Below are 69945 nucleotides of genomic sequence, written 5' to 3' on the forward strand. Positions count from 1 at the left end.
ACAAATTTTGAAAACTTCTAGTCAAACCAAAATTTTAAGGAAAGTTCAATGCTATCACATAACTTTAGGAATTTCTTTTAAAGTAGGAAACTATGTCCTATGAATTTCTTAAATTAAAATACTATCCTTAATTTTAGAGATTTCTTTTAAAGTAGGAAACAATTTCCTATGTTTTATGAATCACCTAAAATTAAAATTGTATCCTTAATTTTAGGAATTGCTTTTAAAGTAGGAAATAATTTTCTATTTTTTTATGTATTACCCAAAATTAAAATAGATGGTATTTAAGTGCTCTTAAAACTCTGTAAATCATGAGTCAAACTCATGAAAAAGCTGTTGGAAATTTCAAGCAAGTGTGTTTAACAATTAAACACAAAATTCATGAAGAATTAAGCCACCAAAATCGATCATAGCTGTCCAAAATTTTTTGCATTGAATCTTTGTTGTTTTGGGACTCGAAAACATGATTTTTATGAACCTTTTTCATACTAAATCAAGTCTAACTGAAACGTGCAGCAATTTAATTTGATAAAACTAATTTTTAACAATTAAAAACTGCTCAAAACACTTACACAATGTTAGTAAAAATAATTGGTACATTAGTTCCCAAAACACCTCAAAACTATTTAGTTTTAACTTGGCTTCGCAAGCTTTTTAATCCATTTATTAATTTTTCAACTAAACATGATCTTAAACCTTTTAATACATGTTTTAATGAATTAATTACATGCTGTCCATATTTGAATTAAAATAGCAAAACAAATTTTTAAGAAAGCCTTTAAAATTGTTATATACCAAATCAACACACAAATCAATCCTATTAATTATCACCAAGAATCAAGTATACTTATTACATGAAAAACATCAAACAAAGGCTCTGATACCACTGTTGGGATTCGACCTCATGCTTAAACATGAAAATAATCAATAATTAAAATAGTAACATAGCGAAAAAAATAAAATAATATTTAATCAGAGAAACAGTCGAATCCTGCAGGATCAACGTTTGTGTTTTTCATGTAACTTTTAAATTAATAATGAACACTCACAAGTTTAAGAGTTACATACCTTGCTCTGGATATCGTAATCAATAGCTAATTAAATCCAAATCTTTGCTTTTTCACCTTTAGGATTTGTCAAATCTTTAGTCACTCAAGTGTTTGACCTCTAACAGTAATCCACATAGTGACTAAATAAGACCTTCTCAAAGGTAAGATTTTTATTTGTGCTAGCATGTCATGACTCGGAACTCCCATCGAGCCCGTAACAACCGCCGTGACGTCTCGATTGACATTCATTACCCGAAATGTCAACCGGAACCCCGCAAGGCTTTAATATTAGCTTCTTATTTCCCCTATGGGTAACTGTTTCCAAATACCACATTCTAAAAGATTTTAAACTGTTTCCAACTTCAACAAATAAAATAATAATTTTCGTCTCACAGGGGTATTTTGGTCATTTATCTCAAAAATCTCAAAATCATCTAAAAATATAGTATGTAAGTGGAAAACACATATTTCATAATCAAAAATAATTTTGGATGTTTAAAACATTCGTTTAAAATGAAATTATAACTGTTATAATAAAATAAAAATATTAAATAAAATATTCAATTTTCACATAAAACGATATTTTGATAACACTGCATAAATAATTTTTTATAGCGTAAAAGCAAAATAAATTCTTACATACCGTAATACAGATAACCAAAGTATAGAATTTAATTTACAATGACACATGGGCCCACGAATGACCAAAAGTATCAAAAGATATGAACCTACAGTTTTTTTTGGATGTGGCAAGTTCAACTGTAATCCTCACCGATATCAGTTATCTACAATCTATTCTGAGCCTGAAATGGGTGAAAAGGAGGGTGGTGAGATTATAAAATCCCAGTAAGTAAACAAACATCACTCAAAATATCTAAAGTCGAGTAAAATGAGACTATTAAAACATTTCATCAAACTGTAATTTATCATCTTTCAACTTATTTCAACCAAATGAAATCAATTTATTTAAAGCAAGTAATCAATATGGCTTATGAATTTCTTAAAAAACTTGGCTCATGCCAAAAATTATTATCATACTCAGTTATCTAGGATACCTTGGCCGAGGGCTATCCCAACTGAGTCCGCCAAGGCTATTAGAAAGTTATGTTTTTATTTTGAAAACATAGCCGTTCCTTGGTATTGACCGAGTTCCCCTTCACGTGGTGGTTTGGCGTGAAGTGAACTTTAAAGTTATACCTCGGGAGTTACCCTACTCGCCTCTCCAACCGAGGTAAAAATATAACAGGATTTTGTGCCCCTCTAATAGGCTAGTCCACAGAACCCAACCCACTGCAGCAGGTCAAACCCACCATATAATAAAATTTTGACAGCATGACAGGGCTAATATATTACTACCCAGCCTACAAGGGTAAAATAAAGCAATTCATACAATTCATAAAAAAAATACAGCCCAGCCAGTCATGCCAATACAATAACATAAGCCATTAATTCAATTTTAAATTTACAACATATTAGTGGTCTCCAATTACTCTATTTTCAAAATCGTGATTTCGTTTTAAGACAATTTATAAAATATTTTCATTTAAACTCATTTTATTTACAAAACATAAAAATTTACCATTTGAACTCATTTTCATAAAATTCACCAAAACCGAATAAAAACATACTTTAGATAATTAAAATGATGGTAAGGTTACTCACCATGTCTAGAGTGGGGATTTTCGAAATACTCAGACTACTGGTCCTCGGGTGCAATTCCTTTGCCTTTATCGAAGGACTCACCACCTTGACACAATACAAAATCGAGAAATTCACCACATTGGTACTAAATTGAAATTAAACTAATTTAGACTACTAATGCTTGATATGGAATGCAAAAATGTATAAATTTTTGCCTAAATGTAGTGTTAGCCTATTTCGATCTTTTACCCAATAAATCGATATACGCGTCCGTTTAAACTCCAAATTAATTTTTTTCAATTTCTATACCTCAATTGCACCCAAATTGACTTAATGTCCCTCAGTGTGGTGCAAATTATCAGTCCCGATAGCAAATTACGAAAATACCCCTAATGGGTTAAAATTTATATTTTTGCTCCGAAAATTCCCATTATTTTTCTAGGCTCATAATTCATCATTATTCATCATAATTCCTCAAATAAACATCAAGATCAGCAGCCAATATTCCCCTAGAAAATTTGGCATAATGGGTTTCAATGGGAGAAAATTATATCTCTAGCTTATTTTTGCTATATTTCAATATAACTTAACTAAAATCACTTAATTCAATTAAAATCAACCAAAAATCAAGCTCAAAACTCATCCATGGAGGTTTGGCCAGCATGGGTGTCCATACCCACTTTCTAATTTTGCATGGCAATGAGAAAAAAATGCATGGGTAGTGAAAATCACAAGGAAAATCAATGAAATTTACCTTTTTAATGTTTGATTTCTGGATTTCTCTTGATTTTCCCCAAATTTTCAGGTAAGGTTCTTATTTGTTTTTTTCCCCCTTTTCTCCCCTGGTTTGGACGGCTGAAGAAGATGAGAATTCTGGAATTTTGACCTTTTTAATGGCTAAAATAATATAATATTATTTTATTTATTTTTTTAATGTTTTATTAATTCCTTAAATTCTAGCCATCCAATTGTTTCCAAATTTTTACCATACACTTGTCCCACATATCCATAGCTTAGATAAAATTCTCAGACTTATCCAAAATCTTGGTGGAGTAATTTTTGAAATTTACACTTTTGCCCCTGTAAAAGTCAAAAATTACATTTTTACCCCAAAAACTGAAAAATTGCCCATAGACATATTTTTCATCCCTTATACTCATACCATTCTCCAATTTGTCAAATTTGATCTAAATTCTCTCAAAATCTCAAATTTTGTCCGCGAGTGGTAAAATTACGATTTCGCCCCTACACTCTAAAAATCACCGAAATTAAACTTTTTCACTGCCAAACCCTCAAATTATACTCCAATACTCAAATCATACTCCAATAAGTCAAATGGGGCCAAAAAATTCTTTTCTAAAAATTCTCATTGTGTCCCTAGGTGGCAAATGACCATTTTACCCTTGGACAGTAAAAATTTCGGTTTGACTCCAAATTGATCCTCGAACTCCAAATCATCATATTAAACCATTCTGGGACTTTAATATTCTTAATTTCATTTTAAATTCTCTATTTGATCTAGTTCGAGGCTTAAATTAACTTAATTGTACTATTTGGTACATTATCGTCTTTTAATGATTTTTCTTTCGGGGCTTTCCAAGTATGCAAGCATATTGTCAATCATATGAATGACATGACAAGTATTTTATAAGGTCGGGCTTGACATGGCAAGTATTGTTTCTAAAACAAAAGGACCAAAAAATTCTTGTTGAATCTTATTTTTGTCAGACAAAGAAAACTATTTTCTTTTCTTATTTTATGAAACAGCTAAGAAGTGGCTTTGAGGCTACTAGATCTAGTTTGCTAATATAATATATTTATATAGCCAAACTAATTTGTAACCCTAAATACAACAATTGTATTTTAATTTAATTAATTCTCTAAGAACTCAATTAATTTTTCACTTTATTTTGGTCTCTTTTAATTAAGTCCAACTTAATTAATTGTCCTTATTTAATCCCAATCATGTCACTTAATGTGTGTGACCCATTAGGCTTCTAACATGTTGGCAATAAATATAAATCATAATTAAATATCAATTTGATAATTAATTTATATTTATAGATCATGAGCGACATCTAGCAATACATCATGACCACCCAAATGTTAGAGAGTTAATTAAAGAATTTGACAAAGCCTTTCAGTGATAAGCCTCTCAGTGCAATACAGTTCTTTCATCAAATATCCCGGATATGTCATTAAGTATGGCTCAGTGTCTACTTATGACATTCTATATTATTTCTTATTATTCATGACTAACCTTATGAATTTAGAAAACCAACTTTCCTCAAATTCATCATGCTTTGGCCAAAGACTTTATACAAGTTAATCAAAAATTGAGAATAAATGAGACACATCCCCTCATATCACTTGGGGTGATGAATCCTCTATTGACCACTCATTCACCTTCGCATGGTTCATGGCATATCCAAAAACACCCTATTTAGGCATTTGGTCACCTCCAAATCTGTAGGGGTGAAATCAAAATATATCATTCCCCATACAAGATGACCTGGTGTCTCAAATCTAAGGACTAGTTGCATGACTATCACATGAGAACATTTTTCATAGACACTTGAGTGAAATACAAAATGGAGTTCTCATAGCGGGTCATGTTCAGTGAACTTGTTCTTTAACAAGCACCTACACGTTATCCCCAAGTATCCCATATACTTCAATCTATGAGATCCATTGCTTACTTCTCAAGTAAGGAGGCTTAACATGTACCAATCTTTGAGCATTGTCAATGCCCTGTCTTGACAATACAATAATCAGGAACAATTTTAGGAATATAGCTTTGATGCATAGTGATCTCATAATTGTAACAATTTTACAATTCCCTTGCAAGGCCTTTATATTCCATGCGTTTCATCCAATTAGTACTTAATAACTCCTTATTATTGCACTAATATGAAGAAAAACCTCTATCACATATAATTATGCGATTAAATATGCATTAAATGACAATATATATATATATATATATATTTCTTGACCAATCCAATTGGCTCAAGGGCGTATACCAACATGTTTGACATTGGTTTCTTTACAGGAAGAATGATATTAGTGTTTCTATGGGGACTCTTCAATGATTAGAATATGAGACTTCAATTTATAGATTTTAACGTTGAATCTTTAAGTATTGAATATAGAAATTAATATGCTGAGAGCGGTATATCCTTTTCTGCATAGTTAATATTCCTTATCCATTATTAAGTGTATCAATTTAAATATTGATTGATATATCACTCAATATTTAATATTGTACAAATTCCATTCATTAGGAAGACACTCCTTTCATCTTCATCACCATTATTTTTTCATTTCATTTTGAGCATCATCATTGCATTTCCTCAAGAAAATGCTCAAAAATTACAACAACATAAATCATGGAGAATCAAAAGATTAGGGTGCTAGAAAGAAATTAAGGTGATGGCTGCTGTAGACACTGTTGAAGTATTCTTCATTGAGTAAAATTATCTGTTTAGATGGTTTATAGCTATTTCTCTATATAAGATAATAGATGTTTATTTTTGCAAAGTTGGCACGTATAGCTAAAAGACTGTTTGTTTCAATGAAAATAATTCAATGTTTGAGAAAAAAATGATGCGACTAATAGAAAAGACAAATCAAGCTTAGGTTAAAATGCCTTTGGTGGTTTTGAAATTTATCAAATTTCTCGTCAAAATTAATCAATTATATAAATAAGTATTAAAATAATTGTTTTACATACATACATACATATATATATATATATATATATATGTATATATTATTTATTTAATCAATGATGACATAACAAACAATCAATTATGGTATTTAGGTGCAAAATTTATCCAACAACTAATAAACAATGACCTAAAAAGTCATTATCGCAGAGGGAGCGGTGGCTAGTAGGAGTCGTCCCCCCCTCAAAAGTTTTAAAATTTTATAATTTTTTGTAATTTTTTAAAAAACTTTATATTTTGTTCCTATTTTTTAAAAAAAATTATAATTTTGTCTTTATAAATATTGAAGACATTGTTTTTGCCCCTCTAAATATGAAATCCTAACTTTACCACTGATCATTATTATAGATTGAAAAAACAATACGAATAAATTATGGTAAAACTACTTGTAGTTTTGTAGACAATTAGACATGATCAAATGAAAAGATCAAATTACAAATTTATTTTTTTATGTAATGGTTTTTTAAAGAGCTTTATAAACTTTACTTTAATGATAGAAAAAAAAACAAGGACAAAAAAAACGATTGGTGATTTTGCTAAGAGGAGGATTGATTTGTAAGAATATAACTTACATATTATAAGAATGATGCTAATTAAAAAGTACGTTTTAAAAAAATTACATTATTGTTCCCCTTTTTCCCATGGTATGATTTATAATTTTTAGATAATTAATAAAAATTAACAATCTAATTGTGTTGGTATAAATTAATTTGTTACGAGACTGACATTAGATAAACCTTAATTATTTACAGCCCTTTGGCCCCAACTGCCACTGTTGCTTTTAGGAGAGCAGGAACACGAATTTGGCTTGATAATGAGGAAAGCAACATGTCCCCCTTCAACATTTACCATAACTGATAATAAGTCCAATTACTAGGACTGTAAAAAATTAAACACAATATAATCAGTTGAAAGGTCACATAAATTTATTGTGATTAGAATTTACAGTACTTAGTTTTAAATCATATTTATAAAATAAAATTTGCTTAATAATTAATGAAAAATGATGAAATAATAATAAACGACAATAAAAAAACATATTTATTTAATTTCATTGAATTATTATTTTCTATAAGTTTAAATATAATGAAATGCACCTATGCATATGGTTTATTAATAAATTGATTTCAAATTTCAAATGTAATATTGCAATAGCTATGATTTATTAATAACTATATGAGGGGACTGAAATGCTTACAGGAGATTGAAGACGTGTTGGAAAATAAAGCCTGAAAAGAATAATCAAAGAAACTGTGGAAAGAGCTAGCGAGGAAAAGGACAACAACAACAACTTGTTACATTGTAGTAGGGTGGTGAATGTATCAATATTTGATTGTGACTTCATTAATAGAAATAGTGAGAAACCGAGTAGTAGGTAGATCAACTTTTATATTAAGAACATTTCTCCTAAGATCGACAAGACAATGAAGGGTGACCAGTGGTGGCTTGATAGTTTACATTCGGTAGTTGTCGATAACATCAATAAGAGGGTTAGTTGGGTTGCAACTAAGGGTGCGTGTGAAGAATACGGTGAGGTTGTGGATGTCTTCATCCCCAGGAAGATTGATTTGAACAAGGAGAGGGAAACAGATTTTGCGTTTATACGTTGTAGGGAGCATCATGAGATGGAGAAAGCAATGCTTTGGGGCAACCATTAGTGGATTGATGGCAGACGGCTTGTGGTCAAAAGGGCTGAACCGGTGCGAAAGGAGTTCACTAGAAGGAGCAATGCTAAGGACGATGCACTAAGAGTGGTTCCAAAAGTTGAGAATCGGAATATGGTTGGAAGATCATATAAAGAAGTTGTGGTTAGTAAGAATGGTGAAGTAGGAATTGGGGACAAGAGCATCAACATTCAGGCACATATGCAAAATCAGAAGGTGCTAAACAAAGAACCACAAACTGTAACGTTGGGTGAGAAGATAACAAAAAATTCAAAAACAATGCTAGACAAACTAGAAGTGGTGTCCATTAGCACCGGTACTCCGGATGACGAGATGTTGTGGGTCAAGTGTAGTGTTGTAGGTAGACTAAGGAAATGTATCTCTTGCGAAGCCATTCGAAGAGAATTAACATTAAAGGGAATCGAGGTTTAGGTGAGAACTCTTGGTGGATTTAATTTGCTCCTGGCATTTGACAAATAGGAATTCAGGAAAGCCATATTGAAGAATTATACAGAACTTTTGATGGCATGGTTTGAGAGTGTAGTTCCACTTGTTGAGGCTAGCTATAAGAAGGAAACAGGGATTTGGGTTATGCTACAAGAGTTTCCATTTTAAGCATGGCACATCAATGCTTTTAAGGCTCTAGCTGAATGTTGGGGTGTTTTTATTGGGGTATATAAGAGCACTTAAAATAGATAAAGGTTTGATAGGGCTTTATCTCTTGTAAAGGTTAAGAACAGAGCCCTGATTTCCATGTTTGGTTGGTTGGAAGTGAATGGAAAGAAGCATAGTGTAGAAGTTTGCATTGTCGATACAAAGGGAAGTGGTAAGATGGAATGGTATGATAAAGGCAAACAAATTGTCACTTACATGGTGGGTAACGACCAGCGACGATCATCTTGTGAAAGAGGTGACTTTGAGGAAATGGCTGGACAGGGAGGACCAGCGAGTAAAGAAGGGAATTGGTGGGTGAAGGAAGATAACAAAACCAAGGTGTGTTAGAGAAAATCAAATGAAAGTTGGAGGAAAAAGTGGATGTGTCTATAACACCCTCGATTTTTCTCGATATAACCTTGTGGATGAAGTAAGTAAATTATGGTGTATGAATTTGAATTTATAATATATTTGGGGACTTTTGATGATATGTTAAATATGTTGAGTATATGGAACTATGCCTATAAATACAATATGACTTGATGTTGAGGTCAGTGGCCGAGTGCACTAGACCATATGTACGTTTTGGATTAGTTACCCAATTATTGCCCATGATAGCGAGGGAAAACTATCACTATCTTGTGGACTGGTAGCCCATTGGTATGAATCATAGTGCTTCTGAAGTATGCTCCACTATGTGTGCAGTAATTCAAGTGTAAACTCGAGGAATTTTATGAGTTTTGGTATTGGCACAATGATTTGAGTTGTGGATTTGAACTTCTTAAGTTGGGTAAAGTCAAAATGAGTTTTAAGGATTGAAATGTGTCCATAGACTTTACTTTTCAAAGGAATGTTTTTGAATAGGTTTGAAGTTGAAAATTATTGCAAGAAAGCTGTAGATTTTAAATGAAGTATAGATACTTTTTAAATAAAATGGTGTTCCAAGGCATTCTATACCAAAAATATTTATACATATTCATAACGTATCGATATGTATGGTCTATTTACACCGTAAACACTTTATTTTAATTTGCTTTCAAACAGGAGTGCCTTAACCACTTGATTTGAACTAGTGAATGGTTCCAATACTTGATTTAACTCCAATATAACATGTGCTTAAGTGGATTCAACTTATATGCATCATCGTTTTGGTTTTTGAAGTAAAAATGCATGGTTTCAAAGGAAAACGACAGTTTATTAAATCCTCTACCATATATTGCTTGTTCCTTTTCTGATGTCCTTCATTGAGTTAATGCTCACCATCTTCAAATTGAATGCTTTGATTTTCAAATTAGAGGGTAGCTAGATCGTAGCATTTTGATAAGGACCCTCACTCACCCTTTTGGTAGTAAGTGACCATGGCATTCAATAGACCTCTCCCACCGTTGAGTCATTCCAATAGCTAGTCAGGTGTCCTTTTGTGTTTGACAGATGTTTGTTGTATATATGTATATGTGTATATGGGTATATGGTTAGGCAACCACGAGCTGGCCAACACACTATGACTTTGAGGATGGTTATGTATATGTTGTGCATATGTTGAATGACTAAGGCCCATGGATGTGCACTATGTTGATACGTTGGATATAGAGATGTACAAATGTTGGATAGTTTTATGTTTACGGGTTGAGAACCCTCATACAAATTTGTACAAATTACGTGAGCTTACAAGACTTACATGGACTTGATGGGCTTTGCCCATGGGATCCTCATGTCGATCATGGTTCGAGATTAGATTGTGACAATAATAATCAAATTTAGATACTCGGTATTCAAGGAGTGATACCCATATCCTATCCGAATACGAAATGGATACTAAATTTACTTCCCGAACCCAATCCAAACCCGAATATAAAATATTCGTCTTATGTAATTGGATTGAATACCTAAAAATATCCTATTAAAAGGTACTAATCGTCATCCCTATAAATACGATGTAGCAAAAGATACCACACTCTATGGCCTCGGGCCTCGAGGTCAAGAGCGAATGCAGGCTTTGGAGATGGACAGCATGAGACAAGCCTTGATAGAAGAATAAACTTTTTGTAAAACATATTTTAAAATTATGTTACTAGCTTTTATCTTAAGGGAAAGCTTACGACACATGTGAATTTCTAAACTCGAGTCTTACTCTCACAATTTTAAACCAAAATCTATCTACAAAAATAACAAAAGGAGATGTGTGGAACATTAAATTGCATGACTTTGATAAAATCAAATATATTGTTTCAATGTAACTGACTACAACAAGCTTTGTTCCTTACTACCTATTGGCAGAACTTTTCATAAGTCCGTTGTTTCATTCACTAATGTGTTTGTTGCACAAGAGAACACACAAAAACGCTTTTGGCACGCCCTGTTATTTGCACCAACTTGCTTCAATTTTTTTCTTATACGGCTTTGGTTTTGGCGCGGTATGTACACAGACTACACCATCCAGAGAATTTCCGTCATTGCCTTGCTCGTCTTAATCTTTTTCCCCATCACATGGTCAATCACCGATATTCTTCATCTCTATATGGCCTCAAAAAGAACTCGGTGCTCCAGAAGATCCGATAAAACACTTCTCATTTTATCAAGTGAAACAGGTTTCAATATAACACCATCCATACCAGCCCTCATGCAGTTCTCTTTTGTTACTTTGTCTGTATTTCCAGTGAGCGCCACTATTAAGGGCCTTTCATGGCTTTTTGTGAATTTCTCATGTATTTGGACAGCAATTTCATAACCATCCATGCCAGGTACACATACATCCATGAGAACAACCTTGTGCTCGTGAGAAACCACATGCAAACACTCGTCACTGGAGCTTACCATTGTAACCTCGAACCCTAGATGCACGAGAAGCCCCTTAGTCACCATCCTGCTAACCCTGCATTACCCCCATAAAAATTCAATATTCATTCACATGCCTTGCAAGGAAAAAAGTAGCTGTAAACAGGACAAAAGAAAATCCAGAAAAGGTTTTACTTACTGAGTAGCAAACTACATTATGTAAGTATTCACAAAATTGGATTTAAAACTAACACAAAAAATCTTAAATCTTTTCCAATTTTAATTGAAATGTACTCTCAGACTTAAACTGACTCTAACTATTAATTGAATAAATAGAACTCCAGTTAGGAAGCTCACCCTATTTCTCAATCATTTGTATAAGCCTATCATCTGCTAAGTTCTATTAAAAATTGGTCTCGTGAAAATGTTAATAATCTCTATGGCTGTGCAACCAAACAGTTTTACCATAATGTGCTGAGCACAAAAATGACCTTGTGGGCTCAACCTCAACTCTTGACAGAAGCTTTATGACATGGAATTGCATACAAATGCTGCATGTTGCTCTATATAAGGCATATAGTCATGTAGCCTAGGACATGTTCCGTATTGAGGAGTGTATAAACCTTGCATTTTAAGTGGAGAGCAAAAGGGATCCCTCACTCATGAGATTCAATATTCTTAGAACTATTGTCCCTCAATTTTTCATGTTTGTTCTACCACGAAGACTATGCAATCATAACAAGACAACTCAGAACCACAGATTTTCAATATTGCAAAGACCATAGCATAGATGAAAAAAATTTGCAGGTAATAAGTAAGAAGCAGGAGTACCAGACAGATCTTACCATCTGCAACTAGAAATATGGGTTGAAAACATACTATTAAATGAATAAGGATTAACATGAACACAATGGAACTGACCCGTTCTCATCCATAACCAGAACTTTAAGCCCAGAAAAAGATGTCTGCCCATGATTTGATGACACTTTAGGCATAAGGGGAAGTTTAGATTCATTCAAGCGTTCTGGGATCCCGAGTTTTACAGTGAAGATAGCAGTACATCCCTTACCAAGGCCTTCACTCTCAATCCAAATATGTCCCTCCATTAGATTTACAAACCTGATCACATAATAAGAAGGGTTAAACATCATGAGGACAGCTAAATATTCAAAGTACCAGTACAGAGGTTGATCCAAAGCCGCCTCTGTAGTCAACTGACTATAACCATGGCTGAGATGGCAAGTCCACAGAAAAAACGAGTACCTCTTACAAATTGCAAGACCTAGTCCACTGCCACCAGAATTTCGTGTTGCTGTTGATTGAGTTTGTGCAAATTTGGTAAATAACTTGGGAATATCTTGAGTGCTAATCCCTGAACCTGAATCTTTCACCTACACCAACAGCAAAGAAGCATACAAATTATCAACCTTTAACATAAGGTGATAGCAGCCTAAGGCAGAAGAATAAACTGGCAGCAACGGACAAACCTGTACACGCAAATAAAAGTGATTATCACTTGGCACAGGGAAAAATTCAGGGGCTCGAGAATCTCTGAGTGATTCTGATTTAGCAACAAAAGCAGTGATTGAAATGCTGCCCTCCTTCGTAAATTTCACAGCATTACCAACAACGTTTAAAATTGTTTGCATCAGGCGCTTCTCATCGCCAATGGCATATTCTGGCAAGTCTGGAGCCAAATTTAATGAAACATGAAGCTTTTTGACAGAAGCAATCGGCTTGATCAAGTTAAGGACCTACAACACACAAAATGCACATTACTAGAATGACAAACAACCACTTTAAAAATTTCCAAAAGCCACAAATCTAACAACATCGAAGCCATGGGAAAATGAAACTTGTACCTCTCTGAATACAGCACAAAGGTTAAAAATTCCAAGGTCTAGTTGAAGGCTGCCATCTTCGAGCCTCGAAACATCCAATACATCATTTATTAGAGTAGCAAGAAGATTACTACTTTTAAGAATTGTTTCAACCATCAGACGCTGTTCAGGTGTCAACTCAGTTTCCTGCAGCAAAGAAGATAGAGCAATAATCGCATGCATTGGGGTTCTCATCTCATGATTCATAACAGCCAAGAAATCATTTCGAGCACGAATTGCTGTCTCTGCTTCTCTTCTGGCTAGATCAAGTGCAACATTCTGCTCCATGAGAAGATCCCTAGCCCTCATTGACTCTTCTAAGATTGCGGCATGCGAAAGAGCAACTGCCACCTGAGTTCATTAGACAAATATACAAATAAGTAGCAATCCTAGAGGAAGAAACGTATCTACGGCAAGTAACTGAAAAGCAACAGAATGCAGCAACAAGAGAAAGGATAGAATGGAAATAGATGAAAACTAGAGAAAGTAGAAAGAATCTCAAAATTAAATCTAATGTCTGATGATCACAATAACAACTGTTTATTGTCGCCAAACTACAAAACCTCAAAATATCTACACCTAGGACAAGTGCAGATAAAATCCTTTCAACAGAGGTTCTTCAATGCTGCATTTTCTTATGTGATATTCTTGTTCTTCCCATTTGAGACTCTGTGCAAATAACTGAAACCTAAAAAATAATTTAGGAAAACACATTTCAATTTTAAGTCAGGTTTGGAAGTAAACCCCAAAATCCACCTAGCTCCCAAATTCCATAAATGACTAATGCAACAGCAGTGTCAAAGGGCATTCACAATTAACAACAATATCCCCCTATAGGTGCATTCTCTGAAAGTAGAGAACCTAGGCTTCTGACCAAGCGGAAATAGAAGCATAGAAGAAAAGGGAAAGCTTCGGAAAGTACAACAAAATATCAAAGCAGCTCCATACAGTTATCATTATCTCAAGTGAATTACAACAGGTCTAGATCAGAACTATTATAGTTGACCTGGGGATACCTAGTAATGGATGTTCACAAACGTGCACAGATGTGAAAGATAGATGATTCTAAAGAAATGACTATGTATGCACAAAAACCAAAAGTCAGTCACCTCTGGAAACTATCATAGACCTGACATTTTGCATCAAATGCGAATGGAAACCAAGTGAAGAAACTTCAATTTAACATTCACCAGATAAAACAAAATTCAAAAGCTGGAAGAAGAAAAGGATAGGAGGATGGCAAGAAAATATTAGCACATGGTTAAGAAGCAAACAGGGCAATTTTTACCTGATCAGCAACCACTTCAACAAGCTCCAACTGGTGACCATGCCATTGCCTTGCACTATCTGAAGGGAGCATCAAAACCATCAAAGCATAGCGTTTTGTTGAAAGTTCTGGCCAATCATTAATTTGGAAATTAGAGAGATGCAGGAGTGGGACACGGACAGCAACCACCTCCCCAGGCACATACTTCCCTGAAACAGGCCGTAGTCTTGCCACCGGACAATTTGGGGATATTTTTACCGCACGACTGCTACTAAATACTTGATTGATCACAGGTAGATGAATGGGTACAGTATACCCAACTGGATTCTGTTGGCGAAGAGTGTATGAAAGTTGGAGCTCTAACCCAGTACGTGTTGGCATCCACAAGGCACATTCTTCTAGACCCAAAGTTCGACCCAATTCAACAAGAGTGGTTTTTAGTATTGTATGTCTATCCAAAGTGCTTCTTATCTCATGAGTAAGCATCCTAACATGTCGACCTGTTTCCTCTTGCGTACGAATCAGACCCATTTCTCTATCAAGCTCTGCAGCCTTATTTTTCAAAAATAGTTCTCTAGTTTTAACGCTCAACAGATCAGGAATAATATGTACAAGCATCAAGGCAGTTGCACATGATACCACAGCAGTCAAAACCTTTGCAGTGGTCATTACTACTGCCACAGTTCTTGAATGCATTGTAAAAGTCCACAAGTTAATAAGATGTGTTGCCCCACAAAGTACTATAAAGGCTCCAAACTGCACAAGGACCCATCTATATGGAAACACAGCAGATTTCTTGACAAAGTATATAAGCTCTAAAGGGATTGAGAAATAAGCAAGTGCAATGAAGAAATCAGAAATATATTGATATTTCATCAACAGTTCATCCGCTGGCCACTGTGGCTCAATGCAGTTGCAAGACTCCATTCTGACTGAATGACCTAAGCCCTCACTTCCTCTTCATATACCTGAAAGGTAAAAGTACATCAACTACCAACCATTCATGAGCATATAATCATTTCACAAACTCATTTGGTTCATGAGATAATGGAGAGGGTAGAATTATAATAATCACATTTGGTATTTACGTGGAGATAATAGAGGATGTGAAATTGGATGAGTGATCCTCCTAGTATAGAATAAATCAGTCCTATTGAAAAGGAAAGAAGTATTTCATCCCATGAGAATGGAAAATGCATTTTACTAAAAAAAAATATTTTTACTTTACCCTAAAAAGTTGCATTAATTTTGACTAATGAAAAAAAAAATCCTATCTTAGATTTAATTACACTTAATGAAACATGCAATAGAAAAAATTACTATATCCTATTTTTCATCTTGGTTAGACCGAATATAAGATGGGATAAGATGCTCCCCAGTGTCTTGCTTACTAAAAACACCCTTTTTTATGAAGTTAAATGTGGAAGTAGCAATTATAATCATATTCAAGTATTAAGTATCACATCTCATATAAGAAATGACTAAACAGACAAACCAACCAACAAACCAGCACATAGATGGACAAATCTGACATAAAGTTGGACCAAACCCACACTAGGTGGGACTTGAACTGGGACCTCAAGGTTCCAGGGCCTCCCCCTTGCCACTGGAACAAGGCCTCATTGACACTAAACACAACCTTAAGCATACACAACAAAGAAATCAAAAGTAAGCAACACAGTTAAGTAAAGCTTCTGCTGAGCAACAAAAGCACAACAAAGACACTTGACTACATGGATTCTGCGAGACTAACAAAATATACACTAAATTATCAGGTTAAACAAAGGAAACCCTTTTCCCATGACTAAATTTTATAATAACAAGTACCAAACAAACAAAAAGGTTGCAAAAATCCAACAAGCAAATTGAGAGATAAACGCAAGCAGAAGCCAATATAATAATGTAATTCACATAAATCCCTAATCTCAGTTGATCCTAAAAAGACATATCCAAGTTCCAGAACCTGTGAAAACAAAGTTACATGCAGAACTATATCAAGAAAAGGATAAAGCAATCTCTAGTCAAGTTACATAAATATCTTCTATGGAAAATCAACAATCAAAACAACTTACACTCATAAGACTAATTCCACAGCTCATATTTTCCTACCCCAAATCATTAGTAAAGCAATAAAAAATAATATATCTTATTGAATATTGGAAGAAAAAGGCTTGACCTGAGAAATCAGAGAGAGAGGGAGAGGAAATGCTGGATTCGGAGAGAAGGGTACTTGTTGGTTCTGAAAACAGTACAATTTAAATAAATAAAAAAAAAAAAAAGAAGCGAATTTCCATAAACACAACCTTACCCAAAAACCAATTAAAATAGTAAATTTCCAGCAGGGACATCAAATTAATTTCCTAAACAAGCTGCCACAGCACAAATACAGATGTCCTAATCCAAAAGATACCCAAAAACAGTTAGAAAAATCAAGTAAAATGGACATTAACAAATTAAAAAGGAAAGCAAGAGCAAATTACCTTGTTGGGTTTTTTGTTATTGGCAGCTCAATTGCAAGTTGTTTCCATTTAGACCCAAACCTTTGACGATCTGCCCCTTGGAGGTCTTCGTTTCTTTTCTTTTATTTTTTCCTTCCCTTGCCTTCGAGAGAGGGAGTAGAAAGTGGACACCAGAAACGGCTTGTGATTGTTACCACTCGGTGAGGTTTGATTAAGTCACAGACGGTCCAATCAGGTCGGTTTCGAGTCGTTCGTGAATGAGGTGGGCCCCCACCTGAGGTCATGATGGATGGCGGAGATAAAGCTGACCGTGAAAGACGGGTAACTCTGTCAGCCTAAGCATACGGTAGTCTCTCCCAAAAACTAAAAGCTAACTCAACAGGATGACAACTGATATTCCTTTCTCCTGTAAAACATCAAGACATTTCGGTTATTATGTTATATTATATTAAAATTTTAAAATATTTTATACAATTAATTTCCTATCTGTCAAAAAAATATATTAAGTCGAAAAAGAAAAATAAATAAAATTTTGAGACATCTAAACAAAAATAAATGAGACAATGAAATAATAATTTATGAATACTTACTTTTTTTATGTAAGTTGGATTGTTGGATGCCTTCACTTTGTTCTCGTATCAATAAAAGAATAAAGCAAACAGAAGTAAGCATTGTTGAAGGAGAAAAAGCAGTCTTTTTTCATTGCATTTATCATAAGAGAATGAGATGCCTGATGATAGACATACATGGAAAAGGATTGTTATCAACTCCTATCTCTTTGAAATAAAGCGAAGGTAAACAATTAGAAAATGGATATATCTTTAAATATTAATATTCAATTTTAGGTATTAAAAAATAAAAAATATTAGTATTTAAATTAAAAAATTAATTGAAAATATTATTATTTAATATTATTAAAATTAAAAATATATTTTTTAATAAAATCATTCAATACAATTAAAAATTTTATTTATAAATTGACTGTCATTTAGTGAATACACATTTACAAGTATAAGTTTTGGATATCATATATAAGTGATGAATATTGATATTTTTATAATTTTATGCTACAAAAAAATATGAGATGAAAAAATTTTTAAGAATTAGAACTTACTTTTTATTACATATATGTGGTCAAATACTTTTAAAAATATCAGTATTGAATTTGTTTATTTTTTTTTTCATTTTTAATTTTGATTGCAAATTAATGAAAACTCATTATTTTGTAATTAAATTCTATTTACCATTAACTCCACTAGTAATGATGAAAAATATTTTCAAGAGAATGATTTAAATAATCAAAGGCGGAAAGAGGGGCTAGTAAGGCCTCGCCCCCCAAAGTTTTAAAATCTTACCATTTTTCTTTTTTTTAATTTTATAGTTTTGCTTTTATATTTTTTTTTAAATTTTATAGCTTCACCCTACAAATATTGAACTTTTTTTTTCTTCTCCAAATATAAAATCTTGACTCAGCTACCCAAACAAAAAAAATATGTTTGATAATTTATTCAAACAAAAAAATATTCAACTTTTTTATAAAATATTTTATATAAAAAAATTTTGCTTTCAATAAATTATTTTTCGATTATTGTTACCAGACGGATGGTTAGATTCTTTCCTATTTACATGAGAAAGCAAATCAAAAAAAGTGAAATTGTTGGGCCTTTTGGTTTGATTCATAGTATCAGATAGGCCGACCACAGGCGCATCCACCCAACGAAACTAAAACCCACATAGGCCCAGCAAACCCTAGAATGATTTAAATCCAAAATTTTAGTGTTGAATGAATTGAAATGATACCCAACCCTACCTACTAATATCATTTGCCACATACTTGCAATTAGATAAAGTCATAAACCATAAATTAAAATGAAAAAAGACTAATGGGTTAATTAGGCCCAAAAATGTTACTGACAATGGCCTGTTGGACTGGGATGTAGCCAACTCAATAAATTATCCATACAAGGCCTAAAATAAAAGGAATGAAAACAAGAGAAGCCCAAAACACTACATACAGGCTTTTTCATTTTCTTTTTGGTGTTTAAACTTTAAGGTTTCATTTCTAAATCAGAAAAAAAAAAAACTTTAACAAAGTATTTTTTTTTTTAGCCATTGAATTATTAAATAATTTTTTTCTCTCTTATTCAAACTGAAAATGAAAAGAAAAAAATATTTTAAAGATAAAATTATTAAGTAATTGTTTTCTTCCAATTTCTCACCATTTCCTTCATTTCTCTTTCTTTTAGTAAAACATTTATGCCTGATTTTTGTGTTTTGTTGCAGAAGAAGATTTAAGCATAACAACAACAATAATAATAATGATAATGATTTTAGTCAATGAATTTTTTTAAAACTTGGCTCAATCAATATCTCAAAATATTTTAGCATTTATTATGAACAAAGGAAAAAAAAAAAGAAACTCATTTTTCCAAGTCAAATAATTTGAATCATCAACCACATAATTATTTTGCATGTGCTAATTTCATGCATCTGATCTCTAAACCGACCTATTTGTAATTGGGTCCCCAGTATTCATTCAACATGTAGGAAAAAGAAAATCTAAAAGAATGGATAAGAACACTTAAATATGTGAAAAAATATTATACTTTATAATAAATGCCTTACCTAAACATTGTCCAAAACCTAGATATTCCACCGAGAAAAAGAAATATAAATTTGAATTTTCCCTAATTTTTACAATACTCAATTAAAAATCCGACCATTTCTAAGATTCAATCTCAAATGTTTAATGCGGTATTGCAATTAAGTTAGCAAAGAAGAATTAGAGTAGAGATGGAAAATAAAATTAAATGATCATTAGGCTTGAATTATTCAATTAGAGGTACTCTTTTCTTAAGATTTGAACTTAATACAACCACTAATCCAGTTAACACTCCAAATAAAAATATTAAAAAATAATTAATTCAATTAACGAGAGTATATTAAAAATTGGATAAACATCTTAAATTTCAAAGATAATGGAATTTTCACAAATAAGCATGCATAATTAACCCATCATAATTAACTTGTACTTGAATATTTGACTTATTGATTAATACAATATCTCTCTCCTTAAAGAATAAAATTGAAATCACCCTTTCTCTAATTTTAAGTAAAAATATTTTTCTTTCTGCTTCCAAATCGAATATCTTTTTGATTAAATAAGTAAACTGTTAATGATTTCAAATAAAACATTAGGTGAATCAGAAACAAGCATTTGATTGGGTGGCAAAAGCAAGAGGATTTGGAGTTGACAAAATGACAAAAAGTAAAAGCAAAGTGGAAAGAAGACTGTCGGTCCATGTTAATTTCCAAAACGTATGCAATACGAAATGGACCAAAGTTTCCAAAACCATAATTCCATAAGCAAAAAAGTTGGAATAAAATTTGGCATCTGCTTATATAAATGATGTTTCTTAGAAATTTCCATAAGAAAAATATCAAAGAAAAAGATGATAAATTGACAAGTCTCGAGTTAGGTAAAGCCATAGAGGGTTCTTTCGAAGACTCGTTCTTACATCTCCATGATACACGTTTTTTTTTTTGTCATAATCAAAACTTTCCTCGGCACAAAACGTATAGTGCGGTTGGTTTAGCAGAACGGGCAGCTCTCGCTTTTGACTGTTCAGATCAGTCGGTTACTGAGTCAAAAACACGGCGACAGACACGCGTCGAACCGTGCCTGGTAGATCATCGAAGAACGGACACGTATCAGGTGTAAGGTCTTGTCGGTAACTCAAGACGTGGGTTACGTGGCATCCGATTAACGGCCTAGTACTCTTGGCGGCAGTTTCTGGGGAACTGCTATGTTTGAGCCAAAAATCTAAGATTGTCTTTTTCTCTTTTTTTTGTTTAAAATTTTTGCATTAAAATGTGACGATCAAAGGAATAATGTCGATTTTGATAGGCATGATGGGACGTTTGGACTAGGCCAAGAATTAAAATGACCAATCTTCGTTGGCCTCATCTTCCAAATGTTAAAAGGATCGACTAAAGAGAATGACCAAAGAACAGAAAAAAAAAAAGGGAACAGCTTAAAGGGTGGATAAAGCAATTTTGATGGGACTACTTGTGTTGTTAAAGTTGATTTATCATCTCTTTCTTTCGGTTGAAAGAAAACAAGTAACTTTTCTTTGTTGGGATTCTTCTTCTTCTTCTTCTTCTTCTTCTTCTTATCAACAATTTACAGTGCCCTATTAAGCTTTTTGAGTAAAGCAGGATTCTTTCTTGCTCAATAACATCCCTATGAACTGTACAATACCATCTCTTTCTTAGCATACAATGAACCTCATCATTATGGTGAGAAATATATTGACCCACCAATTAAGGTTATGTTATATTTTCATATTAAGATTAGTATAGCAATAAAGCATTCCCCATTAATTAGTTTCTTCTTCTGGGCTGTTGAGGTTCTCTTGGGCTGTCAAAAGAAAGGAAAATTAACAATGCATCCATATGCTTTGGCTTCTCAGATATATTAAAATATCGGATTAAATCTCTTTTACTAGTATTTCAAACTGATGGGAAAGTTAATAGGAATAATATGGGGGCCTATTTTAATGGTGATTATGTCAAAAAGCTTGAAGTTTAAATAAAGTTTTTCAAATCTTAACCACCTGTGGTCATTGATTACGTTGGAAATCTTTAACTTGGACGGCTCTATCAACTTTAGTTGAGTCTCTATCTTCAATATTATTATATCTTCTAATCCAATTAAAGTACTATCCATTAGTTAACTATAACTCGTACAATGTGTTTTTAATTCATTCAAAAGGGCAAAGGATTCTTACGTAGGCTTTTCTTGTTATGTACAAAAAAGAGAAAAACTAAGCTCAAAGAATTCAAACAATCACGATTAACAAGATAAGGCTCATACCATTTTAAGTAATGTGCGAATATTGTATATCAAGATTAGGTCATTAAGGTTAGGTATATGAACTTGGGTTTTAATTTTTATGCTTAAACCGCGTCTTTAATCAATCTAATTAAAATAATAATAATAAATAATTTGTACGAGCAATATAAAATTTATTAGGTTCTTAAAGTCTACATGGAGTTTCCAACTTCATATGTGAATGGGAAATGATCACATGTACGGACCTAAAATTCCATCCACACATTTTCTAATGGAAACTAAAAGGTTTGCCGGTTTGGAGGGGTGGTAGGTACAAAATGTTTATATTGTGCATATTATAAGCATTTGCTCTTAAAGTGGTATGGCATGGAAGTAATTAACATTTTTTTTTCTTTTTTGATTTCTCTTTTACGAATTTTTGTTCTTTAGATAAGGTTTAACCAACACTTGACGCGTTTTGCCACGTGCAATTTTTTTTTTGGTACGTACAATGAATGATGATCTTATATGTGCAAAATTTTGGTACAATGAATGATGATCTTATTTGATGTTTAGGACGTGAGGAATAGGAATAGATGTGAAATTTTTTTTTATTTACATAAAAATGGCTAAAATAAAGTTCCAAACTTGTGATCATTCAATCATGAATCTATAGTTGTAAGATCTGTTTGAACACAAGATCCTGTTTACAAAATAAATATCATTAAATCCTACACTAAAAAAAAGAGTCACTCACATATTTTCAAGAGTATTAAGATATTTATAGTTCAACATCTTAATTAAATTACATGCATGCTACTAGCTCGATTCTAAATATTAGATATTGTATGTCAAATCAAAATCATTAGCAATGAAACATTATAATGATTAAATTTGAAATTAATTTATGTATGTTGAACTTAAATTTTGTATTGCATTTTTTCAATTGTCTAATAAGATATACACTATTTACATTTATATTTGATGGTTAAACCTTTTTCTAATTCTTTCATAATTTAAACACAAAATTTAAATCTTTTTCACTAAAAATTAAAATACATTATTTTTATTATCATTGCTATCTCCACACCATGGAATTCAAAATTATATAATACTATATCCAGTGCTATCAAGAACAAAGAGGTTGGATAAATCTAGGAAGTAGTAATTGAAACAAGGAAGAGCCAAAAAAGGAGGCATTGACCGCTGTGCATTAAGGTTGTCCCACAGGAACAAGATAAAAAGTAGGTCTGTTGAGTTTGTCTGGACGAAGGCTACAAGTGTTCCAAACAGATATTGCCATGCGTCCTCATGTTTTCTGATTAGATTGGCATCGACAGGATATTCTTGGAGGCACAGTTGGCGCACAAATGTTTTTTTGCCTGCGGTGGTTAATGCCTAAAATTATATTTGATTTCATTTAATTCCTTGATTTCAGCCTAAATAAAACCTTGATTGAAGGAAACAATACACAATTGTTTTCCTACACATCAAAAGCTATCCTTTGATACAAAAATTGTCCCACCTTGTCCACTTGTTATGTAATCACATTAATTTGTTGTCTATACCCTTTATTCTATACAAATATATTCTCCTAGAGATGGGCATACAATAAATTGTCTGAAACATCATAATCTATGTGAATATCATAAGGATAAGCTAAAGAAATTTATTTTGGGATAGAAGAGAAAATGACACCAAACCCATTTTATGAGAGTTGAATGGCATTACATCTTATGTCATCATGATTTTTTAAATTAGAACTTCATAATACAATTAACCAATTACAATTATAAATTACATAAATTTAACGAAACGTGATATAAAGTTTATATTTAAATAGAGTAATATTAGTATTCGAATATTTAAATTATTGGTTAGTGATGATCTTTTTATGTAAAAAGTATAATTCAAATTATTTTTTTGTCAATTAAAAAAATAAAATAATATTAATTTTAAAAATAAATTTTGAATCTTTTTTCAATTAAAAAAAATAGAGTAGCATTAGTCTTGGTGATAGTCAAGGTTAAAGATGCTTTGTTTATGCTATGTCCAAGTCAACTTTTTTACTTTTGATTTTTTATAGAAATACGGTGTGATTTAAAGTTGTGTTTGCTTTGATGTAACATTTAAAAGGTTGGTTGTTTTGTGAAAATGAATTTGTCGAAAGTAATTTTATTGACATTTTTTGTTGTTTAGATAATTTTATGAAAAATTATTTTTTTTGAAAAATTTGCACTCCTGTTAAATATAATTAAAATATTACAATAGTAATATTTATTATAAAAATATTAAAAGGTATTTACAATTAATATTTTATATTAAAATAAATAGTAATATTTATTATAAAAATATTTTAAATATTTTTATCTTAATTATTAAATAATTTTCTATTAATTATCTTAATTTTACTAGCCAAATACCAAAAAAAATGTAAAAATGCATTTCTAGAAGCTTATTTGTCGTGGAACAAACAGAGCCTAAACGCAAATATCCCTCCACCAGGAACAGAAGGGGTTTCGAGGAAATTAGTTCATGAAATCGTTTTTTACACGTGGCGTTATCTGATGAAAAAGTTTGTATAATCTCAAATAATTGGTCCTTGGGAGTGGTATTACAAAAGCAGTAGGACCCATGTTGTGTTCAGACACCTGTACATAACGGCCTGTTTGGAAAAGGAGAAAGTGGACTTGTGATCGAGTCTGCTTTCTATCCATACAGGGCCTGCCTGGCTTGCCGCAGAGTCGACTGATTTGACACTCCCAAACATGTCCCGTAGACTTGAACCTGACTACTTGTATTCGGCTAATTCTTTCTCCATAACAATTGGCAGGACGGCTTGCCATCCAAACAGTGTGGGGCAACCATTTGTGGTGGGCCCTCAGAAAGAAATTTGACTTGAAAATGGACCCACTTTTCTACAGCCCATTTGGCTTTCTACTAATAGTCATTTTTGTCATATGCTTCTTCTTCTTTTCTATTGTCATCCTTCCTTCTGCCCCCCACCCTAAGGCCCCAGTTATATGGGAATAGCATCATTCTGGTTTAGACCAACAGAAACAAACAAAACCCAATGTGACAATAAATGGAAACAAAAGAAAGATGAGAAGCAAAGGGGAAGGGTCGTCTCCGTTTGGAAAATTTTCTTTCTTTCCTCAAATTCTAGAGCTACAAACATCATATTGCTTGGGACACTTTACACCAAAGGGGGAAAAAGAAGGGAGGTGCCATGCATGTAGGACTTAGACACAAATGCATTTCTACAAGTGGGATATAAGTGGGGGGGGGGGGGGGGGGGGGGAAAGTTCAGTGCAATCCAAGTGGACTTTGGTGACTTGTGACAACTCGTCGCCTCATCCACGTCAGCTCGTCTATGTTTTCGACACTTTGCACAGTGGCCCTGACTTGGTACATTCCAGATGCTCCACCTCATGCATTGACAAGTTGGCATTATATGTGTTTATTTTTTTGTACCACACCAATTATGTGCATCTTTCCAAAGCTTGGCATGCGTTTTCCAATTTTCATGCACAAAAAAATTGAATCCCTTACAGGTGGAGCTCGGATATAGGGCATTCCTGGTTCCATGCACCCAATGGAATCAAGAAGGTAGTAAGTCAGTCAGCGTAGGCAAATGCCTTTTTTCTTCGTGGAGTATAATTGATATAGAAAGCAAATGACAAGGAAACACTTGTGGAAAAAGAACAAAGTGTCTTTAGAATTTTTCTCATCTGATGCATTAATAAGATTGCTCATACGTGTACCGCATATGCAATGAATCCAATATGAAAGATAAAAACCTTGTGTTTTTATGCAAATATATATAGGTTTCTTTCTTTTCTTATGCACAAACTTTTTACATGGATAAGTCCACAAGTTCTTTCTTAATTAAAATTAGTTATTGAAGGTTCAAATTTGAATGATAACATATATAATTGAAATTTGTTTGTGCTTTATATTGATATATTTCATGCATGAAAATATGCATAAGAAGTAAATACAAAACAAAACCTAACCTATTTTGTTTAGTTCTCAAATAATTTGTGGAAGGTGGAAGCCAATAAATCATGACTTATCACTATCATGATGTTAATTATTTTTTGAGTCGACCGGTCCCACAATTCAAGAGCAAAATTTGCATATGCAAAAATATAACCAAAATGAATGGTTTTTCCTAGCTCATTAAAATTGTCTCTTCTTCAATGCAATTAATGCTAAAAAATTTAGCACAAAGGAGTCCCACCCATTTTGTTTCAGATACCCAACCAGCTCTGGTTTGCTCCATGGAATGTGCCCTCCATGTGTCTGAATTCAACACACCCTTTTCATATGGGCCATATAAAGGAAACCAATTGTCAAATTAAGCAAGCGCATGGGAGACATGCCCCTTCTCTTAATTATCATTGTTAATCTTATATTAAAGTGCGTTTAAGAAAATGGTATAGCAGTCCAAATAGTTGACTAAGATATGTAATGTTTATCGTTAAAGCTTGATTAAATTTGGCACAACATAGAGGTTAGTTAAACATTGGGTTAATCAACTTTTGTTAAAGTGCATGCACTTTAATTTCTGGTAAGAAGAATCCAAGAAAGATTTCTCTCAATGTTTTTCTCGAAGCTTGTAGCCGTTCCATTGGTGGGTGGGTACATAAAACAAAAATTAATTATGCGATAGATTAAAGTTAACCCTAAAGAAAGAGGGTGGAAAAGGTTGGTTGGTTGGTTGGTTTTGGCAGTTGGCAGTTTTTTCAGGTAAAGTCGGTTGGTCGAATAGTTGTAAATTGAATTATTTTCGAGAGGATATGCTTCGGCGACCAATGGAGACATCAAAAGGCCATGCTGTTTGATCAGCTCATCAAATTCAGATATTTTACCTATCCGAAATGCAAGTTGCAGAGTAAAATGGTTGCAAATGTCAGTATTGGCAAGTATCCATCACTATTGCCCTTTCTCATGTATTTAATGCTCTCGAAATTAATGTGGGAAGTTGTCGATTTGCTTTGGCTTTGCCTGTCAAACAAGCACATGATCCTCTGTCACCATTGCAAATATTGAAGATAAATTACTCTGCACATTTTAATTAGTAATAATTACACAAACTCAAGCATTTCATTAATACTACTTATATTTTCTATACTCAGATCAAGTAAAAAAGGAAATTTTTATCTTTTTTTATATGGTCTTGCACTAGGATAATTTTTTTTTATGTTTTTTCTTTTAATGAAAATTTCATCTGCCTTTGAAAAAAAAAAAGAGCAAACTAGTAATTTTTTTATTAAAAATGTTTCATTTGATTTCGGTTTTTGATCTTTACCCATGCTTATATAAGCTTTATTAATTTCCACTTGACAATAATGAAAGACTAATTATGTTGATAGCAATTAATTAGCACGTGTCATCATGTGCACATGTGATCCAATGGTAGCTTCTAACTAAGAACTGCCTTAATTAGTCGCCTTACATGTGCTACACTAATTGCTATATCCACAAAATTGATTATAACTAACTTTTTGTTTTAATTGAAGGAAGAACAATTCAAATCTGATTCTTTCAATAAATAAATAAATAAATATATATATATACACAGACACACACTCATCATTAAAAAAAATAATTTCTTATTTTCATTTAGAATATCCTCTTTAGCTCAATATATTTGCTTTTGATTTTCTCATCATAATCATGCTAATAACAACAAAAGTATATATCTATATATATAGGGTGAAAACAGTTTTATTAAATAGAAAAACATAAATAAAATTTCCTAAACTAAGTTTGTAAAGCTTTTTTTTTTTAAAAAAAAAAATAAATTTCACATGAAAGATTGTAAGCTAAGCGAGAAAGTCGAGATCATGTTTCTTTTTAGGTTGTTTTGCATTTAAATTGTGTTATTTTCATGTATTTTCGAGTTATAATAATGGTCGGGTTTGATTTTCAGTCAATCAATACATATTATACATTAATTATGATAAAAATAAAAATTTGACACCTCCATTCAATTATATTTCTTTTAAACATAAAAATTACTCCTTTAGTGAAAATTCTGTTTATTATTTTCTAGTTAGAAAATACTCACTTTCAGTCATTTCTTGGTTCCTCAAAAAATGGTTAAGTGAGAGCTAAATTTGTTTAATCATTGCTTATTTTTCAATTTTGATCCCATGTCTCAATAGAAGTGAAACTCATGTGCCTCGTCCGGGCAAAGATAACTAAAATCTCGATTATCTCATTATCTAATGTCAATCATATAATTAATTAATTAATTCCTCGCAGCATTGCAAAGGTCCATGGTAAACTATCATACACAGACAACATTAATAATATTAATCATGTGAAATTCCCACTTCTCGTGGATCTCATGGACCTCCATAATTTATAACAACTTTCCCCCCTATGAATATGGCTAAATCAACACAAACATATCACAAGATTTCAGACATGAATACATTCCATAATGCAAATATTTGATTGCTTAATTGCTTATATATTGTTATCATTATTATTTGATCAATTTGATCACTATACAAACCGATCGAAGGCAACTTCTCTTGTATGCTTAAATTTTGATTTACGACCATAGACAAATTTCTAAAGGATGGTTACATGCAATACATGAATTTTAATTAATAAATAGAACCTGTTATTTTTCTCTAACTTTTAAAGATTCTTTTGATACAATATATGCATAGATAATTAAGTTTTAAGAAAATATTTCATCAAATCTAATATGCGTATGTGTTTATGGACAAACAACATGTGCACGTATCTACATATATACATATATAAAATATTATATTATATTATGTGCTAATTAATTTGAATTAGTGCGAAAGCTAGATATGGTAGGTTGAATAACATGGTTTTAGGTGGAAATTAACATTATTGATCTCATTCTTTTTAATTAATTAAGTAAGTAGATGATTGGTTTGCCAAACCTAGTGTTCACATTGCATTAAGTTAATCAAAATGTAGAATTGGAGAAAAGCCAATGTTTGAATACTATAGAAACAAAGTTGGCAAGTACAGGGAAGAAAGGTGCCCTAGGTAGTTAAACTCGATTCTCTTTTTTTTTTTTTTTCCTTATTTTCCATATGATAATAAAAATAAAAAAAATATATTTTTTCATGATTAATAAAAAAGTTTCAAGATCCAATGATCGTCAACACGCGCTGCCACCCGTAAATCGACACGTAGATAGGGTTTGAGAATGTTGTTTTTTGTTCTTAAAGATGAGATCTGATCATGGCGGATAATGAAAGATTGGTCATCTTCAACAAATCAAACCGTTAGCTTGAATAATTTTATATTATTAGTGAAAGAATATAAATTATATAATACTAACCTTCGTAGTGGTTTAGGGTCATCCATGACATTAGAGCGGGGGAAGAGAGTCCAATCTTCCACTCAAAAAAATAAAATAAAATAAAATGCTTTATAATTATAAATGTAGAACGTGAATGGAGATGTGGTTGTCAGCCCATGATTGGAAGTTGAATGCTAAACAATTGTTTACCCTCTGTTTACGGTGGAAAAAATTGGAGAAAGGAATCTTTACCTATAACTCTAAACATTTAACGAATTAAACAATTTTTTAATCGAAATTAATAATTAAGCAAAAAAGAAAAAAATAAAAAGATTATGCTTGTGAGGAAGAAAATCTTAATTTGGAAACAAGAACAATGCCGTCAAATAGGGTACCTACTAATCACCTGTCTGCTGTCTCCCCATTTTGGATTAAGTGATTAGTTTAAACAATAAGTCTAGTAGTTTTCATAGGGAATGATACACATCACACAATTATAGGGTAAAAAATATTTTTATTTATTTATAAGGAATTGACCCCTCTGCTAATGTTGTCTTACGTATAAGGGCTAATATATAATCTATGTGTTTTTTGTCCAGGTGTATCATGCTTTGCACAATTCAGCTATTAGAATTTAAGAAATTCAATTAGAAATCTTGACTTCAAAATCTTAAAAATAGATTTATGAGACGAGATAAATGTTATTTTTTTATCATTTAATTTTATTATATATATAAACATAGGCTTAAAACTTTTGGTAAATCATTGTGGAAATTTATATTCATTTTAAGATTTAAAACGCATGAAGAATTTATTGTTTTTGCATGCAGAATTTAATTTTTGAAGTATTTAAAAATTCTTTAATAAAAAATAAATAAAAATATTATCAAATTCTTTTAACATCTTCCAACACTTTTACATGCCAAACATTATTTTAACTTATTTTTACAATTCTTTTAAAACAACTCTACTCAAGCAACATTGTTATCAGCCAGGCCAGCCCAAAACAAAGATTTATTGAAGCAGAGGTCTTGAACTATCTATTGCTATCAAATTACAATTATTTAAAACAAAAACTACGTTTCTAATTTGTTTATTTACAAATTTGTATTAAAATATTTAATAACTTTGTATTACAAAAACTCTAATTTGGAGTTCAACTTTAATTAGCCCTTAAAATCCCATTTTGGACCAACCTCTGCATTGTGGAATAGGGAGCTGCTTCAGAGGTTGTGGATTAAACAGACATTAACTGTTTTACTATTAATTGGGGACTAAAACAACACAAACAATTTCAGCACTCAAATAGTTTATGGTGCAATTGTTTTAACAGTAATCATTAATTATTGAATGGCAAGTTTTAATTAATAGTATGCAGATGCAAAACAAGACAGGCTGCTCGTAAACAATTCAATTTGAATACTCACTAATGTTTTATGGACTTTGATATTTTCTACAATCAAGCAGTACAATCATTGGGTACCAAAAGCATATGCATATGGATCAAGATAAAGATAAATACAAATATAGAATCTTTAAAAGGAAGATGACTTTTTTATTAGATTGGAATATTGATCATTATGTTTCACCAAAGAGAAAGAAAGGAGAGGGAATAGTTTTTTTTTTTTTAACTTTATCTTTATTTTTTGAATTATCATTTTATATAATAATAAAATTTTACGTTTAATTATTGTCATATGCATTGACGAAGTCAAACTAGTAATCGTCACCACTCAATTTTTAATTTTTTATTATTATAAATAAAACTTGATATATAATATTATTATTTTTATAATTACTCTTTAATTATTTTTATGTAAAATTATGAATTTGTTATTGATAATATGCATATTTAATAATAAAATAATTTATTATTTTTTATAAATATGTTTTAATGAGAAGATATGAATTGTTTAAGTTGATGCTGAATATAGGTTTATTTGTAATTTAGAAATGTTTTAGGTTGAAAAGCGAAATATGATACGTTGTTGGGATGGGAAGGCAAGCGTGTGGGTCAGGTGATGTGACCTAGATTTCGGAGTTAGAAGGCAGCAAACACAGAGCGAAGGCCACGTGTAGGGAGACAGGACACTGGTAAGAGGAAAGAACGCGGGGTTCGACGTGTCCAAGAATCACCAATAACATCCTGAGTCTCATTCTCTTCATAATGCTCCGATGCCCTATTCCTTCATCCTCCCTACCCTACTCTTCTTTTTCCCTCGAAATATTTATTATTATAACTACTATTTAACTTATTTTTATTTTCACAAAAATAAAAAAAAATCAATAAATTTCTCTAACTCTTTTATCAAAATATTTAAGTTTCTTTTTTTAAAAAAATTAAGAATTCATAAATTGCTCAACTCATTGATTATAAGGTAGATGTATATTTTTTATTTTTTTATTATATTTTCAATAATATTAACTAAGGATTACTAGTATTTAAAATATGTTTCTCAATAAGATGTAAATAATATAAACACATTATATTATGAAATTATATATCCATCAAAAAAATCTAAATTATAATAAGAGTAGGAGTATAGAAAAGAGAGAAAGGGGGAAGGGGGGGCGGGTGGGGGGAGAAGCTGTCCCTTTCCCCCACACCTCGTTGAAATCACATTAAAAAATGGTCACTCCTTTGAGAGCTGAGACCCCCTCGTTTAGACGGAAATGCAACACGTGGTGTTCTCTTAGATGTCTTGAGTGGACCTGCTGGCTTTTTTTCTCTTTCTATAAATACCCTCTTTTCTCTCCCTTTCTCCTCCCTCTTCAAACCACACTTGTGACTTCACTCCCGTTCCCTTTCTCTCTTTCCTACTCCAAACTCAATTTCCATTGTATTACAAAAGCAGACATCAATACAAGTCTCTCTCATCCCCCAACAAGTATAACGGAATTTCCACGTTCAGAATTTTTACTCTTTCCGAGCCAATCACCGTTCACCATTCACTCCCAACAAACCACAACCACTATTTATACAAGCACGAGTAGTGCTTTAGCCAAAATTGAGCACCCATGGCTTCATCTGCATCAGCATCAGCAGCGGTAGCAGCAGCTACTGGCAATTGTCTTAAGCCTAAATTCCCACCCTCGACCTCTTCTTCGGCTCCTGACTTGGGCTCTATTTCTTCCTCCATACCTTTCAAAAGGCCTACTATAAAGCCCAACATTTCCTGCTCTCTCCAAACTCCTTCCATTCTTCATTTCCCTAAGCAGTCACCAACATATCCTCCATCACCTACTCCAGCTTCTAGTCCCACCACAAAACACCCGAAAAATACTTCTTCTGCTGAGAAACCTCAATCCCAACAATGGAATCCCTTTCAAAGAGCGGCAGCTATGGCTTTAGATGTGGTAGAGAATGCTTTAGTCTCTCATGAGCGCAATCATCCTCTGCCCAAAACAGCTGACCCCAGAGTCCAAATCTCTGGCAACTTTGCTCCAGTGCCAGAGCAACCGATCAAGCATAGGCTTCCTGTCACTGGCACAATCCCAGAATGCATACAAGGAGTCTACGTTCGCAACGGAGCCAACCCACTCCACGAACCGGTCGCCGGACACCATTTCTTTGACGGCGATGGGATGGTTCATGCTGTTCAGTTCAAAAATGGTTCAGCTAGCTATGGTTGTAGGTTCACGGAAACAAGCCGGCTGGTTCAAGAAAGAGCTTTTGGGCGTCCAGTTTTCCCCAAGGCCATAGGCGAACTCCATGGCCACTCTGGCATAGCTAGGCTGTTACTTTTCTATGCTCGTGGCCTATTTGGGCTTGTTGATCCAAGTCATGGTACTGGAGTTGCAAACGCTGGGCTTGTTTACTTCAACGGTCATCTCCTTGCTATGTCTGAAGATGATTTGCCCTACCATGTTCGCATCACTCCATCTGGGGACTTGAAAACCGTTGGCAGATATGATTTTGATGGTCAGTTAAAGTCTACAATGATCGCTCACCCCAAGGTTGATCCTGTAACGGGTGAATTTTTTGCTCTTAGCTATGATGTCATCCAAAAGCCATATCTTAAGTACTTCCATTTTTCAGCCGATGGTAAGAAATCACCAGATGTTGAAATTCCAGTTGAAAGTCCGACAATGATGCACGACTTTGCAATCACAGAAAATTTTGTGGTCATTCCTGACCAGCAAGTCGTGTTTAAATTGCCTGAAATGATTCATGGTGGTTCACCAGTTGTTTATGACAAGAACAAGATGTCAAGGTTTGGCATATTGGACAAGAATGCCACCGATGATTCTGGAATTAGCTGGGTGGAAGCACCTGATTGCTTCTGTTTCCATCTTTGGAATGCTTGGGAAGAGCCACAGACTGATGAAGTTGTGGTCATTGGCTCCTGCATGACACCCCCAGATTCCATTTTCAATGAATGTGATGAGAGTCTCAAGAGTGTTCTGTCTGAAATAAGATTGAATTTGAAGACTGGCAAGTCGACACGCCGCCCCATCATTTCAGAATCTGAACAAGTGAACTTGGAGGCGGGGATGGTGAACCGCAACTTGCTGGGAAGAAAAACCCGGTTCGCATATTTAGCTTTAGCTGAGCCTTGGCCTAAAGTGTCCGGTTTTGCCAAAGTTGACCTCTCAACAGGAGAGGTTAAGAAATATATCTATGGAGACCAAAGGTATGGTGGTGAACCTTTGTTCTTTCCTCGAAATCCCAATTCTGAGAACGAAGATGACGGTTATATTTTGGCCTTCGTTCATGATGAGAAGACCTGGCAATCAGAGCTGCAGATCGTAAACGCTATGAATTTACAGCTAGAAGCCACAGTTAAGCTTCCATCTCGAGTTCCATATGGCTTTCATGGGACATTCATAAGCTCCAAGGACTTGGAGAAGCAGGCCTAATTCAGCTTAAATACCCTCGTTGAGTTATCATCTTGTTTTTTAGATGGTTTTCCGGGTTTGAGAGGGAGTTTTACCAGAGGGATGCTTGCATATATGTCCCCGGAGTCTCTTCCTCTGTTTCCATAGTTAGACAACCCTGTTTTTGGGTTAGTCCTAGACTCTTACCTTTTTGGTTATTTTAAAGTGGAAGCTTTTGAGAGACTAGCTTGCAGCTTTTGGGTGTAGGTAGTAATTGAAGCTCAGCTAGTTTCTGCTTATTCTCTCACTTGTGTGCATGATTCTGTACATAATTACAAGAAAATATGTAGTGTGTATTTCTCTGTTGTCTCTGTAATTCTCTGTTTTGTTGTAAATATTAAAATTTACAGCCTTCATATATACCAGTAGCTTTGCTCCAATTACTCAGTCCTTCATCTTTCTTATATAAACCTTTGTTTATTTCTATTGAAAGTCCACTTTGAGCAATCATATCGGCAATATAATCCAGTGAGGTATGTTTTGCAAAAGAGATTTAATCAGGAGCGAACAATTAAAAAGAAGAGAAATAAAAATCTAACATTGAGAAGAAAAATGGCCAGATTGTTTTTGCACAGAGCCGACAAGATGTCAATTTGTTTAGATATTTTAAAAAGAACTTAAGTATAGATTTTAGAACAATGAACAAATGAGAATGAAGCAGGGTTAAATGTTAAATCATTCAACGATTGGTTAAAAAAGACAGATTGGACCTCCTTTTTTAAGTCATCAAATCTGTTAACAGATAAGCCTTTGCCAGTTTTAAGTTTTAAGTCTACCGCAATTCCTGAAGTTGATAGTGGCAACATACCATTGGCATTATAATCGTGTAAGGCTCATTTGCTAAACCAATCACAGCTAGAAACATCATGGTGGGAGCTACTGGAAGCAAGGGAACACTCAACACCTTAGATATTGAACAATGATTGAGATATTTAAACAAAAGGGCGTGGGGGGGGCGCAGAAAGGGTGATTTGACTTAATCTGTCCAATCTCAAAGTTGGAGAAAGGATAAATTTATGTCAACTTTGATAGCCATTTTGATTTTGAGAAGAACTTGAAACGTGCATCATGCAGATTCCCTTAGAGAAAGTAGGTTGCCACAGATTGTTTGAGATGTATAAATCATAATTACACAGTCAAAGATGGGAGAATGATATTTCCAAAAGAAATGGACAATGTCTTAAAATATTGGTGACATTAAGAAATATCAACGATATTTTATTTATGCACATTGTAGCTGAGATAAACTGATGCAACCATACATAGCACCTTTTAGTCTTGCCATTTGCTGATGAATTTAACTTTTCTGGCACTTGGAGGGAAACGAAACTCGACCCTTGCTGAGGGTATGCATTGTCTGGCGATCCAATTTCGGTCATAGATGGTGGTTTATCCATGAAACTCAATTGGTGGGAGGACTGGGGAGAGCATTACTAATGCTTGGAGGGTCCATCGAACACAAAATTTCAATCTGAAATGAGTTCTTGCCATCATTTTTCTGGCCACTACAAACCTAGCTATAAAGAGGCACCCTAGCATTTGGCTTATTGATTAGTGCATGAACTCCTGCTTAAATAGCAAAATTCGAATCTTCCTTCCTCCAATTATTAAAAAAAAAAAAACCTAGCTATAAAGAGAGGACGTGCCATGAAGGATGGGCTGCTCTATCTGTTGAGTTTGGATGGTGCTTCAGCATGTAGATAAGTGTCTTTTCCACTGTTCACTGCTTCGTTGGTCTTTCAGGTTTCTTACATTCTTTCATAGTGCAGGCTTAAAGCCATGGCCTTGTTTTGTTTTTATATCCCAGGAGCATGCGCAACATGCAATACGCAGCTTCATATCAAACATATGATCAGGTTCTGTCCCATTTCGCTACTTGCATACATAACAATAATAGCTATCTTTTCTTGCTATTTATCCTGGCGGAGCTGTCTATCTCTCAATTGGCCTGTTAAATTTACCAGGAGATTTTGCAATGCTAAATCTTAATTAGGGAGAGTCTTCTGCTTTTTACTTATGTTTTTGCTTCCTCATTGGAGTTTTCATGCAATAAAGCTTTACATATCTTCTCATAAGTCTAGCAGACTGCCCATTCAGAATAATTTGTGCTCAGTTACTATCAGCAAGCCCAAACAAATGAATTGATGTTTCATCATAAAATCACATTTTTACTCTTCTTTTCCACTAATACATGTGAGAAACTTACTTTGATGGGGAATGATGTTTCCAAAAGTAATGGACTATTGTTTTACTACATATGAGAAACATAAGAAACTGTACACTTTTTCTTTTTTTGAAAATAAAAAAACTCTACACTTACATTTTAAATAGGTCTGAACCTTACTTTTCTCTTAAATTTCTCATATGCTTTAAAAAAGAAAAGTAAAAAGGAAATTTGGTAATTAATTTAAAGTTACATTATGCAATTAGTCCTTGTACTCTACAACGAGAATGGATTTAGTCTCTGTACAATAATTTGTATAAATTGAATCTTTATACTTTGTGAATTTGTTAATTATAGTCTCTAACTCTAATACAGTCAAATTTAACCATTAAATATATTGACATGGTGTTGATTATATATTGATGTGACAAAGTCATGTTGATCTGGAACAAATGTTGACAAAGCACAATACTAAAGTGTTGTAAACATATAGTCAACACCATGTCAATATATTTAAGATTTAAATTTAACAGTGTTAGAGTTAGGCGTTGTAATTAACAAATTCACAAAGTATAAGGATTTAATTTACGCAAATCATTATACATAAATTAAACCCATTCTTATTGTAGAGTACAAAGACTAATTACATAATTTAATCTTAATTTAACATAGAAAGGTACAGGTAATTGTGTAGATTGGAAGTTTAGGGACTAAAATAATGCTTTCAAAAGTATATATAGGACAAAAAATTATATCTATTTCAAATTTGAAGGACAGCATGTTCAATTATTCTAATTTTAAAATATATGATTTCTGTGGCACTTATAGTTTTGACGAACGAGGGCATAAATTGAAACAAGTTGGGAATCTCAGGGCCTAAATTGATACTTCCAAAATTTGGGAGAAGACCAAAAAGATATACTGGTCAAATCTTCTTTAAGGCACCCTAAGTAGGTGGTTTTTATATATCAAGGTCTGAAAATTTGATGTTTTGGTATTGTTACTTCCATTTTGATCGAATTTGTAAATTTGATGACAGAATGTGGAGTTTTAAAACTCTATTGATTGTGTGGTTTGTACATGTTGATAATAATCCATAATAATCATTAGTTGTGAGGCACTTTTATACATAAACATTCATGGCAAGTTAAAATATAAAGCTTGATGTCATCTTGTTTGATCAAATTAAATAGTGTTTGAAATAAATGCTTCAAAACTTTCTTTCTTTCTTTCTTTTTTGCAATCAAAATATTTGATTTTTATTTGAATTTTGTACTTCAAAACAGTAAGACTATAATTACTATATGTTATAGCTGCAGGCATACATACAGGTGCTCCTATCCTATCTTAATTAGAGTTGCTCCATAAGCTTCAGCAAAAGAGGCCGCTGTCAATATGTTTAATTAGAAACAAAACAAGAAGGAAAAGCATCAAATGGTAAGCACAAACTCTTGCATTGAACCCATATTTTCTGTGATGGAAACAAGCACCTCTCCTTAAATGCTTGTATGGGTGGGTGCATGTAAGGGTCAAACAGCCAAAAGCCTATAGATGTCAACCAATCAAAGGAAATACAGAGGGCTGCCAGTGCCACCAGGGAGGCAACAAAGACATATAAAATTGTAAAAAGGGCTCCAAGTGAATCGACTCCTGCTTTGTTCTTCACATGACGGCCATGTGCCCCCAACAGCTTTTTTGGGGAGAAGTCATATTCTTTCATTAAGCCATGCCTGACTACTTGCCAGGGGAAAACATGAATCCTTGTAGCTAACCAGTTTCAATTAATTTGTATGAATTTTTTTTTACTCATTTCAATATGCACGTGTCCCTTTCAGCAATGGCAACTAAAGGGTGCAATCTAATCTTGGTTTTCTAAAGATCTGTTGCTTAATTTATATACGTACAATATGGATCCAACAGTGGAGGATTGGCTGCCGAAGGGGTGCTGTCAATGTTTCGGGCTGTCCTGTCATCGTCGTCAACGTAGTGGCTGCATGCAAAACATAGGGCTAAACTATTGCTTTTAATTTTCACCATCGTAGTCGTCCCTGCTCGTGGTCTCCACTCCCCACTAGTAAAGGCAAAAGGAGATGCTAACAAGGGGAAAAGGAAATTTGTTTGAATAGATACTAGCACTATGACAGCTTTTAAGGACAAATTTTTGCTGTGGCTTTTCAATCCTAAAGTGGTCAGGCCAAAACATAAATTCTAGATGAAACAAACCATGAGATGTGGTGCTTTCTTTTCCATTATATATATCTTGTCGATGGAGAACATAAAGTAATGCTAGTATATTGTTTCATGACATTCATTTCCTATTATTACTCTATGATTTTCTCAGCTAATCAGATGTTTGGCTGGGAGGAAAATTATACATGACATGGTTTCCTAAGGAGAATTAATAGAAAAGAGGAGAAGGAAGAAAAAAAAGTTATAATCTCAAGGTTTAGTTTGATTCAAAAGAAATGAAACGAAAGTAAGCATCCGAATTAATTATATTTATGCATACAGACAGGAAATTAAGGAGTCCTCCCAAAACTAACTCACCATTATTCAGCCCTTTTGTAATTTAAACAATCTTCTGTTGGAATTGGACCACACAAGGATGGCAACAGTACTCAACCTCAAAGCTGACCGTTTATAAATGATTAGATTCAAAATTTTGAACAAGTTGATTGACAATACAAAATTTTGGCATCTTTATTTGACTTGCATGATGTTGAAATCCACCCAAAAAGAAGAACCGCAATTCAATTTGAAATTATTTTGATGATAAATAGAGAAATTTTTGTTATTTTTAAACATGCAGGATGATAAATGCACCAACAAAGTTCCAATACCTCATTTTCTAAATAAATTAATATGAATTTACTTTGATTAAATGTTCTTGTTTTTGTTGTAGTCCGTGGAATTATTGAGGATTGTCGTCCGGTCATGTTTAGGGCCAATGTACAAGGTTCTTTCGTCCCCCCCACTTGACAGAACGCTCTTACTACTCTGTCTAGTGGCTGATTGACTGCAGGTGTTTTGGCCGATTGTACAGGGACTTCCTCTTCTATTATTGAATATAAGCACTCCTCTTTAACTTGTCAAAAAAAAAAAACTGAAATTTAGATTATATTCATTTAGAGAAAATTGATGAAAAAAATTTATTATAAAAATTACCTAAAAAACAACAAAAATAAAACTCAAAGAAATTAAATAAATAAAAAAATATAAGAATTTATGTGATTTGATCTCTTATTCACATTCACAAAGTGAAATCATTTTTTTATTATTAAAAAATTAAAATATAATAAATTGATATTTATCGTTTTTCAAATCAATTTAAGATTTCTTGCATACCCTTTGTCATTAACTTTTAAAGAATAATCACTCAAATCACTCTAATTCTACCTAAAACAAAAAATAGAATTACAAAGTATTCTTTTTGTAGAGTTCTCAAAATATTACTCATTATTCTATTCAGTTCTAAACTCGATGTGAAACAAGAAATTTAAAATATACAATTACTCAATGTTGTATACAAATAAAAATTCTAATCAAATAAAATTTAGAATTTTAATTAACCTATAACTGAACAAAATTAAAGATTAGGATTAAAGGCTGCAAAAGTGAGTTTAACTCTTAACGAATTAGTGTTGCATCTTTTAGTTAATCATTAACTTGTTACAAATTAATTTCCGTTAAATGAATTAATCTTAATAAACTTTAAAGCTTAAAATGAGCATTTATTTATTTATTTTTCTTACCAGTTTAACAACCTCCAATTTGGAAAACCCCAGAACAATCTGAAGTACGATATCGACTTTGAATACAAATGGAAAACGTGGAAACCTTGCATAGCTGTTGGTGCACCGAAAGAAATTCTGGGGCTTTACCCCAAAGCAAATCAATTGATTAGGTATCCCCATGATACACTGGAAATACGACCGTACCAACCATTGGAAAAACGTGTAAAACAAAAAAATCAATTGCAAATATATCTGTTCAAGTTATAAAATGGAAATTAAGCCAAATCCCATTCCAGGAATTAGGGAATCTCTGAGAAGATGTAACGATTACACAGAAATACGACAAAACAACTCTGTCCAGGGTGTCTCTCTCGTTCCATTATAGCCAATTTTTTTTTTCCTTCCAATATTATATTTTTGTGGTTAATGATTAGACACGTGTTAAATTAATATTATTAAGTGGACAAAAAAGCATGGAATTCAAGAGTATTAATTATTGTACTTTTAGAGAAAAAGGAAAAGCAAAAGGAGAAAAAGAGAGAATATAATATACTGTCGGATATGTTTGAAAGTCAATGGTTTTTTAATATCACCATGAGCAAAAATGGCCTTACGCCTGTTCAGCGGTCAACGTTCCCCATCGTCTATTGTCAAAACAGATGAATTGTCATGAGTTGAGAGACGATCTCTTTGTCGATCGGTAATAGTTTACTGAACTCCAAAAACTTATACATTAGGATATGGACAATAAAATGCTTTATCTTCAGCTATACTAGTCAAGGAAAGGATACAGACGATTGCTGTTGCTAGTGCCATAAGGCTCAATCCTTATCCGGAAGTTTCTAGAGGTAGAGATGGGTGACCGGAATTTCTTCATTTGTTGATTTTTTTGGATGAGTGGAAACCCTCACAGTCACAGCCTTGGAATCAGAGACACTGTTGAGTGGCCTAAATCTTTGCGGGCCTTGGAATTCAGACAAAGTGACATCACTTGCTAAACATGTTGGTAAAAACATGTGCTAAAATTAAATGTCTTTGCTCAGAAGTGTTGAACAGCGAAACATTGCATCACCATATATGTGCTGCTGCACTGCAGGATTCAACTGACAAACATGGAAAATACGGTGAAGAAATATATATGCGTGACGTTGAGCATCAGCTCTGGTTACGTAATTTACTGGTGTCAGCAAGAGATAAGGTAATTTCAACCACATATTTAGATCTTGGGTTCTTGCATACGATTTGGTTAGCTTGTCATGCTGCCATGGTAGAGATTCTCACAGTACATGCGAAAGATTTGAATGCAACCCATGTCGACAAGTTCACGTTTGAGTTGTTTCAATCACCTGTTTGAGGCTGCTGGCGCAAAGTGACAACTAAGGAACGGAAGGTTGTGAAATAGAAAACGTGCATCCGACCCTCAAGGTTCAAAGCATGCAGCCCATGTACCTTTGGCTAAGGGCTTATCTTAGCAGAGAATCAAACCAAGATAATAAATTAGTAGTTTACAGCCATAGAAATAATTAAGGCACTGTACATACATTCACGTGGGGGTATCTGAAAGGTTCTAACAATCATATCTTTCCTGCCTGATTTTTTGCTGACAATATATATAATTATTACTTTCCCCCATTGGATTTGGATTAAGCAATTAGTTAACAACTCAGAGCTGTGGGTTTTACTTTTCATGACAAAATCTGTTGCCACTTAAGTTCATTAGAATGAAGTAAAATAAATCAACCTTGTTATTCAAGCTAGCTAAAGCATAAAAACAAAGGCATCAATTTATTCATGAAGGACCAAGGACAGAAGGGAACAAGAAATGGATAACTCTGGCAAAAGAAAAGGATTGAATAAGGCAATAACGACTGCCTTTTCAGGGAGGGTACTATAAATAAGAGATAATAAAATGCTTCACCACATTATTTCACAATTCACCACCACAAGCATAGAATAAGGAAATGGCCCACAACAAAACTAAACACCCCTTTTCTCTCCCCATACAGATTTCCAAACCCTCTGAAATCACACTCCCAGTGATGGACTCATTTCTCCTATAAAAGAATCCAGAAGAAAGAATAATACAAGAGACAAACTTTTGCATTAATTACTTGTCGAAAGGAGATAAACCGGTCCCCTCCCCCCCCTTTGATCAATGTTGACATGGACTTCAGCACGATATGAAAGAAAGTTTTGGGTCTTTTTCAGACAATTTGCAATGTGGCGTCTCCCGATTGATCGATTCCATCCAGCTCACTGGTGTAGTTTTGTTTTTGGGATCCAACACTCGCAATCTTGCTTGCATCATGCCATGCCTCACCCACATGGTTGCCAGCATTGATATATATATATATATATATATATATATATGTACATAATCTTTTTTGTATCATATATCCAACCATACATGTATACAAGAAAATGTTTAATGATTGAAAATAGATTTCTAATTGCATATAGATGATTCAACGTGGCGGCTCTGAGGCCAGGAAGAACATTAACGTATGGAATTGCTAGCAAATGGAAACAACATGGACATTTCAATAATATAATTCAGCAATGGTGATAGAAACGAAAACCCACAGCCGACCCCAAATGCAAAGCAAGCCCAGAGAAAATGAAGAAAGATCGAGAGACATAAATGCAAACTTGAATGGTGATCAAGACAAGCAAAAGTAAGTAAAAAGGCAAGTCGACCAAATCGAAAATGTGATCTTTCCCACCAAGTGGGTGGCACAGATGATAACCATAGACGGCTACGATGAGAGAGATGAGTGACCCGAAATTGACGGTGAGCTTTTCCTGCATATCGTTGTCTTGACAAAAAGTGCCAAAATCATGTCTTTCGTTCCTCTCTTGTTGGGTGAATGTGTGATGAGTCATGACATTGACACCATTACATGTGAAATGATCGAATGTGATATACGTGAAATCCATGGATGACTCAAAAATCCGTTACTTTAATTAGCTATATTGAATAATATTCCTTCCATGAGTTCACATTGTCCAACTTAATTTCCAAACAAATTGAAATTGTAACAGATTGGAATGTTAAAAGATGGTGCACTAAGATAACATAAACTCAACAGGGAAATACATGGTGGCTATGTGTTGACCTAAGGGTGCATAACAGTTGAGAGAAATAACATGGTTTCCTCGGATGAGGAAGTTGATCTCACAACTCACAAATTGACATAGAAATACATGGAGCCGGTCTTACGTATGAGAAATTCTTTTGGATTCATCAAAAAAGTTATTTTGGGCCAAAGAATATCTCTAAAGAAAACTTGTTGCGGTTCACATTGAGCCACATGACTCGGCCCCGGAGAATATTGGGCCCTTCGAATTACGATGTTTACAATTTTAGATGCTGCTATTCTTCATCAAATCAAATTTCCACTTTCCGAACAATTGAAAAGATGGGGAAAAGAGAATGATTCTAAGCATCTTCATCTCATACATATATATACATATATATACATATATATACATGTATATGCTACATAAATTGAACATGAACGAGGTCCTAAAACTTAAAAATGATCTCCGATCATTTGATTCAATTGATACGATCATTGATTTTAAAAATATATTGTACACACCTCATTTTGTTTGAAATCATTTAGTGTGAATTTTCAAAATAATTTAAGTTAAGCCATCATTGATAATTAGTCTGACTTCCATTGTTAAATCTTCTAGGTTTTTCTTATTTGGATTTGTTTTAATTTGGGTCTAAGACTTAATTTATTAAATGAGCTTTTGGTTCAATTTATTAATTGGGTTGAGGCCTAATTTATTGATTGGGTTTAAAGTCTCTACTGCTAATTGGATCTAATGGATCATTTGGGCCTTGCGTTGGTAAGTCTAGAGGGCAAAAAAAAAAAAAAAAAACCCAACAAAGCCATGTATTGACGTCTTGGGTTACACTGGCTTATTTGATATGTCAGCTGTTACATGTTCTTGTAATATTATTTGTAAGTCAATTATTTGTGATGTGTTCCTTCATGTAATCTATTACATAATCTGTTCATGACGTGTTTTGTTATATCATTTGTCTGCACTGTGTTCTGTCATGTAATTTATTTTGTAATGTACTTTGTCATATCATCTATTTTATCATATGTTCCACTTCATTATCGGTCATGTGCTTCGTTGTATCATTTATCTACTATGTCATGTAGCCACTATTTAGTTTCAAGACTAGATGATGTGGAGGAATATATCGCAAACAGTTGATGTGACGGAATGACGTGATGAAACACAAAAAAAAAAAAAAACTTACATAACTAAACATGTTGTAGACAGATGACGTGACAGAACACATCGTAAATATGACGTCACAGAATATGTCACAAACATATAACATAACAGAACACGTTGTAGACAAAAAAAACATGACAAAACACGTTGCAAATAATTGACTTACAAATGATATTACAAAAACATGTGACAACTGACATATCTTAAATTATCGTAATCGAAGACATCAATACATGAGTAACCGATGAGTGAGACAGGAATTGTCAACAGTTAGACATGTGAAATAGGAATTTCTAACATTAAGAGTGATTTTGATACCATGTCTTGTATTATGAAATTGTGTATTTATAAAAAAATCTAAATGGTATATGTTATAAAGGTCAATGATATATATATAGCTAGATAATTTATAATCTTTAGCCATAATTGATTGACACGTTTTAAAGTCGAATTCATGCGTAATGTTTCTCCTTAGTAATTTTTGGTCGGCAAGTTGTCCTATAAAAAGTTCCTTTATCAACACAAAAAAAAAAAAAAAAACAATCCATGACTCCACGTCCAACGTTTTGACACAATTGCCTGTAATCTGATCTTGTTCATGGCAAATCATTGATGTTTCATTTTAGGTCTTAAAATCTTGATGATCTGCCATGAACAGCGGTCAGTTTGTAGGAAATTTCTGCACAATAAGATAGCTAGCTTTTATGATTGCAGAGGGCAGAGGAGGATGTCATAATAAAGTATTGAAAGTGGACAACACTGCAATCTGATCGTGTTCATGGCTTATCATATATTCAAGTTAATGACTCAGATGACTGACGATATGCCACGAACAACGACCAGTCTGTAGGAAGTTTTGGTACCTTGGAATTATATATAAGTCTGAAATATTCAGTTCTCTTGTATTTGGTTCATATTAGTGTGTTTCTAAGGGAAACAGTCATTTGGGTGGGCTGAAAATGAAAGAGCTGCAGCCTGTTTCCATGCTCTATCTGCCGTATCACCACATCAGTTCTCTTCTTCTAATTTTTGGAAATGCTGACCTGCTTCCAGAACTTTTTTCAATAAAGTTAGAAGCCCTGACTATGGTGTGCGATGCAGACCTATGAAAAGTTTTCATGCCAGTCTGCTTAATTGAATCCAAAGCTTGTATGCATGCTCACCAAAACTACCAATATTCTTTGAAAACATTTTTTCTGGCTGAAAATTGGCAGTATGACCAGAGCAAATCATCAATCCAGATATAACAAAATTGTTAGAATTCTTCCCAGAATCCCTGCCAAGCCTTCATTCATACTTCTTGGTAAGCCACCACTGCTGTGATTCCCGTTAACCAAATGTTCTCAAGCACAAAACTATATATTAATTGTTTGACGAAAGAATATACAGTGAAGGCAGCAGTAGCCATGATCATCATTACAAAAGTTTTAACTCATTGAAACAGAAATGTGTTTCAAAGAAAAGGAACCAATCTATAATATCATTAATTTTTTGCCACAATGCAATGCAGATGCTAGTACTCTGAGCCATGAATCTATAACCTGGGAAGCGGACGAGGGTGAGGCCTGTCCCATTCTGTCACAATGTGCTCACGGGTGATTTCTTTGAGTGAACGACAACCACTCAGCGCCATGGTTAGTTCGAACTCCTCACGCAGCATTGAAAGTACTTTCCTCACACCAGCTTCTCCTTCAGCAGCCAATGAGAACACCACAGGTCGTCCAATCTGAGATTAAGACCATTACAACATTTAAGTCTTGACTCTCAGCTTGTGCCACTTGATATGGCAAGATGATTATTTTTAGAGGAAAATAGAAAAGATCATTTCAGAGGTGAACATCAGAAACTGTCTGCAACAGCAAAAACTAGTTTGTGGTGATAAGTGCCACACTAAGCAGTACTTTCAACCATTTTAACAGAAATACTTCCATTTTCCGAATGAGGATAGGTACAAAAAAGTTTAAAAGAGAGCATAGTGCAAATACTTCTTATCTTTGTGTCCAAATGTAATGTGTAATGCCTTTCCATGAGGCAGTCTTATACTTACAAATATACCAGAGGCTCCCAGTGCTAAAGCTTTGAAAACATCAGTTCCACGCCTAACACCACCATCCAAGAAGACAGGCACCCGCCCTTGTGCAGCTTTGACAACCTGGAAATGAAGAATTTGTTAGACTTATTGTCCTCGTATTAGCTTTGACTACCTGGAAGTATGAAGAAATTCTTTCACCTCTTCAAGGGCCATGATAGTGGCAGGAACATAATCAAGCTGGCGAGCACCATGGTTGGAGACAATGATACCAGCTGCTCCAGACTGTATTGCTATCCTTGCTGCAGAAGAAGCATGGATAGTTCAAGCATCATCACTATATGTTATCAAAATGGCCCAAGATGCAGAGGAGTTTATTTTTTCTTACTGTCTTCAGCAGTGAGCACACCCTTCACAAGAATTGGCAATTTGGTAATTGTCTGAAGCCATTTCACATCCTAAACATAGCCAATAGAGTTCATTTAATGCACTGTTAATTAAAAGAATCTTCAGGCATAGCCACACTATATAATAAGCTCATGGTTTCCAATTCAAACATTTGCAGCAGAATAGAGCTTAGATTCCTAAAACTGCCATACATTTTGAAGAAAACTTTTGATTGCCCAAGCTTTTAGACAAATTTTGAACATAAAAAGCTTCATCCCCTCCATGAGTTTTTAGCAGTATCAAGAAAACAAATGAATATATATTTTTTTTTGTCTACATTCCCCTAAACTAGAACATTGCAAATGACATCAAATATGGTTGCCATTCACAAAATAGCAATAGACTATAAATCAACCAAAAGATCTCCCAAGTCATGCATTTACATACCTTCCAGCTAAGGGTACGATCAATTTGTCCGGCAACATATGAAGCAAGTCCTGAGTCATCAGCCTGCATGGCTCGCAAGAACAAATTAAATATTAAAGGAGACAAAAACTCATTATTTGAATTGAAAGACATGGTTCTTTACTAGGTCAATAATTGTAGAGTTAGAAGGACTACTCACTTTATCCATCTTCCCAAGGTCCAAACCTTCAAAGTTCTTCAATGTCAAAAATGGTGGTAAAGTAAATCTGTAAGAGAATGAAACAGAAGAATTCTTGAGTGTAACTTGACTTTCACATATACAGATCAAACATCTAAAGCTAAGTGAACTAACTGTGACACAAGACATTTCTAAAAGAATGCTTTAAGGGGCACTGCAACTCTAAGACCCAATTCCACCTGTTCTTGATGTCAGCTTCTCTGCGACCGAGCCTTGGAGTATCAACTGTAAGAGCAATTGCCTTGAAACCAGCCCTTTCAGCTCTTCTCACCAGCTGGGCAACTACATGCCTGTCCTTGTATACCTGAAGATTAGACATTAGAGACCAGTTATCACATAAGCCTTATCCTCATGAATCAGCAGGTAGAAAGATCGACTATTTCAAAAGATTGGAGACCACAACATCATTTGAAGCTTACATAGAGTTGGAAAAACCTAATGCCAGGTCCTGTTGAAGCAACCTCCTCAACACTAGAAGTGGCCCATGAGGATAACGTCTGAAATGGCCATCAAGAAATTTATAAATGAAGTAGATTATATAGTCTGGTTGGATGATGAAAAGCAACTGAAGCACAAAAATATCATATAATGAAAATAAATGAGTTTCAATATTTTTTCAAAGGCTGGCAATTATATATGATAAGTCTGACTAAAAGCTGTATTAAAGGCACTAAGAAATAGATGGTTGTTTTTTTTTTTCATTTAGAAAAGCATGATGAGCAAAATGAGACTGATATTCTTACATCATGCCTATTTAATATGCATCGAAAAAGGGTGAACTATAGGTCCAGAATTAGCCATGGCAAGTAAGATGCAGTAGACACTATACATATTAGACTTCAATTAACATTATAACACTGTTGAGGATTCTGGAAACATCACTTAAGATTTGCAGGTGATATCATTCATATCTCAATTAAACTGGCTCAGATGGGTCATTTGGCTGTATGGAGATCCATTATGAAACTATGAAAAAGAAACTGTCCAAATTGGTGTCAAATATATCCTTTTAACAGCCTGATTTGGACTTTTGAAAAAAAAAAAAAAACAAACAGGGAACGGTAAGAACATAATCAGAAAGGCTAATACATGTATTTTTCTTCTTTTTGCATCAACTTCTTCTGAAATTGATTGTATAAAAACATTTGACAATATGGAAATTCATGCTGTCAGTTAAACAAGTGTCCTTATTGGATTAGCTAAGGATAAATATTTAAATGGAAAGTTTGAGCTGGAAGCCAAACCATAATTGTTCCAGCTGCTGATGCTGCCCTGGCTGTTGCATACTCCCCTGTCACAAATTCGAAGATCTCACCATTAGACTGTCAAAAATTGCTTTCCATGAAACTATGAAGGTTCATACTGAATTATGTTTGAAAATCAGCTTCATCACTAATGAGAAATAGAAAGTAGATTAAATATGCACATGATGTAAAGATTCAATTACGTCTCTTCCTGTAAATGCTATAAGATCCATCATGAAAGAAGCTATAAAAGTGAGGTTGATAACATAGAAATGCACTGGGAGGAATGTGCTTACGTATAAGAAAAACCAATCAGGTCAACAATGGCTAATCTACCACTGAAGATACCTGGCTTTCTGGTTTGTCTACTTAAGCATACATATGCAAAGGAACAGAACCTAGCTTCTGCTTGAATTGATATGATATCATAATTACTTGATTCTAATAAAACTGTTGAACATAAAAGGGCATAATCCTTTGAGAAAACAGTGCCATACCTTCAGGATGAGCCATTTTCTGCATGGCTGTTGGGGCAATCATGATGGGCATTGATATCTTGAAACCCAAAACAGTGGTAGTCATGTCTATCTTGCTTACATCAATAAGAATGCGAGGACGAAACCTATGCATTGTAGAAATTAAGATCTAAGAATTTAGACAGAATGCAATTATATAGTGTTTTGCAATAACAGATAAAAGCTCACAGGATCCTTGAGAATGCATTCCGGTTCTCCTGCAAAGTCCACTGGTCCTCTGCACCAGATGCATAGTAGTCATACACCATCTTTGGCAACTTTTGCTTTGCAATTGCGTCATACTCTGTGACATTGGTTATCTCCATTGTCGCTGTGAAGTTATTCTTCTGCCTGAAAATTTTGTACTTGTTAGCATTTCAGGTACCAAAAAAAATGTAATAAGATTGATGATTTAATGATGAGGACAGCAATCCAATCAAAATGGTGGTCTTAAAATTAGACCTATATTCTTCTAGACTACATCAAAGAAATATTACAACAGAGTTCCAAATGCATGCATTAAACTACTGAGAGGAGAAAAAAGAGCTGATTACAACACCAGAATTGACAAAATACAATACATGAGATACAATTCCAGCTAAGAAAATGAAGTTTTCACTTTTGAAATTGAGACTTAACAGCTGTTAGAGTTGACAGCATCCCATAACCTAATGTCCAAAACATATATACAAGCGAGGATTCGACTATTTCGGGACATTAACTACACTTATAACTAACCATTTTCAGCAATCAGCATTAGTACTTATCTCCCCCTTGAGTTGGTGTATATACAACAAGCTGTGCTCTGCTAGTAGGCCTTTAATAAGGTAATTAAGTCTAGTTTCTGTTGTGGGAAACTAAAGACTTAAGGTCAGTCTGGTTTTTTTAAGGGAGAAAACAAATTGAACCCAAAGACATAAACATAAACAGATTGAAAACACATAATCTTAAAGAATTTTTTTGATAAGCAAAGGTATAGACTTAAACAGTAATATGAGGTAAGCTGTGAGCCAAGACTAACATGGCAAACTGTCATCTAAAGAGAACTGTAGCAGAATCATAGTAACAAGTATTTTAGCCTACTGTGTTAACCAACATGGTAAAAAAGAAAGTAATGAGAATGAAAGGAAACCTTTTGAACTAGAAATAAAGCAGAGAACAGCATACCCTTCGGTTCCAAGACTATGCACCAGAGTGCATGCAGAGAAACCAATTAGAGGAAAAGCTCTCTATATCTTAACGTAAGAGAAAGAAAAAGAATGTAATGAAGAAACGATAAAACAAAAAAAGGGTTACATATATGAGTTTGGAAGGTGCCAAAAAAAAAAAAGACAGGGTACATGTAGCATATACAAACCATAGAAAAAGGGAAAGGAAAAAAGAGAGGGAAATTACAAGTTAAGTGGATGAGCATTTGGAGGTGAGGATTTGAGACCAAATCCTGTTAGAGCTATTGGGTGACTCTCATCCACATACCCTGTGTGTGTTTCACAGTTTTTCTTCTCTATTATCATTCCCATCCAAAAACAAATAGATAAATTAGTGCAATAAAGGGATATAAATCAGGAAAATATGACAAGTGATAGTGACCAGGTTCAAATTAAAAGTGGAATGCAAGTCATAGGCAGCTTCTTTTAAGACTTTTGTGATTAAGGGTTGATTAATTGGTATTAATTAAAATGTCACTTATTATATTACGTTCACATAGTGTTGATGTGGGGGTGAAAAATATTTCATGATCATATTACGTTATTATCTATTATGATATGTCAGCATACCATATCAATGTCAAGTAACAAAAAGTGACAACTTGCATTTTTTACTAACAAGTAGGTAATTCATTATTAATCATAATGATTTATTTTGATCTAAAATAACCCCCACTTGTTAATTTGCATTTACCTGTTTCAATGTGTACACTTTTTGTGTTAAGTTTATCCTTTTGATTTTATTTAAAAAACGACAATTTAAAATTATTTTTTTAAAAAAATTCAATTTCAAAATATAATGAAATTGAATAAAGATAAATATTGTATAAATTAAATTATTTTTATTGAATTCTTGTAATATAAATCTTGCTGGCAAGAGACTTAACTTTTTTTTATTATAATTACAATGTAAAAGTAACTATATTTAACTCAATGTGTTGACAAACAGAAGATGGATAATCACTTCACTTTTTCAGTAAATAATTTATCATCATTTTGTTAAATACGAGAATATCCTAAAAATAACTCTATAATGAGTTCCCTTATTTGCTAGCATTCTATCTTCATTTATTTCATACGTATTCTAATTGTGCACATGGTTGAATAATTATATAAAAACGTTATTCTATAGATTTTAGGTCATACAAAAATTACACTAAGGAGAAAATAAAAAATAATAATTATCTAATATTAGAGATAACACATTGTAAAATTTTCTTTTGGCAACTACAAAAAACTCCAAAATTTGAGAGATGTAACAAATGCTCTACTATTAGACTAAAGCAACATTATGGGCCTAACCACCTAAAATCCCCAAAAAACCAAAGGATAAGTCAGGACTCAATTTCTTTATTTGTATTTCTTTTTCTTTTCTATGCTTGAAAAAAAAAAGTAAAGGCGTTTACTTTTATTTGTTGGAATGTTTTCAATTTGACTCCTTTTTATTAATTAAAAAATTAAATAAGAAAATAATTAAAAAAAAGTCATGATTTTGTAGAAAAAATTAATATTGAAGTATATATAACACAATCCATATTATTAAGAGAGAAAATACGTTTTAGATTTATAAATAAGGATTTTTTTTTTCACTTGGTACACGTCATTGAGTAAAAAATATGAGTGTGATGTAAAACCTACTCAATTCTTTATTGATGTGGATCCATGAGAGATATTAAGATTAAAGTAGGTTCGAATCAAAATGAGTCTTTTTTTTTTTATGATGAAAGAGGCAATATAATGAGTTTATAAATGAAAACTTTTTCTCCACTTGATAGATATGTTTTTTGGATTGAAAATATGATTTTGTGATATAGAGATGCAATTTAAAAAGCTTTTTGACCAAAAATCAGTAAAATAGTTTTAAAGGCCCAATTCAATTGTTTAGAGTTTCGAATAAAAAAAATAACCTAACATTCATAAATTTTAATCATAATTTTACGTGAATCTATTAATTTTTAAAATAAACAATCAATTCAATACATTTAAATGATGTTAATAGATAAACGTGAAATATTTAAAATATTTTTTTTCATTCTTTTTTCAAAAAATCTCTATACCCTACTTCTCGCAAACCAACCATCCCCGATCGGATCTCATCAGAGAACGCTAGATTGCACTCCTTTAATGTTCCCAATGCAATGCAATTTGGTTGGTATTTCTTGACCAGATTTGATTGTGAGGTGGCTGATTGCGGTGTGATTGATGGATGATGAGAGGTAAGATAGAGATTTTTTTGAACGAGAGTGAACAAATTTAAAAAAATAAAAAATTATAATTTATATAATTTGATATTTTTTAAATTTAATGAAAGATAAAATTATTTAAAAAATATTATCATAAAAATATTAACAATTGACTGATCGTTAAATTTACATGTTTAATAAAATATATTTTTTTGGAGTGAATTTTATATTTCAAAAATTAATAAAACCGTATAGAATTATTGTGAGCCGTCTAAATTTATGATTATATCGGGGTGTTACGGTATTTTAGTTTTAAAAAAAAAAAAGCATAGAAATTAAGAAGCAACCTGTTTTTGAGTTCCAACTTGCATAGAATATCCTAGTCTCCTTTTCCTTTTCAACTTTTATTATTAACAGAGTGAAAGAACAGCAAAGGAAAAAGCACAGCAATGGCGGATCCAGTTAAGAATAAAATGTTGAAAGAAGAAATCATTACCTACGCTTACCTTATCCTCTACATCGCTCTCTCGAGCGGTCAAATCTTCTTCAACAAGGTCAGTTTTCGTCTTCACTTCTGGATCTCTCGTTTTTTATTAACTTCATAGAGATTGAAAAGCTTAATTTTTAAGCCTCACATTGTTGAGATGTTTATATGTTCAATAAATTGGAAATAAATTGCATTTAATTTGTTATGTTTAGCTTAATTGTGAATGTCAGTTTCTCTTTTCTTAGAAATTAAGCTCGTATTTTGATGTAAAAATTAGCCTTTTTGAGGTTATGTTTCATATATAATGAGAGATATGGATATTGAATGCGTGTAGGTGATTTTATAAAATTGCGTCCGAAACAAATCATGTCTTACTTCTATTTAATTCACATGCCTTCCACAAATTGAAATGCATATTCTGAAGGCATTCTAGCATAGAAATCATATGTTTTAAGGCTATCGTGTAATACTTCATTTTGATGATTTTGTGGCAAGGGGATTCCTAATAGTCTTCTTGACTGCAGTCTTTTATACTTCATTGAATGTAGTTGTGGCATAACTCTATGCACACGGTTTGCAGTATGCTGACAACTAATTAGAACCTCATGCAAGAAAATTCTGTTATCCTTTGTTACATGTGCCTGAAAAATGGTGCCATTTCAGTTCAATGAGCTTAAATTGTGGTTATAACTATGTTTACTGCTTCTGCATACTCTTTTGCCACAAAGTTTTGCAACGTCAGAGTTTAGATCATGTTGTTAATGTCAAATACAATGTTTTCTCTATAAGTTCAAACATTTTGTATATTGTTAACTTGAACAAATACTTAATAAATTTTCATTGTTACTTGTTATTTTTCTGCCATAGAATGGCTGTTTGATATGGTAAAGTATGAGAAACTCTTATAAGTTTTTGATTCATAAGGCTGAAGGTTTTTTGTTTTGTTCCCTTTCTATGGAAACTGCAGTGGGTTTTGTCATCTAAGGAAATTAACTTTCCTTACCCCCTTGGATTGACTCTGCTTCACATGGCCTTCTCCTCTGTACTATGTTTTTTACTCACTAAAGTCTTTAAGGTATCCACAGCACTATATATTTATGGTAGGCTGGCATTTAAGCAATGAATTTTTTCATTTATTTATTATGAAAATTTTGTTTGTCCTTTCTCTATTTTTTTCCTTCTCAGATTATGAAAGTTGAGGAGGGAATGACCATGGAAATGTAAGTTCTGAACAAACCCCTTATATATGATGTTTGAATTTGTAGATTTGTTCTTTATATTATTTGTGGCTTATTCTTTTACTGGCTGATTCATTACTATCTTTAATGGTGACTGAATATGAACAACCTTTGTGATCTTAGCTGAAATTTGATATGTCAACGAGGTGATCCCAACAGGTTTTATTGTTAAGAGGAAAAAAGAAAGTTTTTTGATGATACAAATATCCAAAACTTTGCCTTGTGTTAGTTTAAACTTTATCATTTTAAATTTAAAAATTTTTCCAACTTGATCTTGATTGAAAATGGATTATATTTTGAATTGTTTGGTTCAGATGTGCTTTTTTTTGTTTGAAATCCTTTGACTAACAAAAGATTCCATAGTTGCTTGCTATTACTTATATGAAGCCTCGTAAGTTGTTAGTTGGACGTCAGGGGTGTGTTGAAGGCATCATCCTGGCATAACAATGTATCCAAATTCTTAGTTTTTGATATTAACAATGCATTTTAAAGTATAATGCATAAGATTCTTGAGGCATGGGAAAGGAAAAACAAAGCTAATAGAGAGTGAAACAGGGGAAAAGGAAAGAAAGTGAAATAGGCGAATAGGAAAGAAAGTGAAATAGGGAAAAAGAACCTTTTAAAAAAAGAAAAAGATATAGGGCGCAAGGAAAAAACTAAAGAGAGAAAGAGAGAAATTAGAGGAAATGGGAAGAAACAGATTAGATAGAGAGGGAAAAAGAGGTGATGTGGAATAAGAATAATAAAAAGAGATGGGCTGAATGTTTTTTTTTTTTGGTATGTAGATAGACTGAATGTAAACTGAAAAAATATAGGCATTTATAGATGACTTCCTAAAAGCAATCGATTTATGGTAACTTAGATAACCAAAAATATAATAAAACTGGAAATTGCAATAAAAACTGTAATTATACCATGTTATCATAATGAACTCCTAAATCATTCAATCTCTTTTGGTCATCCTCTCTCGCATCAAAGATTCTTAACAAGTTGTTGATAGTGGTCTTGCTAGCCATTCCTTTTTGGAGTAGCGAAGAATATCTATATTATGGTGCTCAAATAAGAACTTGCAAAGGGATAGTTCTTTTGCTGTTGGTGATTAGGATAGGAGAAGCCCTCCCACGTGACAAACCTTCCCCTTTCCCCAATTTGTCTTGTGCTTCCACTCTTTATAATAATTGCATACTGTTGCTGGTCCTTTGCTTCTTGGCTGTGTAGTGATTGGTGGTGACTCTTTAAACACTTTAGTTGATAGGACTTGTATTTTAGAAAAAAAAAAAAGTTTTTTTTTAATGTAGTTTGGTCCCTTCTTGTTCCAGTAGCATCAACTCTAGAAAATAGACCAACACTTACGATAAGTTTTAAAATTTACAGAAAGATGACATAAAGAAAATGCTTGACTTAATTGATTTTTATGTTTGCTGATTCATTGAGTTCATGTTTCCTGCTCTGGTACTCCCCCAAATCTAAATTTTTAGTACTCATCCTATTTGGTTCATGCCAATATCTTTTTTCTCTGTAAAAATTTACTAACACAAAACACTTGTTACGATTTGATTTTACAGTTAATGGGGATAATTAAGCTCAAAATATTAGTATGATATTCTAGTAAAGTTTAAATTAGAAACTTAAGGTTCAAATACAAGCATAGAACCCAATTCAAGTAGGATTCATTTAGAACAACTATTATATGAAATTGAGCAAGATGGAAGCAGATTTGTGTAGTCGAGAAAGATGAAAATTTTCTCATGATAAACTGAAAATGCAGCTCATGTCATCTCTTTGGTCATAACATGTCTCCCTAAGCTGTCTGATATAAATCCTTTGTTGTACATCTTGTCTTTAATTGAGATTTTTTCATAATAGCAATACGTCCTTGCTGCTATTTAATTATTTCTTGCTTATTCTTATTTTTATTTTATATTTATTTACCCTTAATTTGATGGAGTTATACATGCTCAGATACACGACATCTGTTATCCCAATTGGTGCCATGTTTGCAATGACTCTTTGGCTGGGAAACACTGCCTACCTTTATATATCTGTCGCATTTGCACAAATGCTGAAGGCAATTAGTAAGTTCTCAAAATTCATTGGGCAAATTACACGTAAACCCATTTGCTTTTTGTGATTCATTTTAATTGCATGTGCTTTAAAAACTTATACTTAACCCCATGCTTTTTTCTGTTTGACTAATGGGGTTATGCTGTTAAAAGATGTCATGTATTGTGACATTTTCATCTGATATATCTTTTGAAGCAAAAGAGCAATCCTTGCTTCAGTTTGTTATGCCTTTTTCTTGATTTCTGAAGATTCTAATAATCACAATATGGAACCTTTGAAAACCAAAACATGGAAGGAGCAAAATGCTAAAGTAGATAACCCAATCCCTTGATTGGCATCAATTTATAATAACAGTGAGCCCCTCCCTCACTTTTTCCAGGAGGCAAACGGACTGAAAATAGAATTATAAAAGGTATGGAAGAGAATTAGAAAATAAAGATAGCTTATCGATTAAAACCCTTCTTTTGTGTACCAACTAAACTGAAGAAAACAATAAACCAAAGGGCTTGAAAGCTCATTTTCTCTCAAACCAATTGAGAAAACAGCAAGAGAAAAAAATGTCTGCAAAGTACCTAGCAAGCAATGACAATTTGCTGTATCCTCCCTGATCACGTCGATCAGTAGAACAGTCAGCCCTCTTTCCTCCTCATCATGCCCCTTGGTGCCCATATTGATACCCTCTCAACAGAAAAGAAAAATTCCACCATGGAAGCTGTCAGAAAGATTAAGAAAAAGGCAATGAAAGAAAATATCAACTGAACAAATTAATTTCAAGGTTGACTTGCACATAATTCATAACTCACATTTCTCATGACCCACAATAAGGAGTCAAAACTTGTATGTGACTTAAATGTCACACCACCCACATCATTGAAGGAGCATTTTGGCCAAATGTGAAGCCATTGAGTTGGTGGACAAGTTGGTGGAGCAGCCATGAAACTTGATCAAAACGACCAAATCCATGTCCAAGTGCATGTTTACAGATGTGCCTAATGCTGATTCATGGGGTTTTGCACATCAGAACTTGTCCATGTTTCCCAATCTGTGATGATATCTGCTTTGTTCTCCATTGATCCCAGCTTCTCTGTACTTACCAAATGAGTGGTTGAAATGCTAGATCAAACATGTATATGGCTGTGCACTCATGACACATACATATCATTGATAAGGTTGTTTTTGCAACTTTATTCAAGAAGGTAATGGTGTGACTTGTTGATAAGTCAAATAGTGAGAACCGCATGGGGCTAAGTAAAACTTTATAGCATGTTAGATGAAGTTAATTCTGCCCAAACCATAAGGGATTAACTATAATTGACTCCTTGTTGGGTTTTTCTACCCTTTTCAGGTGGATAAGTAATGCCTGTAGAAAATTAGTTTGGTCTCTCCAGCTGTAAAATGGTTTTTGATTTTGCTCAGATGTTAGGTTGGTGATTAAATCCTAGGTAATTCAAACACAGTTAATTAGGGTCAAGAATATGCCAATAAAAACTTTTTTTTCTTATATTACTCATTATTTAGATGGTGAATGGTTATATCACTACTTTCCTTGAATGAGTTTTGCAGTGCCAGTGGCTGTATTCATACTTGGAGTAGCAGCAGGGCTGGAGGTAATGAGCTGCAGAATGCTTTTGATAATGTCAGTGATAAGTTTTGGTGTTCTAGTTGCTTCTTATGGAGAAATAAATATTAGCTGGATTGGAGTTGTTTACCAAATGGGTGGTGTTGTTGGAGAAGCTTTAAGACTTATATTCATGGAGATCTTGGTCAAGCGAAAGGGTCTTAAATTAAACCCCATATCTCTCATGTATTATGTTAGCCCTTGCAGGTATGTATTACATCATTCTTCTGATATAGCCAGTATCTTCGAGACAACATTTCACTGTCCTCCCTGTACATAAAATTGATGCCAGTTGGGATTGAATGTTTGTGTTCTCTGCAGTGCTCTTTGTCTGTTTATTCCTTGGATCTTCCTGGAGAAACCAAAGATGGAAGCCCATGGGACATGGAACTTTCAGCCTGTTGTGCTAACACTCAACTCTCTCTGCACATTTGCACTCAACTTATCAGTTTTCCTAGTGATCTCACACACTAGTGCTCTAACCATTCGTGTTGCTGGAGTTGTCAAGGATTGGGTGGTTGTTTTAGTATCTGCACTTCTTTTCGCAGATACAAAGTTGACAGGCATAAATTTATTTGGTTATGGGATTGGTAAGCATCTAAACATACATTCTCTTTTATATCTCCATCTCTTTTAATGTGCATTTATCTATTATCTCATTTTGAGGACATAGCCAAGGGCTGACAATCCATGTACATTCTGGAGGGCAAGGATGTAGCACAATCATTCAGGTTATTCTCAAAAATTGACCTTAGCAGCTGATAGTTTAGGTAGAAATGAATTATAGAAATCTGAATTGTTTGATAGGAACAATTGTTCCTTCAGGCATGATGGAGCGTATCCATGGTTTTGCTGGACTGGCCATGAGTATTTATGCTTTAGAGATGCCAAAACACTGCATCACTTGTCTTGTTCTTCAGTAGTTTATGCCAAAGTATTGCTGGACTTGTTTGGGAGTATTTACGCCTTACATTATGCCAAAGCCCTGCGCCAGCAGTTTACCTTGTTTTTAGGGGTATTAGATGCTATTTGCTATTTAGTGTCAGTTCGTTCTTAAAATTTATTGTAAAGGTTAGAATGGCTTAGAATGAGCGGCCTTGGATTGGTCCTAGGCTTCGGTAAATTTGCATGTAGTGGTGGTTCTTCTGCTTTATTATCATGAGAAATGTGGAGTAGTTTCTAGAGGTCATTGTGGCATTGCGAAGGAGCCATCTAAACTGGACATCAATTCTTCTCTATTTCTCTTTGACGAATTTACTTTAATTTTTCTTTTTTGTAGCCATTGCTGGGGTGGCTGCATATAATAATTACAAGTTGAAGAGAGAAGCTTCTCGCCGTATCTCTGATGAGTCCCAAGATGCCCAGGCCATACCGATGTCTGCATCATCAACTCCAAATAGATAGTGATGCGTACAAGACTAATCTGCCAAGATGATCTTGAAGTATGTAATTGCATTCGACAGAGCTATTCGGAGCTGCCAGTTAATCTCGTTGGTCTTCTCTTTATTTCGGGCTGTTCATAACACAGTGCAGGAAAACGTCATGTCCAGACCTTTTGATGACAGATTTGCTGTAGCCTTAACTTGTGCTATTGATTCTGCAGCAGAATATTGGGGGTAATTTTTTTGTGCCGCTATCGAGCTGCACCCATTGTTAAATCGGAGAAAGTGACCTGTTGAGATCTAAGGTAAAGAAGAAAAACTGTAAAGAAATTCTTGGAACTCTTTAAGGTATAGTGATATAATTATTTTTTTTTTTGCTTTTGCTATGTCTTAAATGTTATACAAGTTGACAGTTGAAATGCACAAGGCTTTCTTGTTACAGATTCTGCAGGGTTAAACTCTCAGCTTATTTTGGGATATGTTTTCAGTCGGGAACTTTAAGTTCTTGAATCCTTATCAGCAAATTTTTCTGGCAGGCCTGGTAGGAATTGTAGATCTTTGGGATGCAGCGAATTTGCATGTAATGGACATCTTAGGTTAAACGTATGACCATTTGACCCATTGATTATTCAAAGAGTTAGATTCGATTTCTTCATCTTTTAAAATGGTGCTTTTTTTTTTATTGAAAACTATAAGACAAAATCTTTATCATTAATATTAACATTATTATTTGATAAAAAAATTTACATTATCCATACACATTATTTTTATTTTCATTACTCATTTTCGAACTTGGAATTATTTAATACAATCTTTAAAAGGATGTGCAGAAGTGAGAAAAGGTAAAAAAAATTTGGATTGTCTTCGTCTCATTATACAAAACATATTAGGATAAAGACATAATGCTTATAAAATTTTTTAAATTATTTTTTTATTATATTTAATTAAATTTTTATAATTTTATTTTAAATCAAATAAATCATTATAATTAATAGTTGATAAACTGTTGTTAGTAAAAATAATATTTATCATTTTATATCATATGATGTTGATATAATATATTAATATGTTATAATGAATCATGATGTGAAATGATAATTGTGCGATATTTTTATTTTAAGTTTATATTTGATGTATTGACAAGTATGTAAAAGTTATATACTATAAGAGGCCATTAAAATATAATATCTTATTAATAAGGTAAAACTAAAATTTATTAAGGACTTAAAATTAAATATTAAAAAAGTTTTTAACTTGTGAAAATTAAAAATTTTTTTACTCTCTTTCTAAGCCCTCTTCCACATTTTTGTCTAACTCTTCTCTAAAAAATTTTTTGGAGATTTTTCATGCTTCTTTCAAAAATTTGCTTTTCTTCTTATTGGTGAAGTTGTTTTTCTTCTTTCGGGTTTATGGTGCAAAGGAAAGAGTCACTTTCTCTCTAAACTCTAATCCACTCTTTCTAGGGACCACAAAGGGTACCTTGTTATAAGGTATTTGCAGATATTTTGCTCGATTATATAGAATTAGGGTATCTTATAATCAGATTTGGATAGTAATTTCACTATCTGTATCGAGTTCGGGTAGGATTTGGACATCATCCCTTGGGTACCCGATACCCGAACTTTATTATATTTTTTATAATTTTATGTAATTAAAGATAAATTTATATTACTAATTAAATTAATTCATGAAACTATAATTATTAATCAATTTGTAATATCTTTTAATATATATACTTTATATATTGTGTTAATTTATAAAAAAAAATATAATTACTATTATATATATACTTTTAGTATATATATTTTAAATATATAAATATTTTTACTTTCTATTTTGTATTAACGTTACAAAAATTATAACTTATAAAATTATTAATTATAATATGTATACATTTGTTTATATAAACTTATAAAATATATACTTAAAAAGAAATTGTGAGATTATAATAGTTTTGGAATCTAACTATTTTTTTGAATTTCATGTAATTAATAACAAATTCATATAGTTAATTAAACTTGTAATGTTATTTAAGTTGTTGTTTAGAGATTTGTTTTTAGTTATTTAAGTTTATATTTGAGATATTTGTTTTTGATTATTTAAATTTAAATTTTATTGTTTATGTGTTTTTATAAATTTAATTATTAGTAAATTATATGAAATATGGATGGAAGCATTGTTGTATATAAATACAGGTACAGATTCGAGATTGGATAATTAGGTATCCATGAATAGTATTTTAATAATTTTTTTATATAAACGTATTTTTAAATGGATTTGAGTAATTATTGGATAGTGTGTATGTATTAGAGTTTAGATTAGGATAATAAATTTAAAAAAAATTCAAGTAATGATAGGATTCGAGTATCCTATTTATCAATTAGGTTTGAGTATCTCAAAATTAACAAGTATCTTATCTTTTGACATCCTTACCTTTTCCTTTAACCCTTATCTTGTTGTCTTTAAAGTATCCAAAATTCATTCTAGTTTAAGTTTACTTCACATGTGATTGATTGATATTTGAGATCGAAGTAATGAAATTTTCAATTTAGAGTGTGAGATTTGAGATTAAGAGTCTTCATGTTATATTTTTGTTATTGATTCAATTATAAGCTTACCTTAGACCATAATGGGTATTGCCTTTTTATATGTTCTATAATTAAAAAAATTAATTTATCAATCTCGATTTGTTTGAACATGAGACATACTTTGTTTTGATTAGTTCCCCTGTCCATTTGAAATTCCACATGCTCACTTGAGTACTAGACATTAACATGCTGCATTTGCAGTTCTTGATCCATATCTTCAAAAACAACTACCCAAATCCAGATCTTTATGAACAGGTAAGACAATGCTGTTGTATGTGTGAGGATTGGTTTCATGATTAGCATATCAGTCTCAACTCTCTTGGATAAAAAATAAATAAAAAATATTTATACAAAGAAAAGTAAAAAATATTTATATAAAGAAATCAAATCTAACCTAAATGGAAGAAGAAGTAAGGGAGAAGAAAACATAGGGTTGGAGAGAGCAAAACAAAAATGGTTGAGATGAAATTGGGGAGAATTTTTTTTTAATCTTTTAGGTATTTTTTAAAAATTATTAATATTTAGTTTTGTTATGAATATTTTTGTGAATATCCATTTATTCTATCTATATCTAGATTTGATGTAAATTAGATTGAATTAGAATTTAATCCATCTAATCTCTAAGTGTTATCTTCATCTCGTAAATTCTATCAAGATAAGGGAATTATTTGCCTATAAATAGGCCCCCTCAGTTCATTTGTAAACACACTTCAATAAGATCTCTTTTCTCCCCCTAAATACTTTCTTTCTTCTTTTTATTGTTCTTTAAGTTATCTTTATTTATTCTTTTAAGTTATTTTTCATAATACGTTATCAGTACGATTCTCTAATCTTTCACACTTAAGCTTCACAAAGTCGAAGTTCAATTTTTCTTCAGCTATCACAATGTCAAATCTTACAAAACTTGAATTTGTGGCTCTTGATATTACTGGCAAGAACTATTTATCTTGGATTCTAGATGTTGAAATTCATTTAGATGCTATGGGTCTTGGAGACACAATCAAAAAAGAAAATAAAACATCTAATCAAGATAAGGCAAAAGTAATGATTTTCCTTCGCCACCATCTTCATGAAAGATTAAAAATTGAGTATCTTACAATAAAAAATTCAGTCGATTTTTGGAAAAGTCTAAAGGAGAGATATGACCACCAGAAAATAGTAATTCTACCAAAAGCTCGTTATAATTGGATGCATCTGTGATTGTAAGATTTTAAAACTGTAAGTGAGTATAACTCAGCATTATACAGAATTAGTTCTAAACTAAAATTGTGTGAAGAAAATGTGACTGATGATGATTTGTTAGAAAAAATATTCTCAAATTTTCACGCCTTAAACATGCTCCTGCAGCAGCAATATCGTGAAAAAGGCTTTAAGAAATACTCTGAACTGATTTCATGTCTCCTTGTGGCTGAGGAAAATAACGAGCTATTGATGAAAAATCATGAATCTCTACCAACTGGTTCTGTTCCATTCCCTGAAGTGAATGCGACATCATTTAGAAATTCTGACCGTGGTTGTGGTCGTAATCATGGACGCGAAAAAGTTGTCATAATTATCACAGTCGTGGTGGTTATACAAATTATTATTCTGATAATAAGAATACCCACCAGAAGTGGATGAATATTGAAGAGATACATGAAAAAGATAAAGGTGGACAAAGTAAAAGAAATATGGAAAATGTTTGTTATAGATGTAGCATGAAAGGCCATTGGTTACGTACTTGTCGTACACCAAAAACATCTTGTTAAACTTTATCAAGTATCACTAAAAAATATCGAAACAAATTTTGTTGAAGATGATAGCCAAGTTGATATAACACACTTGGATGTTGCTGATTTTTTTACTCACCCTGAAGGATGGATTGATCATTTGATTAGTGATGGAAATCCCAATAATGAAATTCCTTAAATTATTTGTTGATGCATTTTAGTACTGTAGACACCTAAAAAATAAATAAAAAATTAAAATTATAATAAAATAAAATATAATATAAAAAATAAATAAAGAAAATAATAAAAAATTAAAAAAAGAAAAAAAAAAGAAGAGAGGTATGGTTGGGCGTACGCCCAGCCATCCCTTCCCCAACCACCATGCGTGATGGGGCTCTGACCACCAACTCCTTGGTGCCAGAACCCCATTGTCGGGTTGTCCAAATTTTTGGACAACCTAGCTGTTAAAAAAAAACCTGTAAAACCAAAAAAGGGAAGAACCACAGATCAAAAAAATCTACCAGCAACAATCTACCTTAGCCATAATAGAAAAAGATCCATCCACCAAAAAAACAAAAAACACTCAAACAACAAAAACACAACGATTAACCCAAAAAAAAAAGCCACAATCAAATATAAAAAAAAACAGAGCAAAAAGAAAAAAAAAAGAAGAGGGAGAGAGAAGAGGAGAAGAGTGCGACGCCGGCAGGAAGAAAGAAGAGAAAGAGAAGGAGGAAGAAAGAAAGAGGAAAAAGAAAGGAGAGGCCAGCGAAGGAAAGAAAGGAGAAGAAAGAGAAAAAAAGAAGAAAGAGAAAAGAAAAAGAAAGAGAGAAGAAGGGGGAAGCGGCTAGGAGAGAAAGAAAGAAAGAAAGTGAAAGAAAGAAGAAAGAGAAAGGAAAGGAAAGAAAGAAAGAAAAAAGAAAAAAGAAAAAGGAGAAAGGAGGTGGGGGGCTCTTCACGGTATTGTTTGGAGAAATTTTTGTATGTTGTTGTACCTTTGGTGGCTTGCCTTGGCCCACATGGTTTTGTCCGTTTTGAGCTAATCTAAACCTACACAAGGTAAGATCTAACTTGCATGTTTTTTTACTTTAATATTTTTTATTTTTATTCGTTGTGGTGGCTTAATTATTTATGTTAAAGACATATTATTAGGAGCATAAGGATAATTTAATTAAGATAAAAAATATATTATGTAGAGATTATGTGATATTTTAAAGTAGAAAAATAACAACAAAATATAAAGTGATAAATGAAAATATGTGTAAATATTTGATAAAAAATAGATATAAACAAATATTCAAAAAAAATATAAAAAAAAATACTAAAAAGATGACAATGGTTGTAATAGTAAATATATATATATATATATATAATTGGGATCAATATTCATATTTAGATATTTGTAAATATAATATAATATAGTATATATATATATAAACAAAAAATAAAAATAAAAAACAACGACATGATACAAATATAAAAAACTATAAGAAAAATGAGATGATTGTTTGAGAAATTCCATCTAAGAAAGGCAAAGAGTTGCCTCTTTTAAGTAGATTTTTTTTGGGTGCGAAGTTTGAGACGGATTTTCACCGAAGCGTCGGGATAAATCCGAACTCTAAACTCCAATACCCATTAAGTCAAATAGTCATTGTTAAAAAAAATAAATTTACATAATGTTGCATCTAAACTTAAATTAGTTAATTAGCTTAAATAAATATTACTAAATAAAGTTAATTTAATCATTTGAAAAACTTAATTAATTGTTTATTTGATAAGTTATATAATCAAGTTAAACGCTAATCAACAATGTTAATTAAAAGATATGGATCTAAATAAAAAATAAAAAAAATAAAAAATAAATAAATAAATAATTCATGAAAAAAAATGACAAAATAAATATATAAATAATGTGATAAATTTAAATACATAGTTGGGTGAATTATGAACCACCTAATTCAATAAACACGTGTATGTAGACATCAGCATTTTATCCTGTCATAACACGTCACATTTATCTTGCAAATGGTGCGGAAATCTCGATGATGGGATGCCACGACCCGGTACTCCCCTCGAGCCCGTGACAACCGCCGTGGTGTCCCGGTAGACACATTGCTTGAAATGTCAACCCAAAACCCCGCAAGGCTTTACTATCAGTTTCTCTGTTCCCTTGTGAGCAACCATTGTCAAATATCTTGTTCTAAAAGATTTTAAGCTGTTTCCAACTTTAAACAAATAAAATATTAATTTTTCGTCTCACAAGGGTATTTTGGTCATTTTTCTCAAAAATTTTGAAATTGGCTAAAACGTAATATACAAGTACAAAACACATAATTCATATTCAAAATAGGTTTAAAAGTTTAAAATCTTCATTTAAAATGAAATTACGGTTATTTGAATATAATAAGAAAATAAAAGAAATATTAAGGGAAATATTCTATTTTCTTATAAAACAATATTTATAGAGTTATACGTGAATAATTTTTATAGCGTAAAAGCTAAATAAATTTATACATACTGAAATACAGTAAGCCAAAATATTTAATTTAATTTACAATAACAAGAGGGCCCCCGAATAAACAAAAGTAAAGAGGACTGTGAACCTACGGTTTGAAAAAATACAGGTCCAACGGTAGTCCTCGATGAGATCAACTATCTACAGTCTATACTGAACCTGAAATGGGTGGAAAGGAGGGTGGTGAGATTATAAAATCCCAATGAGTAAACAGACATCATCATAAACATTTAGAGTTGAGTACATGGAGATAATAAAGTAAATCATCATAAACTAGGTTATAGCATTAGAACACATTTTGTTTAAAACACGTAAAGAGGCTTATGAATCTCATAAAAATCTAAGCTTGTGCCATAAATCCATTCTCGGGGACACCTTGGCAGAGGCATCCTACCGAGACCGCCAAGGCTATTAAAATTCACATTTCACATAAATCATGTTTTGTTTTGAAAACATAGCCGTTCCTTGACGTTGGCTGAGTTCCCCCTCACGTGGTGGTTTAGCGTGAAGTGAACCCTAAACTTTACCCCAGGAGATACCCTACGCCCCTCTCCGTTCGAGGTAAGAATATAATGGGGTTTACCGTGCCCTTCTAAAAGGCTGATTCACAGAAACCCCTACTGCAGTGATTAATTAATATATAATCCACCATATAATAAAACTCAATAACATGATATGGCAATTTTGTAATTCGCAGTTTTTCAAGGCAACCAAACAATTCGCATTTCAATACAATTGCCAACTAGCTAATCATGCTCGATTTATCATAAGCCAGTAAATTTAAACAATCAAATTGCCACAATTAACAGTATCCGTGTAATCTATTTTTCAAAATCATTATTAATTTCAAAACAATTTATAAATTAATTTCATTGAAACTCATTTATTCATAAAACATGAAAATTTACCTTTTTAAATTCCTTTTTCCATAGAATTCATGAAAGCATCTAAAAACTACCCTAGATAATTAAAATGACAGTAAGTTTACTCACAATGTCTAGAATGCAGACTTTCGAAGCACACTGTCTACTGGTCCTCGGATGCAATTTTCTTGCCTTTATCGGAGGACTCACCACCTTGACACAATACAAAATCGAGAATTTCACCAAGTTGGTACTAAATCAAAATGAAACTAATTTCGACTACCAATGCATGATATGGAATGCAAAAATGCACTGGTAACTATCTAAACTCAGTATTGGCCTAATTCATCTTATCACCCGATTAAATTTCTAACGCGTCCGTTTAAACTCCAATTTAATTCTTTTCAGTTTCTATACCTCAATTGCACCCAAATTAACTTAATGTCCCTTAGTGTGGTGCAAATTATCAGTCTCGATAGTAAATTACGAAAATAGCCCTAGTGGGTAAAAATTCGTATTTTTGCTCCGAAAATTCTCATTATTTTTCTAAGCTCATAATTCATCATTTCTTAACCAATTCTACTAGAATAAAAATCAAACTCATCCTCACTCAATACATGATAAATTCAGCCATTAATGGTTGTGGGAGAAAATAAATTCTTTTCTTGTTGTTTTGTTTCTAAATATGCTAAACTAACTAAAAACACTAACATAAATTAAAATCAAATAAATCCAACAATTTTCTCTCTCCTAACCCATTTTAATCAGCCAACAATTCATCATAAAAACATGCAATTTGAGCATGGAAAATGAAGAGAAATGCTTAAGGAAAATAGATTTCAAGCTTAAGTTGAAAAATCCTACCTTTTTCACTTGTTTTCCTTGATTTTCCACACTTTTTCTCTTGAAATTCCTCACCTAGGTTTTGTTTTTCCTTTCTTTCCCTCTCTTCGTTGCTTGGCCGAATATTTGGGGAATAATGGGCTGATTTGTGCTGATTTTTAAGTTAAATAATAAAATATCCTAAGCTTGACACATGGCATTTTCTAATTGGTCCATTTTTAAAATTTTAAAAATTTAAACATTTTATCTCCACCACATGTTTAGTCAAGGGTCAAAGATGAAGATAAAGGAAGACCATGTGCTGGAAAAATATCCTGATGGTGGAAAATTACAATTTTGCCCCTGAGGTGGCACAATTACCATTTTACCCCTATACTCCAAATTATACCGAAATTAAAAATTTTCACTTCTAAACCTCAAATCATACTCCAATAAGTCAAATTATACTCCAATAAGTCAAATGAGACCAAAAAATTCTTTTCTGAAATTTCCATTTTGTCCCCAAGTGGCAAATGACCATTTTGCCCCTAGTTAGTGAAAATTTCGATTTGACTCCAAATTGATCATCAAACTCCAAATTACCATTTTAAGTCATCCATGAACTGTGAAACTCTTAATCTCACCTTAAAATTCCTATTTGATCTAGTTCGAGGATTAAATAAACTTTATTGTACCTCTAGGTACAATACCGACTTTTGTAAATTTTGCGGGACTCTCCTAGCATGCAATCATGTTATCATCACATGTATGTCATGAATAGTATTATAAGGTTGGGCTTTACATGGGATTTTCCCGAGGAGATTGTAGAGATGAGTTTTTCCTGGGATATCTCTAGGTGAGGAAAATTTCGAGACTTCACCAAAGCGTTGGGATGGTCTTCGAATGATTTTCTAATAAAAGATTATCCACTCCATTATTTAAAATAAACAAGTCATGACATCATTGTACGCTTGCATCATGTGCATACGTAAAACCAAATAAAAACTCTCAGTCAGTCAATTTAATAAAAATTTAATTAATAAGTAGGGATTAAATTAAAAGTATGTTATATTAAGATAATTTAAGATTAAATGGTACCGTTCGTGGAACGGGCACCACGGAGGTGCTAACCCTTCTCCGTGCGTAACCGCACTCCCGAACCCATCTTTAAAAATGTGGACCAGTTCTCGTTCTTTCGATGAACCTAAAATTAATTTAGGACTTCATCGATTAGAATCAGATTAATAGGTGACCAATCATACCTTAGATAAAAAAGATTGGTGGCGACTCCTAAACGATTTAATTTTTGCCCGCGTATGGCGGTCGGGTTCCTGGACTCGCACGTTACGACAGATGGCGACTCCGCTGGAGACATCGAGAGTCAAGCCATTAATTAATCATAAGTTATCTTAAGCCTTAAATAATTTGTTGTTTCCCCCAACATCAATTTTGCATATTTTTGTTTAATGTTTTCATTTATTTTGTTATTATTACTTCATTATTTTTAATAATTGCAGGAAGTTTAGGATAAGGGGAGTGTGAAATTATTGGTCCAAGGTCAATATATTCCTTCTCACACACTACACATCTTGCATTCATGTATAATCCTTCCACCAGGGCTTTGTCCTTAATTAGGAGGGAGTTAAGTAGCTACGCTTTCGTGAGGTGGTAACCTCCGCATGGGCTAGTGAAGACTCCCACTCAGATCGAACCTAGTCTGTTTGAAGCCTGTAATAGGTGAGGACCGGGGTGCCTTACTAGTCCGTGTGGGCAACAGTGAGGAGCGATTTGGGAACATTTAGCTCCATTTTCAACCCAAACTCAGCATGTAGAATATCGAGAGTCGTCTTTGCTTAGGTAGAGCTTCACTCGTGAGAATATACCTTTTGATTAGGTACACATGAAGGAATTTTCATAATCCCCTTGTTCTAAATTCTTTTCCGCTAGTAATAAAGGTATCAGGTTATTAATTACTTTCATTCATCTTTTAGAATTCTTGTTTATAGTGCTAACTTGAATTTTTTGTCATATGCATATTTGCATCATAATAGGAAAAGTATTTGTCACCTGACAACCATTAACAGAGTAGATCCAGTTGCATACATGGAGTCGTCATGGCCATCCTCAAGTTACGATGGA

General features: G+C 32.9%; 4 protein-coding genes and 1 long non-coding RNA gene across 13 annotated transcripts; 2 read left to right on the forward strand and 3 right to left on the reverse strand.

Annotated features, from left to right (window-relative positions):
- Positions 1-10915: 10915 nt before the first annotated feature.
- On the reverse strand, positions 10916-17522 carry ETR1 (Signal transduction histidine kinase, hybrid-type, ethylene sensor). 4 transcript variants are annotated; one of them, XM_088808059.1, is made up of 9 exons: positions 17139-17522; positions 16967-17052; positions 16835-16897; positions 14680-15626; positions 13374-13742; positions 12999-13265; positions 12775-12902; positions 12433-12630; positions 10916-11608 (listed from the first exon to the last, which is right to left on the reverse strand). In XM_088808059.1, exons 4-9 carry the CDS (start codon positions 15583-15585, stop codon positions 11251-11253), a joined length of 2226 nt encoding a protein of 741 aa, XP_088664185.1. In that variant the 5' UTR covers positions 15586-15626; positions 16835-16897; positions 16967-17052; positions 17139-17522; the 3' UTR covers positions 10916-11250. The 4 variants fall into 4 exon arrangements, with proteins under 4 accessions (XP_088664185.1, XP_088664186.1, XP_088664187.1 ...); XM_088808060.1 differs by lacking the exon at positions 16967-17052; XM_088808061.1 differs by lacking the exon at positions 16835-16897.
- Positions 17523-32012: 14490 nt separating this feature from the next.
- On the forward strand, positions 32013-34512 carry NCED3 (nine-cis-epoxycarotenoid dioxygenase 3). Its single transcript, XM_007022118.3, has one exon. The coding sequence runs from the start codon at positions 32273-32275 to the stop codon at positions 34112-34114; it is 1842 nt and encodes a 613-aa protein (XP_007022180.3). The 5' UTR covers positions 32013-32272; the 3' UTR covers positions 34115-34512.
- An 11116-nt stretch (positions 34513-45628) lies between these two features.
- Positions 45629-50458, reverse strand: LOC18594535 (glycolate oxidase 1). 2 transcript variants are annotated; one of them, XM_007022121.3, is made up of 12 exons: positions 50297-50458; positions 49319-49480; positions 49112-49236; positions 48615-48661; positions 47790-47867; positions 47550-47674; positions 47332-47398; positions 47154-47216; positions 46708-46777; positions 46521-46621; positions 46338-46442; positions 45629-46016 (listed from the first exon to the last, which is right to left on the reverse strand). In XM_007022121.3, exons 2-12 carry the CDS (start codon positions 49453-49455, stop codon positions 45825-45827), a joined length of 1110 nt encoding a protein of 369 aa, XP_007022183.3. In that variant the 5' UTR covers positions 49456-49480; positions 50297-50458; the 3' UTR covers positions 45629-45824. The 2 variants fall into 2 exon arrangements, with proteins under 2 accessions (XP_007022183.3, XP_017980651.2); XM_018125162.2 differs by lacking the exon at positions 50297-50458 and having other exon boundaries at positions 49315-49430.
- A 1946-nt stretch (positions 50459-52404) lies between these two features.
- Positions 52405-59964, forward strand: LOC18594536 (Nucleotide/sugar transporter family protein). 5 transcript variants are annotated; one of them, XM_018125199.2, is made up of 8 exons: positions 52405-52553; positions 52938-53074; positions 53975-54082; positions 54193-54227; positions 56208-56320; positions 57873-58134; positions 58249-58517; positions 59207-59964. In XM_018125199.2, exons 2-8 carry the CDS (start codon positions 52970-52972, stop codon positions 59329-59331), a joined length of 1017 nt encoding a protein of 338 aa, XP_017980688.2. In that variant the 5' UTR covers positions 52405-52553; positions 52938-52969; the 3' UTR covers positions 59332-59964. The 5 variants fall into 5 exon arrangements, 3 of the variants coding, with proteins under 3 accessions (XP_017980688.2, XP_088664633.1, XP_088664632.1); XM_088808507.1 differs by lacking the exon at positions 52405-52553 and adding an exon at positions 58601-58658 and having other exon boundaries at positions 52837-53074; XR_016027582.1 differs by lacking the exon at positions 52405-52553 and having other exon boundaries at positions 52840-53074; positions 59207-59657; positions 59752-59964.
- Positions 59965-66143: 6179 nt separating this feature from the next.
- LOC148761657 (uncharacterized) lies at positions 66144-67951 on the reverse strand. The gene is made up of 3 exons (XR_016027382.1): positions 67849-67951; positions 67114-67197; positions 66144-66280 (listed from the first exon to the last, which is right to left on the reverse strand). It is a non-coding gene; the product is annotated as an uncharacterized LOC148761657 (long non-coding RNA).
- Between the last annotated feature and the right edge of the window lie 1994 nt (positions 67952-69945).

Source organism: Theobroma cacao, chromosome 7 (genome assembly GCF_053813885.1).
Source record: "Theobroma cacao isolate CCN51 chromosome 7, ASM5381388v1, whole genome shotgun sequence".
NCBI classification, from domain to species: domain Eukaryota; kingdom Viridiplantae; phylum Streptophyta; class Magnoliopsida; order Malvales; family Malvaceae; genus Theobroma; species Theobroma cacao.

What these genes read in the sequence shown, in the direction of transcription:
- ETR1 (XM_088808060.1), bottom strand. Translation starts at nt 15,585, where the DNA reads ATGGAGTCTTGCAACTGCATTGAGCCACAGTGGCCAGCGGATGAACTG. An exon ending in TTTGTGCTGTATTCAGAGAG is followed by an intron (nt 13,266 to 13,373) that starts GTACAAGTTTCA and finishes TGTGTGTTGTAG; the next exon opens with GTCCTTAACTTGATCAAGCC. An exon ending in ACTTTTATTTGCGTGTACAG is followed by an intron (nt 12,903 to 12,998) that starts GTTTGTCCGTTG and finishes CTGTTGGTGTAG; the next exon opens with GTGAAAGATTCAGGTTCAGG.
- NCED3 (XM_007022118.3), top strand. Translation starts at nt 32,273, where the DNA reads ATGGCTTCATCTGCATCAGCATCAGCAGCGGTAGCAGCAGCTACTGGC.
- LOC18594535 (XM_007022121.3), bottom strand. Translation starts at nt 49,455, where the DNA reads ATGGAGATAACCAATGTCACAGAGTATGACGCAATTGCAAAGCAAAAG. An exon ending in GAAAATGGCTCATCCTGAAG is followed by an intron (nt 48,662 to 49,111) that starts GTATGGCACTGT and finishes AATTTGTGACAG; the next exon opens with GGGAGTATGCAACAGCCAGG. An exon ending in TGGGAGCCTCTGGTATATTT is followed by an intron (nt 46,017 to 46,337) that starts GTAAGTATAAGA and finishes TCTTAATCTCAG; the next exon opens with ATTGGACGACCTGTGGTGTT.
- LOC18594536 (XM_018125199.2), top strand. Translation starts at nt 52,970, where the DNA reads ATGGCGGATCCAGTTAAGAATAAAATGTTGAAAGAAGAAATCATTACC. An exon ending in TACTCACTAAAGTCTTTAAG is followed by an intron (nt 54,083 to 54,192) that starts GTATCCACAGCA and finishes TTTCCTTCTCAG; the next exon opens with ATTATGAAAGTTGAGGAGGG. An exon ending in ACAAATGCTGAAGGCAATTA is followed by an intron (nt 56,321 to 57,872) that starts GTAAGTTCTCAA and finishes TGAGTTTTGCAG; the next exon opens with TGCCAGTGGCTGTATTCATA.